Raw genomic sequence first — 60,361 nt, forward strand, 5'->3', positions numbered from 1 at the left:
AACGAATGAAGAGATACAAAACCACTTACATGAGCCCCTGGATGCCAGCGCATCAACCGCTGCGTAGCCAGAATGTTGCCTGCATGCACAAATTCACCTGCAACAGAGTGACAGAGTCAGACTGCAGAGCAATGGAGCTCCCTGAAGCCCTGGCAGAACACAAACGGTTCCAAAGCCCAGCTTTCTGTGGGAATTTTCTAAGAAATAATTACTTCAAATGCTAAAAGCATATAAACAAAAATGCTCTTAGGGGGAAATGAAAGGCAATTGATAGACCATGGCAAAAAGCAATCCTAGGCTTTGAAAAGATTACTTCTAGGGGACAAGGCATTTTCTGGTTGCTGAAGGCATTTGTTTTATTACCTTTCCCATTGATATGTTTTCATCAGCAAAGCTAATAATTATTAAGCACTTGGCTGCAAGAATCTGTACTTTGGCTTCTGCTCAGCCTCATAATTCTCCCCTTTGTAAACACCTAAAATGCCCAGCTTTTCACCGCAGCGTGGGGGGAAAGTAGGTGTCCCACAGTGTGCCCTCCTCCCAGGCGCTCCAGAGAGGCAAAGTCAGAACCAAAGGAGGTTTTCTGCAGGCAAGTTCAGCTGGCCCTCGCAGGCCCATCTGGGAGGGAGGCTGCTCACCCTGCCCTCCTGCCGGTGGCTACCCTTCATCACCAGGTTTCACTGAAGCTTCCCTTTCCTTTCTCTTGGAAGTTGCCCTGGCCACCTCCTCCTGAAATAACAACTGACACCAGCACCAGGGGAGAAGCTGCGAAGAACCCAATGAAATGCAAGTAAGACTCAGCAGACGCTCAGACCTACCATCTACTTTTTTAAATCCATAGCGCTTGCCAGGGCTGCGGCCACCTACATTTTTGTAGCTGCCTCCAGTTTTCTTAGAAGCACACCTGACGGCAGCCAGGCTTGTCTGGGGAGTAGTTAAAACTAGGTTTGGAGGAAGAAAAACAACATCAGCTGAAAAAAACTATTCTTTTTTCAGGTTTAAAGGCTAACAGTTAAGACAGGCTTTAAAACTAAAGGCAAAAGAAAGCCCAGGGACCGGGGGGAGGAGAAGTACTTCTAAGATAAACCATAATTAAACCACCATGGCCTAAGTCCCCAGCAAAGAGGCCACATCTCAAGTACAGTTACTGCCCAGGGAGGAATAAAACACTCGGCAACGATGTTAAAGGATATGCACAAATTCATGTTTCAGCAAGGCCTTGTCAAACGAGGTACAGATGTTACTGGTTGCTGTGGACTGGCCTTATATTGCTTTGAAAAAAGACAAGTTGTGATCTCTGTTTCAGTTTCCCCTTCGACTGAATGGCATTTACTTAGTAATATTTTGAAATCTTACAAATGAGAAGACTCCAATTCAAGACAATATATAAGCACGTATTCAAGTGGGCACTAGTGATACAGCCAGGAGCGGTGTGAGGAGTGTCAAGGATTACAGAGCCCTGGGAGTAGTGGTAAGGGACTTTGGGGAGCTGTCACAGTCCACGCAGTGGACTCATGATGGTTTGTTAACTATCATCTCGAAGTGCAAAAATCAAGGCGACCACGCCAAGGGGTTATGCTTCAATTAAACAGCACAATTTTATTGTTTTCCCGTAAAGCGGCGTGCGATAGGTAGAAAGACAAAGTGAATAAAAGGTAAAGTAAAAAGGAAAGGAAAGAGGAGTAGAGCTACCACCACGGGTCCAAGGTGTCCCTATGGTCCCAGGTCCAGGCAGCGTCCCACCGGTCCTTCTGATCGTCGTGATCCTTGGTGGGGAAGATCTCCAAAGTTCAGTTGCTAAGAAGGCATCTTTTTGTGCCAAGCAACAGGCCCTGCTCCCCCTCTGGTCCATGGATTGTTGCCAGCCTTCGCCTTCTCGAGCCAGGTTATCATGCATGTCCAAAGAAGAGTGCCCGAGGCGCGGTTTTCCTTAGAGGCGGGTAGCTTCAGACAGGAGGTGTGTTTTTGTATTGTTTTCTGGTTCGTTGTTATGACCACGGTTGTGATCCATCTTCTGGACAGCTGTTATGTGGCCTTATTGTAGTCGTTCCCTTCAGTCCCAGGTGGCAGGGAGCGGCACAGTACTCCTCGTACTGTGCAGTTCTCCTTCCCAGGGTCTTTGTGTCTTGGTGTCCATGAGGACCACATTCCACCTCCAGGTCTGTGTTGGCAATGTTGAGACAATATTGTTCTATTTAGACCGACTCTTACAGGCATCCAGTTCCCCAAGGCATCACACAGAAAGCTGCAAGGGCCTCGCTCCTGGTAACAGCTCCCCGAATCCAGGTGCTCCTGCCCAGGTCAGAGGCTCCAGCCTGCTCTGTGTATCTGTCAGGATGGCTTTTTGATGGCAGCTGGGTGGGCTCTGCCCAGCTCCTTTCCTCTTTGAAGCAGAGATGAGACGTCGTCCAGAGAGGTTTTGGCTGGCTGCTGCAGGAACGACACCTTTGCACTGACCCGCATCCAAGGGGATGTGGGGAGATTACAAAAGTGTGCAATCTCCTACCAGCAAAGAAAGAAGGAAGAAAATGAAATTAACAAAATTTTCCCCTGTATTTCTAGTTTTAGGGCGTTAATGTCTGTTGGACTCTGCTGTTGCTCAGAGTGCAATTTATGAAGAATAGTTGCCTGGCAAAGGTTTTAAGCTCCTGGGGTTGCTCAGATCACCCAAATGTACCCCCTGTCTGCTTTCTGTTAATGTTCTGAAAACTGCAGCTGCTTGGGGCAGTGAAATCTTCCCAACCCCCTGCTCCTGGCAGCCAGCGCCGAGGCTGTGCTCACACTCTGAGGTTGAAGCAGTCTGTATTTTCCTTCTGAACGTGTGGCAGTGCTTACGCAGGGGCTGAGGAAGGAGATTTGAGGGGCTGTGATCATGCAGGCCAGGCTAATTGCTGCCAGCTTCCTCGGTAGCAGCTCTGGGATCTTCTCAAAGGATTTTCTTGGGTGTCAGTGCAGATGGCAGTATCGGAGGACAGTCCACTGTATGCCACTAAGTGATGTGCATCATCTTTGCCTTGCAGCAAGCAGTTCAGAAATCAAATTCCATGATGTCTCTTGAAGATCTTTCAAAACCAGATCCATATTAATTCGCACCAGTCCTGACCACAAGCGCATCGCAGCACGTCTCACATGGTACATCTTTGTCCTCTCCAGAAAGGCCACATGAGATTGCAAGGGCACCGCTCCACCTCTCCTTACGTGTTCCTTACAGACGTACCAGCTGTTGGGGTTTGAGTTTGTTGCTCTAATAGTGATGGTCAGGGAAGAGGAAGAGGAGGGTGCATTTTGCCTTGATTTCATTTTTTCTTTTCCCATCCACTGGGTTTGTCATGACACTTGGGCTGGCAGAGTGAGCAGTAGCTGGCAAGAGGTTCAGCATCATGCAGGGCAGCTGTTCCTGCTGCTGAGATGGATGCAGGGCTGCCTCAGGAGCCAGGCACAGGTGAGGATGCTTGGACTCCCTGCTCTCCAATTTCATAGTTCATTTAGATACACAGACACGAGAGGGGGATTACTGCAACGTCAGCCCTTGTCACTCCTGACTGCAGAATCATGATGGGAAATAGAAATCTCTGAACCCTGAACTGCCTCATACTGAAACCTTCTCAGGGTGAAGGACCTGGAGGTATTCCCTGTTCTGCCTCTTCTGGGGCAAGCTCTTGAAGGGAGGGTGTTTTTGGTGTTTTGGGTTTTGGGTTTTTTGGGGTTTTTTTAGAAGATAAAGATTTTGAATATTATGCTAGGGATTTGGCTGCAGCTGCATCTTAAATGTTTTTGGGAGCAAGAGCTGACTTATTTAGAGCACAAGTCTGGCATGTGAGCAGGCGGGAAGGGTGAGGTGTGGCCAGCCTCCCAGGGGGATCAGGGGACCTTTGCTGAGCTGCTTCTGCCTTGCAGAGCAGGGGCTGGGAGCTGTTGGTGCATGTCTTGGGGCGGGGGTGAAGGTGCAGTAAGGAAAAAGCTGCTTAAACTGAAAGACTGTGTTCATAAACGAGTGAGTAGGTGACAGTTTAAAGGTCCCTGGGGACTTTTGCCTAGCAGAGCAGCAGCTCAGAGGAGGCTGTAGGGATCAAGCCTGAGCTGTTCTGGGGACTGAGGTTGATGTATTTACAGAAGCCGCTGTGCAGCGTGGGGTTTGTGCTTTAGCAGTCCTCTGAACCAGTTTGCTTGGTGGGGGCGGCCTCTGTTCCCACACACACACACCCCCACCCCCCCCCGTGGGCTTTTTCCTAAAGGCTCCACAGGATGGCCTGGCCTCTGCCAGATCCTTGTAGGTGTGTGCCAGCGTTGTGTCTTGGCTCGCAGGCAGCCTCTGCGAGTCAGTGCTGGGCTTAGCCCAAGCAGGAGTTTGCTCAGGGGCTGCAGAATCCTTACCTCCAATGACCTCATCTAATAACTAGTGTGAGCTATCCTTATGGTAGTTGGGAGTTCTATATGTCAACACACACGTTATCCTGTGTTTTGCTGATGAAAGGGAGCAGGGGCTGCAATAAATGCTGCCAAGGTCAAGACACCTCTCTGAAGCCTCCAGCCAGGATCCTTGCAGTCAAGCCCAGCTCCACCACAAGCTGGAGATGCTCACAGGGAGCTTTGCTGGAAAGGCTCTGCGGTCCCAACTGCCAGCAGTGCTACCGCAGAAATGAGTGGCATCATCCCTGGCTGAGACAGGCAGCTGTTTTACTGAGACAAGCATTAGTTTTATGTTACGTCCATGCTCTCAGACAGTGGATTTTCTACCTGTGACTGCCAAAACGTCAGTCTTTGAGGGAAGCAGGGGAAGTGAGGAAAACAGCTCAAGTTTTAAGGCACAAAGACAGAATCCCATTCAGCCTGTCTTGGGAAGTGTTTACCTTTAAAGCTAGTGATACACCTGTAGAAAGTACAAGGCAACAAAACAAATGCACAAAGTTTTCTCCTCAGTGATAATCTAACCACCAAAAAGGGAGTTCTCCACTTCAAAGTGTGACTGCTCAGGCTGGGGAAGTGCAGATAAAACTGAAGCCGGTTATAACAATGTGACTCATATTTCCTCTAACGGCCGCTTCTGATTTCAGGTCCTGTTTTCCCTGGAAAGCAAGTAGAGTTTTGTTTCTTTTGAACAGAATAGATTTGGAGGATGCCAGAACATTTTTCATTTGACCGTTTTCTATGGCATTTAAATGTGCAGGCAACGCTGTTGGTCAGTGGAAGAAGCTTCACCACCACAGCTGGTGACCGAAGCACTTGGGGCTTGATGCGCTTTGGCAGGGTTTTTGGCTCTGTCGTTGACTTGCTGCCTGCGGTGGGCTTGTGCATTGGGAAGAAATCTTGGATTGGGAGTGAGCTGTGGAGCTGGAGGGAGACCCAGGGTATTTGAACACTGGGGTGATGTGGACTGAGACTCAAGCTGTTATGGGCTGCAGTTTCACACGTGTTGGTGTGCTCCTCATCGAGTGTGGGTTTATGGGTCTGTTCCTCCTGAACCATGGTGAGTGAAGCTCTACTGAGCCAAAAGCCTGCTGGTTTGAAGATAACAGCTCAAAGCTGTCGTACCAGCAAGTCTTTCTGCTTTTGGAATGATGGTGTTTGGAAGGGGTTATGGGGTCTTCCCTATGGCCAGAGTTGCAGTCTCTCTCACCTGCTTGCTCTGTCCTCTCCACAGGTCACTGGGTAGGGACAAGGGGAACAAGAGGCACAAGGCAAACTGCACCTGAGCTGGAAGGTTGCTTTGGCCTGTCCTTTGCAAGAAGGTGGGTGTTGGAGGTGGAGGTGAGGCCTGTGACCAGATGTCCCCATTGCCCTCGCTGAAGAGCAGAGCCCTTGCAGAAGCAGGGTGGTGATGGTGCTCAGCAGTGGTAGAAGCTCCCCCCCTGAAGCCTGCTGATTTTGGAAGTATGCTACTGTTTTAAATTGCTGTTTCCTGTGGAAATATTCCTCCTGACTCTTGAGCTGCCAAAGGAGTGACTGCATTACCGTGAACCTCTGCTGTAGCCAGTGGAGTGATAAAATGATCTGGTTCTCCCCTTGGCCTTCTCATACTCACTGTAGAATGATCAAAGTGGAGCAGGAGCAGACCTGTGTGCTCTGTGACTGCTGTTAGTTCCTGGTACTGATGCTAGATACATCTGCTAGATGAGGTGCTTTAAACAAACATCAGAGGTACTGCGAGAAGCCTGATGAATCTGTGCTGCTGAGGTTTTGCTGTATTGACACTGGGATAAAAATGAAAGTTAAACACAAAAAAAGTGCTGTAGCTGGAATTTTTGAATAGCTTGTTTGCAGTCCGGTTAGCTGGAACTTTGTGGAAATTGGGTTTTGCAGCAGAAAGCCACGAGATGAAGTATTTGTGTGTTTAGGATCATGTTGCAGGAAAGTCTTTAAGCAGATGAAGCTGCTTTGATGATGCCTTTCCAGGGGAGAGAAGTTCTGTAGCATCCAGCAAAGATTACAACTCTTAACCCCTCTTCTCCTGGTCACCACAATCCTACCTGTTAACACTGATCCAGCAGGTACACAACAGCTCTGTGACGCCTTGCTGTCTCTAAAGCAGCACAGTTTTGGGGGGATGCCACAATGCATTGCATAGCTAAGACTTTGATATGCCCAGTGGGGACTGAAATGGATGTAGTCTCTGGACTGAGCATCTGCTTTGGAATTAAATGGTAATTTTGCCTTGCCTTGAGTCATATGTGTACTGCTTGTGATGGTTTATGGCTTGGCGATAAATGTGTTACAGGATGATACTGGGTCCCTGGCTGTGACCAGGATCCCACTAAGGTGGCCCTAGTAGCAAGATGAAATGAGGTAATCCTTCCTCTGCAGCCACGTGGGACTTGCTGTGACTGAGACTTCCTGAGGAGAGCATCTGAGAGTGAATCACTCGGAAAAGGCTTTGGGAGTGGGGGGTGAGGGGGTGGAAATCAAACCAGGTAAATGTAATGCCAGACTCCTGGAAGGTGGCAGGAGTATGAAGGCACTTCATTTAAAGACATTTGTGAATTGGCATCTCTGCATGCGCTGTCATCTGCTTGGTGTGCTTCTTGAGCAAAAATTGCTCGGTTGGAAAACTTATCAAAAAGAATGTCAGAATGAGTTGCTGACGTTTGTTTTTTTTTTTAAATGAAGTTGTCTCACCCCACGATATGCACAGGGGTGAAAGCATGGCTGGGCTTTATAAAATATTGTAGCTGGTTCCCGACAAATATGAAAAGATTCATGAAACCATGAGACTCTTGGAAACCATAAACTATTTAGCAGGTAGTTAATAAACTCAAATTTGTCTCTGTTTTTCCTTTTTTTTTTTTTTCCTTTTTAGTAAGACAGCCTCTGTTTGTAAGAATAAGAACTTCTGTCCCTTCCAAAATTCGTGGCTTTTTAAAATCTTTGTTTTCATGAACTGTGGATGTTTTCCATAACTTCTATGAATATTTCACTTTAACTCCTCAGCACACTTTTGGTGGGCACTCACCCTACGAGCGCTCTGGCTCACCCACCTGTAGATACCCCCTCTCTGGGTGTTGCACACTCAAAACAAGGGGAACAACCATTGTTATTCAAGGAGCTCTCAGGGGTTCAACATCTCTAATGTGCTGTAGCACTCAACATGCTGCACAGGTTTTTAGCTACCTCATGGTGATTAGCAGTCCAGAAAATCCCCTCAAACCAATTAAATAATGTGCACCTGACTGAAGGCTGCTGCAGGCTCCAGGGGTTGCTTCAGTACAAAGCCTTGTTGGTCTTACAGGTGGTTTAGTTGTTTCACTGGTTTCAGTTGTTGAATGCATTTACATTTGGCTGTATTAAAGTTTCATTTAAAGGTGAGCTCTCGGGCTAGTGGGGGACAAGCAGTGTGGAAAGGAGAATCTGCTGATTTTCACATCCACCCCAGCACACTCATCTTTTGTCACTGTTCTCCCCTGGGAGATGGTTAGTAAGAAGAAATCTTCACTGCTTCAGTTCACATGACTACAAGCACAGTGAAGACGAAGGTTTGGGGCCTCAGCAGAGCCTTGTTCAGGAACATCCACAAGTGCTTTGTTCGGGAAGTGGCACCTGGTGGTGTGTGCAGTGACTCATCTCACTCTGGGTTGGACAGATGTTCCAAAAATTAAGTGCCGAGTTATCTGAACTCTTGCAGCCGGGCTGAAAGAGCAGTTACAGTTGACAGGGTTTTAAACAGGTACTTGCTTTCTCTCTATTCTGCAGACATCCTGTAAATGATTTAATTCATTATTTTTCAACTCAAACGGGAATTGCTTTTTGTGGCTTTATCAAAGCTGCTATTGCTAGTAGTAACAGCACCAATATTTCCTCCTGTAAGTGCTCCCCCATCTCTGGGTCAAGGTTGTAAAATATGTGCCATGGTTTTTCTGGTCCCTGAATTATTGCATGTGCTTCCAATGTTTTGATGCAGGGTTACCATGAGCTACAGTGCCCAACCTCCCCCGTGGGTAAATCGGCTGTTACAACCCGAGCTGGCCGTGCGCAATGGAGCAGCAGTTGACAATGCAGTAGGTGTCATTACCAGTAAGTATCCAAACTTGTTAAATCTCACTGTCTTTCTCTTGCTTCCTGCTTCCTGCTTCCTGTTCTTGCTTCCTGCCTGTAATAAGATTTTTTCCAAAGAAGAGGCTGACAGTGGGGCTTGGCTGTTAACTTCCTATGTGAGTGCTGCGGCTGCCTCACTAACCTGCTTGTGATCAATGGGAATGAACTCGGCACTTCCAAAAAGCATTACTTTGACTTTGTGTAGGCTCACCAGCTTCTTAGGCAGCTTGTTTTAAAGGATCTGAGCTTTGCTTTCTACGTAGGTCTCTTGTGGACCTTGTGCAGTGTGGGATCACAAAGATGGGGAATCAGCTGGGCAAGGAAAAAGCGGTTTCCCTTTCCCTGGGCTTCTTGGAACAATTTTTAACCTTGTGACTTTTATTAATGAATTCTATTGTCATGCAAGAAGACAGGGAGGGGGTAGAATGATCTCATCTGAGGCATCTCTTTCCAAATTCTTCATCCTCTGGGCAAATTGAAGCAAAACAAACCATGAGGGCAGAGCTTTGCATAATAATGTAAGCCAGGAAGTTTAGAAGAGAGAGCTCTTAAAAAATGTACCTGGTCTCTTCCAGGTTTGCCTTGGTGCTGGTATGTGTTTGGTTGGGTGGCTTTCTCCACCTGCCTGAGAGGAACCTATGTGGGCACCACAATGCCAGTTCCTCTGCATCTGTTCAGAGTATGTGTTGGGGATTGACCAGAACGTTGGTTGGATCTGGAACTGATGGACATCCCCGGTGCTGGAGGACCTTGGCATGGTGTGTCCCACTCTGGCTTTCCTACCTGCTGGCCGTGTTACTGCCATGTTTTGCTGCTGGTCCCTGCCCTCCGTGGTGTCAGCGGGAAGCTGTGCACAAGGCACTGGCACGGATGCACCCCGACAAGCCCTGTGTAAGGAGTTGCTTTGATGCAATCAAGCAACTTGTCAGGGTTATGTCTGGGGAAATATCAATCGATCTGGGGTCAGTTTGGTGTCACACATATGCACGTGACTGTCGGGCTCCTCTCTGAGCACAGAGGCAGAAGCATTACAGGCTCCTTTGTTCTGGAGATCAAACAGGCCTGAACCAGAGCATCCAGAGACTGGTTGGTATTTAATGTGTCTATGTTTGTAGTGTCCCCATGTTACAGCCCTGGGGCACGCCATCCTCGGTGTATTCCCCTGCCCAGAACCACATCTGCAGGAACGGACCCAGAAGGAAGAATTCCCCAGTAAAATGGGAAATATCAGGAAGTTTAATGGCTCCTTTATTAGGAAGTTCCTCCCCTGAGCCTCCTGGCTGTGTTATCTGAGTAAGGACCTGCAGCTGGGCTGGTTCTGAGTTTACAAACACCTTGGGGTCACTGTGGTGGTGTGAGGGGACCTGGGGGGTGCTCCCTGTCCTGGTGTTCTTTGGGTGAGGGAAAAGCAGAATTTTGCCCTGATGTCTGGCCTTTGCAGACCTGTTACTCCTCCATTTCTGGTGGCTCTCCAGAGCTACCCTACACAGACAAGGGCAGTGAGGCTGTGGGGGAAAACGCGTCCTTCACTCCCAGGAGTGGGACCAGCAACTTTGCCCTCCTGCCACCTCCTTGGGCACGGGGTGACTTGTCTTGGCTTTGAAGCAGTTCTTAAAAGACAAAGATGTGGGAAGGCCAGTATGAATCACAACAGGCTTAAATGACCCTGCAACAGTGGATCCTGCTGAAGGAGAACCACTAGGCTGGTGATGCCAGGTCCCCCAGGGTGGTGGAGCCTATGCCTCACTGGCCTGTGTCATTTGCAGGGGTCTTTTGGCTCAGCTGGAGCAGGGAGGGATTTGTAACCTAAAATACTGTTGCAGCACCAACTAGTAAGCTGCAACAAGGCTTTTTACCATTGGTCAGATTCTACTGTCTGTGCTGTTTCTCATTCCTCCAGAGGTCAGGCCACACTACTCCTCCTCAGTGCTATTTAACTACTTAACAGGAACGAGCTACAACTGCACATTGTCCATGTCAGTCAACCCACTGCCTTCGCGGCAAGGCCACAGCTGTGTATTATCGATGCTAATCAACCCTCTGACTTCATTCCTCTACAAACACTGGAGCAGGGTGGAAATCCCCACCATCTGTGCAGCAGGGCTACCTGTAGCTCCCAGCAGCATCCCACTGAGTGCGGGGGGAGGGTTCTCAGCCATTGATCTGTTTTCCCAGAGGGGAATTGGTGACAGATGTGATGCAATCCTGTGATCCTCTGTAGCACATCAATGAGGCAGAGGCAGGTTTTCCCTATTTCCATGTTTTCCAAAGCACCGTGATGTCTCTTGTCTGCCTGATGTGCTGAGATCTGCTGGTGTAGCGCGCTCTCCAGGGCTTCTTGGAGCAGCCCTATCTCCGCCGCTCTCACGCGGTGGTTCATGCCATGTGGTTCTGTAATTGCTGCTGGAGGTTTGGTGGAGAGATGCCCAGACTGGGGATTGCTTTTTAGATGATGACTTGTCAGATTTAAAAAGCTTTGATGCATGTGCCGTTAGGGTTGTTAATGAGCTTTTCTCTTGGAACAAAGGATCATGCTCTCCGCTCCTTCTTCCAAAATATTTGGTACGATGGTCACAAACGTAACAAACTTTAAAATAATACACAAAAATTGTGTGGTAACTTGAGGTAGAAAGTTCTGGAGGACGTAACTTTTCTGCGCTGGGATGGGTCATTTTGATTATTCTGGACTGAGAAAAATGTCAGTTGTACAGATCTTATCTACCGAGGAGCCAGAGAAATAGAGGAAGGAAATGGAAGTTGAGGTAATTGAAAAGGCTGGAGATGGAGTTGTGGTAAGGGGAATACCCTAAACATGTATTAGAAACCTGAAACTCGCCTCTGCTTTGAGCAGCATGTCGCTTCTCCTTCAGCTGTCCTGGGCAATTAATTTTGCACAATCAACCTCTTCCCTTCGTTCCTCCCCTTATCTATGGGGTTGAACTGTGGGAGACCCCTGAGAGCAGCTCCAGCCCTGCAGCTTTTACCCCAGTTTCTCCTTCTGGAGCTGCAGAAGAGGGTGGGTGAATACTTTGCTTCTGGCTTTCCATGGAAAATAAATGTGAGACACTGAAATAATAGACCAGAGGCAGCCATCATGTGAGACAGATCTCTCCTGTGTTGCACAACTGGCAAGACTTCAGCTAAAAAATATTTCCTTGCAGCTGTCATGCTTGCTAACATGTGATGTGTCAATAAGTGAGTGTCCTGAGAGACTGGCCTGTAGTGTGCCAGCATCTGACTATGCCTTACAGAAGAAAAACATGCTATGGAGGGAAACGTTCAGTGTCAGAGGAACTAGTGGGAGTTGTCAGAGAGCCCCAGTTAAGGCAAATGGAGTCAGAAAAAAATATCTGTGTCCTTGGCAAGAACTGGACTTTGGTATGAAAAGATCAGTTGAGAACAAGAAAAGATCTGTTGAGAATAACTAGAATTTGTTTGGATAAATATGTCAAAGTCATCTTTTGTGCTGGGCAGGCAAGACAAGCTATGCTCTAATGAGGAAGCCTTTGGTTGCAAACCAAAAAATCTGCACATACTGAGTTATATGGCTGTTGATTTTGCACAAGTGGTCTATCATAAGCCACTAAACCATCAGGGCATAGACTTGTGAAGAGCTAAAGCTCAGACCTCTTGGGCATCTTGGCCTCCGAGTCAGGCAGTGGCTCCTCTGGGGTGCAGCTCTACGTCTTCTGCTACATGATCCTTTTTGCCTCATGCCAATGGGCTTTGGACAGCGGCACCCTGAGCAGAGTAGGTTCCTGCTGGTCAAAGGGGTCCCATGGGAGCCCCACTGCCCAGCATCAGCCTGGATCTTCTCTCCTATTTGGATACCAGAAAGACATCCCACAGCAAGCGTAGGGTCCCTTGCTGGCAGAATGCAAACTGTAGGACTAGTACTTTGGGGTGCACTAGCTACAGCCTTTTTTTGCCTGTAGGTAGCCCCTGAAGGAAGGATGGGGTGATTTACTTGGTGTTTAGCCTCGAGTAGGACAAAGATCATCTTACTGCAAGATAGACGTCATCCTGCAGGTTTTACACTGCAGCTCAGCCTGAAGTAGTTTGTGCTCTCAAATGTCTAGTGCTCAGACAGATTATGTCAATAAAAATCTTGTTTAAATATTTCCTCTGAATGATTAGAAAAACTCAACAGTCCTGTTGTCTGAATTTGGTTATCTTTCCAAATGAAATGCATCCTTATGCAGTTCCTGAATGTGACTCTTCAACCAGACTCAAAATGCAATCAAACAAGTCATGGGGAATGCAGTGTCATTTTACTGAATTGAATACCTTTAGTTTTAATTGCAGGGAGAATGGCTTTATCAATGTTGTATACAAAATCAAGCTCTTCTGATGTTTGTTTCCTTTTACCATGAGAAAGTTGGACTCGGAGGTGATTTCCCATTGTGGCAGGTGTGTGTTGAGTGGCTCATGTATACACCAGCTCTTGGGAGCCTGGGCTAAAAACAAAAGGTCTAAACGCCTTTTTTTTTTTTTTTATCCCTTCCCCTGCAGTTAATCAAAGCAGAAGGATGTAGAAGAAAGTGTTCCGTAGGGATTTTTACTGCCTCTGTGAGTCAAAAATCTCAATAGTTGGCATAAGCCAGCTGCTACTGACCAGGAAATGTGCTCCTCTCATTGCTTGCTCCCTTGTAAACGATTTCTTTAGATTTGTAGCAACAATAAAAAAAAAAAAAAGTAGCTTTCCTGTCATCTGTACAAGAACGTTTTTGAATGTAAATATTGACCTTCTATGTAAGAAGCATGAACAAATATTACTAAACGCGACATGACACATCTGATGACGTGAAGCATCCTTATCCCATTGTCTTGAAACATGATGGGAGAAGCAGAATCCTTAAATCTTACAAACTTCTATTTAGATGATATTTCAAATAATTTTGCTGACAAGTTGATGATTAAAGAGGCGATGGATTCCCCTCACCATGTGGAAGTTGACATTGTGGAAGCTTCCTGAGGTCTCTCTGGGCAGCGTTGCATTTGGTTCCCATGACATGTGCTAGCTGGGAACCCACCTCACTTTGGATGTTCTCTGGTGTATACCTGGTCCAAGAGCTGAGGGTGGTCTGTGTCCGTCAGCAGTGTCTGAAGAAGCAACTGTGCTGTTTAGGGTTGGGGAATGACATGCTGGTGGCATGTGGCGAGTGAGTGGTTCAGGTGAAGTTGCTTAAAGAATAGCTATCAAAGGTATGAGTGGAATAGTTTTAATAAGAGTTTGTGGGAATGCAACTTCACAAAGTTCGATGGCAAAGTTCACTCTATTAGTTATGATATGGATAGAACACACAAAGAAAAATCACATTAAAAATCAATTTAGAATTAAGCCAAAATGATTTATGCAGGGATCAAAGACGCAAGGGGTAAGGGAGACCCTACCATTGAGTTTAGAGAGGGACCCCCTTGCTTTCTAAACTCTTTGATAGTGTTTAGGCATGGCTAGATCCAATCTTAGTCTCAGACTTGGTCAATGATTTATGGCTAATGGAAAAGATAGAAAGAGTAGGACAAAAAAATAGACCCTTCTGTTGAGTCCTAAGGTTCAGAATGGACCCCCTTGCTTTCTAAGCTCTTTGGAGTTTAGGTGTGGCTAGATCCAATCCTAGTCTGACTTGGACAGTGGTTTATGTCTAAAGGAATATAAGGGGTAAGGGAAATAATTCTGTTGGTCCACTCTGAACCTAGTGACTCCCTTGCTTTCTAAACTCTTTGATAGTGTTTAGGAGCAGCTACATCCAATCCTAGCCTTGGGCTTGGACAACAGGTTGTATCTAAGGTACAGAGAGTGAAGGTTTATTCACAGTTCATGGTTGATCACAAAATTGTAACAGCACTTAATCATCAATTAATTTAACATTGACAAAATGATTCAATAGGAGTTACTTCAATTATAACAGGTTTATTTACAGATCTGAAATTATAACATTTATACTGTATTTTGGTGATGAGGTATCTAAATCAATTTGCACATGCGCACAAAACCAAAGGGTTAGGGGTACAGAGATCCATGTATGAGGGTATACCTCTTAAAAGCTCCCCTCAGCTTCAGTGAAGTAGTCACATCCAGTGCCTTTGCATTTCCCAATGAGCGCAGGGCTGAGCTTCAAGAAGCTGGGGTATCAGCTTTTGGCGATGGTCACCCTTGTTTAGCAGACTTGGGACTTTGTGAGCTCTGAGCAACATCCCACTTAGGGGGAGATGCTGGCTGCAGCCTGCTGGGGTCCAGCAGATTCAAAGGGTCTCACTTGGACAGCTCTTCATAGGATCAGAGATGACTGGCTTTAGTTAGCCGTAAAGTTCCATCCTGGCGTTATCGGAGTTGGTCGCTTTTCAATGAAAATGATGCTGTTCCACTTGGGCTATGGTTTGGGCCAGGAGCGTCCCCAGGCTGTCAGAGGATGACTGATTATTGTTTTCCATTTCTGCCAGGCAACAGGAACTCCTGGTTCAGGCAGTGCCGCTCCCCACCTTAGTCGTGCTAGAGCTGTTGGTACGATCAAGGGGTGCTTAACTGCCCAACTCATTACTCAAATGCCAAGACCTAACAGGAATTCCTGAGGTCATGGTGTGGCCCAGAGAAGGGGGCAAGATGCACCACCACATGGCAGCTCTGTAAGAGCTGTGTGTTGTAAGAGATCCCAAACTGAACATGGCAGTAAGCGAGTGGTTACTCCAGGAGGTGGGACCTCAGCTGGAGCACAGAGAGCTCGTGGAACAGAACAGCTTGAGGAAGATCTCCATGCTTGCTGGCAGGGGGTGGTGGCTGAGCACAGGCTGTTAACATTTTGTAGAAATAATATCTCAAGACCTCGCTGTTCAGGGAACTATCTTCCACATCAGATAAATAGCATGTTTTTTTTCTATAGATGAAAAAAAGTTTGTACCACGCAAGGCTAAAGGCTAGCTAGAAAGGAGCGAACTCACAAAACCAATAGATCTGGGGTCATACTCAATTTTTGAAGATGGAAAAACATGTTCCCTCCCTTCCTTGTGTGGTCTGCAGTGGCCAGGAACTGTGTTGGAATGATGGCTATTTTTTGAATGGTATTTCTTCTTGGGGAGTTTGTAGCTCATGAACCATGTTTGGGCTCCCCACTGCACCTCTCCATGGGAAGAATTCCTTGTGGTGCAGCCTCAGTAGAGAAGGGGAGCTAAAAAATACGGAAGAAATGAGATTTGGAGATCTGATAGAGCTGTTTTCCAGCTTCACTGCCTAAAGACAGCTCTTTGCTTGGAATGCAGCTGTAAGAGAGGATCTCCTGTTGGCACAGCTGCCTCAATTTTGAAACACTGGCGATCTGTTGTTGAGATTCCCATGTCTCAGACTGATGGTGCAGAGATCTGCTCTGATGCTTCAGAAACAGTGTTGGCATCTACATACCCATTGCAAGATTCTTTTGTACCATGAGCTGAAGCTGCTTCATAGCTGGAAGAGAGGCCTGAAGACCAGCTTCAGCCAGGAGGGAGCATAGGTGGCAAGCACAGCCCAGAGTGTACCAGAGAGGGAAACCCAGTGCTGCTAAGGGAATTTCTTCTTTGTTTTTCTGCCTTGGCTGAAGTAGTGGATCAATGAGCCCTGTCGCAGACAGTGTCTGCAAGGGAACAGTACGGGAGAGGATGTGCAAGTCCCTTGCAGTGTCATTCCCCACCTGACTCCCTATCTGCAACAGGCTTGAGCTGCAGTGGGATTGACAGCTTCTCTCTCTTCAGTGTGCAGCAACTATAATAAAGTCACTAACTTGTGACTAAACACTCTTTTTAAGGAGAAGGAAAAAGGCTTAAAATTCTCCAAGTTCCTGGTACTGGTGCAATCTGTATAGCAGGGAGCAGGAAACACGCCCAACAGTGTCAAAAGGTCAGATGCCTATGCCATTAAACCTTGTACGTATTTATCCTCTGGAACATAGACATGAAAAGGGAAATGTTATCTGGTTCTTAATTTCTTGCTGGAATTTCTTGCAATGATGATAATCTTAGGGAAGTGTGAGAATTCCTTGCATCACTGGACTCCAAGGGTGAGATAGTCAAGTAAATAGTGCAAAATCCCTGGCCTTTCGTGCCAGAGCTGAAATAAATTCCGGTGAGAATGAAATCCACATCACAGATATATCACAAATAAACCCTATTCTTGTAAATGGCTAAATTAGGAGCAGTAGTATGAGACTACTGCAAAGTATGAGTCATAGAAGGAAAAGGTCCAGAGGATGAGGATGTAGCATGTCCCCAGGTGTTTCTTGCTAGCAGTGATTAAGGAAGTGGTGGTCTGTCCAGGGACCTCTAGAGAGATATCCCAGGGCAGAACAGGAGGCAACAGCCCCTCCCAAGCCCCATTTCCACCCACACCCCACCCCCCCTCTAAATGGCAGTACTACAACAGATAGGTCTTAAACCCTGGTCAGACTTGGTGGATCCAGAAGTTGTGGCTTGTTCATGGGAGGTTTTTTTGTCTTGGACACCTTCTGTGTTTTGCAATGCATTTTTCAATGTAATTAATTTAACTTTTTTCCTCTATACTGAGCTATCTCGGAGAGTAGGTAGTAGCATGCAAACAGCCTATTCTTGCCTTATGAGATCTTGCAAACTTCTTTGCTGTCTGTGTTGCCAGTGATTGCCTTCTACTGCCCCTGCTTAACTCTGAAGGCTTTAATTCCCCCTGGCAGGTTTGGTTGGTGCTTCTGAGCAACACGCTTGGCCTGCTGGTAACGCACAGTAGGCACCTACTAAAAAGTAAGTGTCTAAAAACTCTCGATACGTGTGTTGAATTGTGTTGTGAGAAATCATTTAACTTCTTATTTTCACGTTGAGCTCCTGGGATGGTGGTTTTGGCTTGTGAGCTGTTTCCCAAGTTGGCCTGAGATGTCAGTAGTGTTGGGAGTAACTCAGGGACAGAAACTCAGGGCTGACAGGCGTAAAGCTCTCGTGTGTGGTGTTGGGATGGTTTCCCTGGCTTTGCTCCTTGGGGAGTGCTCCCTGCCCTTAAGGAGCAAACTGCTTCCCGCCGTAGTTTGTACCAAATGTGTCTGGGAAAGGTTTTGCCTGCAATATTTGTTGCCTTCCAGAATTTATTGTTGTCTGAGAAATATCTATATTTAAACTCCTCTGAAGGCGTATAGAGTACGGAGACAGTAGGTTTGACATTGATAATGTGCAGCTGTGACCTTGCTTTAACGATGGACAGCTATTATCCTGCAGCAAAAAAGCAAATAACTTTGAGGGAGTGCGAGAAGGAACCCGGAGGGAACAGACACAGAGGAGGAACGTGGTCTCACCTCTAGAAGATAAGGAGACAGCGTGAACAGCAGAGTCGCCTATGGTGAACAGTGGCTGGGCTCATGGGCAGTAGAGTTTGACCAATAATAAAGCTTTCAGCAGCACGTGTACAGAGTATGAACTTATAAAAGCTGTAACTAACAGTAAAGGTCTTCGCTTCACTCTCCTTGCAAAGTCTGTGCCTCAGTCACCACAAAGGTGTATGAGCTGCCAAGGAGTGTGTCAGCCTTCGGGATACCAGCTGCGTTCTTCACTTCAGAGCAGCAATACAGCTGTTTGTGTTTGCATAAATAGACTTGTTCTGTAATCCCATCATTTTAGTTTTGAGAGAAATGTGCAAATCTGTGGAATCTGCATTCTATAGATGGAGACATAAATGTGAACATGTTGCTTCATTTCTAGAAAGGTGATGGAGTGGGCTATAGAGTACTTGTCAAGCACGCAGACCTAGAAGCAAGTTGTGGCACTTGATAAACATCTTGGGGGCAACTTTTTCAGGCTCCTCTCACAAGCCCAGAGGTGTTTGTGCTTTTACAGAGGGTAAACTGGAATGTGGGAAGGATAGGTTACTCCAGCTTGTATTGTGTGACCACCTAGGTGCTGGGATGTGCTGTTTGGTGGTCTCGGCTTTTAAACTTGCAGGCTGTCCTGTAGTGTATATTTGCTTGTGTTCATATTTCGAGCCTACAAATTTTCCAGGCTGCCAGCATCCCACTGTCCAATAAATGTTCCCAAGGAAATGTATAGCTGTTATTTCTGCCCTCTGTTCTGTCTAAAGAGAACAAAACCAGAATGTGTGGCCAGTGCTGGTGTTGCTAAGCCTGGAGCGTAGTAGAGCTGTTGCTGCAATTCATCCTCCCAGATATGCTCTTTGCTGGAAAACAGATGCAGAAAACCTGACAGTAGCTTAAAGGTGGGTTTACTCTGCTTGAGCATTTTCTCTAGCAAAAGGAAAATCCCATCCCGCTGCTGCAGGCAGTGTAGCATTTACTTGGCTTTTGGCAGGGCAGGCTGATGTGCAGAGAAGCAGTAATTTCAGCCTGTAGAAGGTGAGTGAATCCTCTTGTGCTAGGGTTGAAAGGATTGCATCACTGTTTTCTCTATTTGTAAATCTGTTGTTGAGATCCAGTTTCCTATGGATACCAGAGGATGTGGGTTTAAAAAAAATAGTATGAAGTTGGGGTATTAGTCATTAGGAGCTGCCTTTTCCTGTGTCCTCATCCTGTCCCATGCTGTATAAGCCTCTGTTTTGGAGAACTGAAGCAATTCGTTCATTCCTTTATTAGAAGAGTTCCTTCCCCTCACAGCCTGCTTGTGACTTACACTGTAAGTGCTTCCAGTTATGGTCCAAAATGCATGAGTTCAGTTTTTGCAGACAATGACAAATGATCTTTCAGCTGTCCTTGTGTGCCATCACCCTGTCAGCAGTTCTTGGGAGCTAGTGTAGCTCATGGCGGCAAGGCATTTATATTTAGATCCCTCCTTGTGCTAGTTGGCTGGGATTCGGCTTTATTTTGGCTGCATGTATCACATCCAGTTGTGGGGCAGTGGTAAAGCGAAGAGAACAACACATGCACTTAATTAAACCTTGTCTATACAGTTCAGAATACAATAACTAGGTGGGGCGGGGGGGCAGGGGGGGCTGGTTGCAAATCTTCAGTAGTGAGTCTTCCCAGAAGTGCTCAAATAAGGTTATTGAGTCATCATACACTACAAATAAAAGCAGAGACATGGAAGTCATGTGCTTCTGAGCAGGAGCAAGACTGGGCATGGAAGTGGCTTCCCTGAATTGAGTTGGCAGGGGCACAGCCTCTGGGATCACAGGGGGGAGAGTCTGGATGGCCAAGACACTTCCAGCTACGGTGGAGACACCTGATGGTGGTCCTGGGCACGAGGGGAGAGCTCACCTTCCCTGTGCCCAGGTGCTGTGGCAACAACCTACCTGTCAATGTCTGCTGCAGCCATCCCCTTGAAAACAAACTTGGGCGTTAGCTAAGTGCTTGTGTTGCAACAGAAAGCAAATGTTGGGAAGAAAAATGACCCAGGTGAGCGGAGGATAGAAAATTCAGTGGGTTTTTCTTGGAGGCCTTCTTGTCCTACCAAGTTGGAGCTGCCATGGGTTGATCTGTCTCCACTGCAGCACCTGGTTCTCTGTTGTTTGCAGTCCAGTGTGATCCTGCTGCTTGGCCATCAGGAAGGCTTGTTGTCCATTCTGTTTCTGGCCTTGGACTGTGGGTTTTTGCGATTTCTCCCTTTAGAGCGATGTGCTGGGGCTGATGTGCGTGTGTTGGGCTGATGTGCCCATGGTCACTGCTCAGGGTGGGTAGGCTGTCTGTCTATCTGCAAGTCCACCTGAATGCACGTGAAGAAACAGGATAGCTTCTTTGGACTCTGGGGCATAAATCCTGGCAGACTTGCTGGCCATGGGGCAAATCTGCAAGCAGGTGGTTCTTATCTTCAAAGATATTAAGCTCCCTCTAAATATAGCTATGTTTTAGGACAAGATGGTCAGGGAAACACTAAATTTCTCTAAAATTATTTTGAAGGAAGTTGTGTGTCTCCATTTACAGGCTGCTTGGAAGGTATAATTTTAGAAGTCTTAAGCACATACAAGACAAGGTGTATCATTTTGTTGTTAATAATGAAGTGAGAGTGCTGGCAGTAAAAGCATTGACTAGAAAATCAATATTTTGGCTGAGGAGCTGTTTTACAGCTCATATCTCTGGGATGCCACTGGGATGGTTAAGTTAAACCAAGGCTTTCTTGGGAGTGGAGGGAGGGAAATAATCCATTAAAACTTAAAATCTGTCTCACCAGTAAAGTACATATTTGAGGAACATCTACCAAGATGGTACCTTAAAGAAAACCTTAGGCAAAGGTAAGATATTCATCTATTAGTCAGAAACCCCGAGTACTGCATTAGCCATGCAGTGCAAATCCCTGGCTGGAGGGAGCTGGGGGAGGAAGCTGTGCACTTTGCCTGGCGATGGGATGCCGCCCGCTGCCAAAATGTGTGTAACTTTTCAGCATCCACTTGCAGAAGGCACAGTTTCCTCTGCCTGCCTTCTGGGTCACATTCCACTTATTTCTGGTGAATGAAGCGATCTTTTGGCCTGAAGAGGGGGTCAGGAAGAAAGTAAGTACAAGAGCCTGAACCAAAGCACCTGGGAATTTTGGGAAGAAGGCGGCAGTCTGGCCTAAAGCTCAGAGTAAGCAGGGGAAAGTAGTCTTAAGAAGGTACTGGAGAGTGACATCAATTCAGCTTTGTGCATGTGGTTGTCACATGGCGTCTCAACGAGGGCCAGCGTGCCTGTCAGAAAAAGACAGGGGAATGGTGGTGTTTGTTTGTTGTTGTTGTTTTGGGTTGGGTTTTTTTTCTTTTTGAAAAGGAAACTGTTCTAATTTAATGCCCTGAGACTGGAGCATGTGTAAAGGTAGACAAACGACCTGGTGTTGGAGTATTTTTCTAATACAGAAGCTGCAGTCCTGAACTATGATTGTAAGAGCAAACCAAATCAATCCACAGGTTTACCGAAGGGGCAGTGGTTGTTTTGCAGCACTGTGATTAAACTGAAGGCTGATTGTTTACGTATGACATCTGCTAAATAAAACCCTGAAATTGTGTCTCCCTAGGCTCATTGTCCACCTCTTCAATTACAAGGGGTCAGTGAAGACCAAGCACATAAATCTTTTCTAGGAACACTGCTTTCTTTTCAGAGCACAATTTGCAAATGCAACCAACTTGCCTTGACCTTTCAATCTGTGACGTGATGAAAATGGGGACAAAGTGTAAACAAACAAACACTGGCTTGAACAAAAGAGTGGGCTGTGAACTGGGAGGAGGAATTATGGCTCTATGGAGCTATTCAGGCATATAATGAAAAGGGAAAGGATGGATTCAGGCACTCTCCAGGTCACTTTGCTCACTTTGCTCCTTTAACCTTGTACTGGACTCGCTGATAGTTAAAATTAACTGTGATTTGTCTCCTTGCCACTCCAAAAAAATGGAGAGAAAGCAAGCAGCAGACTTAATCCTCATCTGTACCCTGTGTTTACTGGCCATTAAGTTTTCCTCCCCCCATTCCCATGGTGTCAGCAGCAGCAGAATTTACCATATAATTGCTCATTTTATTGGCATGCCAAACTGCAACTTGCCACCATTATGCAAGAAGTAATAATGATTTTAAAAACAAGCAAAACCCCAAACAAAAAAACACCACAAAGCCAATAAAAACTCCATAATCACCTGAATCTGCTAATGAAACTGGAGCCTTTTCCCATCTGAGAGCAGGCGGATCTCGAAACTGTCCTCAGCTGGGTTTTTCCCCAGCTCCTGGGCAAGGGGAAAGGCTGGTAAGGAAAGAAAGGACCAGCTGCAATGAGAAGCAACAAATGAGGAGGAAAGGTGCTGTGCTGGAGTGTTGAGGATAATTTGGCACATTTCCTAGCTCTCCAGACTTGCTCTTCACAGGGAGGGATCCAAGCAGTGGCAGCTGAGTTGCTGAGCTGGTCTCAGCAGGAAGGCACATGGTGAGTGTTTGAAATGTGGGAAGCGGTGCCTCCTAAGCCTGTTAAACAGGGAGCAGTGCAGTTGTTTTGCTTTCATCTGCTTCCTGGCAGTTAGAGGATCTCCATGAATGCAAAAGGACCATCTTCTTTGGGAAAAAAAATGTAGGAGGGTGGAAGATGTGCTGACTTCTGCTCATTTTCTAAATGCCTGGTGTCATTAAGGAAAGGCTAAGAGGAGAGTGTGACTGCAGATGTTTAAACTCCCTCTTTTAATGCGCGTGTCAGTAGAGACATACACCTCTCCTGGTTATGTGTGAGGAGTGCTAAACACAGGTGTGTTAGAGCAGGATTGGTTGCCTTGGGGGAAAGCTGAGATCTTCTCTTGCATTCATGTCAGGACTCCAATGGTAAAAGAGGGAAGTGGGCTGATGTGGCACCCAGAAATGATGAAGAGGTTGGTGTGATTGCTGACGAGAAGGTCATATGGGCCATATGGCAGGAACATCAAACTCAGTGTTCACTCTATAGTTAAAGGAAGGGAGACACAAGGAAGGGTTGTCAGATGGAATTTTATCAACAAGGCTTAATGGTTAATATTAATATTTTTAAAATTTTGCCTTTATTCATCTTTTCAATTCTGATTTCATCATAATTACTCACCTGTGCAAAGGGTAAGCCTGAATATTATCCTTGATCTTACAAACAGGATGATGAGGCTGGAGAAGCGTGTGAGCTCCTGCTTCACAAACACTGATGTTCCTTCCATCTATTTTCTCTTTTTTTAGTATGTGAAAAGCTGTGCTTTCTGGTGTATCTAAAAATCTGTACTGAAGAAAAAGTAACTTGTGAGGTTTGGGTCATGGTCTCAGACATCTGGTTTTCCAGGAGAAAAGAGATTTCTTTGTCCTGTTTAACAGTGAAGGAAAAAAGAATAGTTAGGGTCACCATGGTGTTTTTTTCAGGGAGATATCAAAGTAAACAGACCAAATCCTGGTTTTTAATTGCAGCTTCACTTTTATAGTCCTTGGTCTCTGTTATTAAAGGGCAAATTGTGATAACTAGCTTTGGTATTAAGCAATGTTAATTCTGCTAAATTATTTTAATTTCCTTTTACAGAAGGCTTTGGATCGTCCTTTAAAATATTAATTGGCTGTGGCTGAACTGCTTTGTCTATACTGGTGTTGGTTGTGTGTCTGCAAAGCCAGAAATGTTTTAGATCTCTGCTCCCTTTTATTCTCATCTCTGAGATTCTGTTGTCTATTAATTGTGCTATAGCTGTCTCCAGTCAAAACCAGACCCCTTGGACACTCAGGGTGCATGGATACTTGGGGAAAAAAAAAAAAAAGTGTTGCCTTAAAGGTTCATAACTGCAGTTATGGTTCCTGTTTGGGCCCCGTGGAGGGCTCAGTGCTGTTCTAGGAAATTATCTGCCTTTTATAGGAATCTTGGTTACGGGTATTGCAGAGGCTTTGAGGCATTGCCATGAACAGAGGAGTTGCAAACTTTTATTTCTTGCAATAGAAGAGTTTGTTTTGACAGTGAAACAAAGAAGCAGCTCAATTAGCATGTGAGTTTGGCATGTAGGGAGAGCAGCTTTTATGCAGACTTCAAAGTAACTCTCCCATTACTTCTCTTAAACAAAAAGATTGCAACAGGAGCTTTCCAATACTAGGGAATGCCACAAAGGTGATGGCATCATTCTACATTGAACTCTATTGTTAATAAGAGTATGATTTGAGGGAGGGGGGGTGGGGGTGGAAAGGTGACTAATGTAAATGTTTCCCAGGCTGCCAGTAGCCTCTGCAGTTTCTCTGAGGCTCTTGGTGGAAAAGACCTCACACAGGTGGGTGAGGGTGATTTGGCAGCATCTCTGCATGGCTGCACACGTGCAGGTTCCTGGCAGCAGTGGGTGCTCAGCATTGCCATGCCACGCCACAGCCTGGCACACAAATCCTCGATTGGTCCGTGTTGCTGTGTGATGTTCAGGATCACTTTAATTTGCACCTTCCAGAAGCTTTCTATGTTAGGTAATTTTGTCAAAGAAAGTTTGACAGCATCAAGACGAAGCCCTGTTGAGTCATCTGGTACCCTGCAGTCTTCTGGAATGGGAGTCATCACACCATTTCCGTGCTTGTTCACTGCATCTTGCATCCAAAGTCACAGTGCTGGGGAAATGCTTATGTCCTGGCAGTGGGGTCCTGCTCAGCTGGTGTGTAGCTTCCTGCATGGCCTGCTAGCCTGGGAACTAAAGAGGCTGAGGTTTTACGTGGCATCCAGAACCATAACTGGCTTGAGGTGATCCCTGTGCTGTGTGACCTCACGCAGCGGTGAAGAGTAGCTCCTCTAGTAGAGGAGGTTCTCCTTTACAGTTGCAGCGTGCATCTCTCTTTACTGACCTTCACCTTGAAGTCAAAGAAGTAAAAGATCAGAATTATGGCTACAATCCATCTATCTGTGGGGCTAGGATGCTAATCTGTCCTCATTCTTGCCCTTGGTCAATCTTCTGCTTCAAGGGCAGTGCCCCTGAGGTAGGGGACTGCCTCACAAGATATCTGCAGGGAGCTTAGCACAAGGGGGTCTCTGAGTGCAGGTGTTGCATAAACACTGAACAATGCAGCATCTGCGGGATACAGAACTGGAGGAGTGGAAATCGCTAATATGGTGATACGGAAACCTCGGGGAACTGCATCTGGTGAATCTTTGCTTGGTTGTCCACTGGGTGAAGAATCAAGTTTCTTTTCAAAACAGTGGACTTACGTCAGGGATGAATTCTGTCCTTTTAATAACGATTTTAAAGATATTAAAGTATATTTTTAAAGTATATAAAGTATATTAACTAAAATTAATAGCTGTCTGAAGTTCACAATATGGTTCTTAGTGTTAAAGGAAAAATTTAGGCAGCCGTGGATACCACTAGGTTTGCTTTAATCACCACTCAGAGCTGGGCCACCACCTCAGTGAGTGGCAGAGAACAAAGGGATGCAGCACAGCTTATATACACTTACCAAATCATTAGTCAATGTCCAAAGTTTTTAGAAGCTTCCTTTGGTCCTGTCAGTTCTGCGAATCCATCACCTGACTGTCCCAGTTGATTCACCTGTTCAGTTCCAGTCTGCCTCTGTTCCAGGCTCCTCGGATCGTGATCTTCTTTCTGCCAGCTTTAACTCACACACTCCTTCAAGTGCGCTTAGTCTTTGAACAAGCAGTTCCTATTCACATATACCAATTTTTCTAAAAACACCTGTGTTTCTGAGAGCACCTGTGTGCACAGTTGATCATCTGTTGTTTCTCTGTTCTCCCATTGACTAGCTGGACCGGGTGTTAAACCAGCCTTGGATCAGGGCTGTACAAGGGCCGAGGCCTGGTTATGCCAGTTAGCGGCTTCAGCACTTTAAAATTCTGAATTCAAAATACATTTTCTTTAACACTTAGACTAACCAACCAAACCTCTTTCTATATATTAGCAGTATTCCAGCTAGTTTTGTTGGTTTCTGTTGCAGGAAGTCACCAGTGGCAAGAGATACCAGACTGCTGTTTCACAACAGCCATTCCTCCCAACAAAGTGTACTGCTCCGTTTTGTAAGGCAGCTTTGCCAGAAAAAGCCTTATCTTTCCTTGCATTAACAGCTTTGTACGACGGTACTTGACTGGTAAATTACTTAGTAGTAAAAATAGTTTATGACATTACATCGGTTGTCATAACAATTCTCATTTTTATGTTTCAGCCATAAATTACATCGCATGCTATTGTCTTGATGTATGAGATTAGCAGGAAAGTCCCTTGCAAACATGAAAGTGCAAGTTTTGTATGTAAATAAGATTTGGAAACCAAAACCAGTGGCAAACACGCTAAGATCAATGATAAATGGGACTAATGGCTGATTAATTAATACTGAGACATGGAATACATCCCTGGGCTTTATCACTCTCTTAATTTTCCAGAGTATAAAATAACATATATGTAAAAAAACAGGTAATAGTTCTCTGAAGTGAAAAGGAATAGAAGCCCAGAATATTATTTGTAGTCATGCATATGTCTAAGAAAAACCTCTAGGTTCTTCTGTGTTCATAGTATTTGATTTTCATCTCATGTCTTCTGGTTCATTTCTTACGTTGAGTTTCTGGGTAAAGTTCTGGCTAAAGTTAATATTAATATTCTGAGCTGGTATTTCTGGATTAAAGGAAAGGGGTTTTGTGGTGTCAGGGTGGATCAGAGTAGAAGATTCTTTGGCCATAGGAGAAAGTTCAAGTTGGAGATTATCTCTCTTGGAAGTGAAAATTAAGCCTCATTCAGGAGTAGTTTCTAGGATTACTGCAGTATAAATACAGTCCAATAAAGACCCTGCTGGCAGTAAAACAGAATACAGCTGTCTGTCCTGAATCCATCGGGTTAGTTGTCTGGAAGTTGGTTGGGCTTTGAATACAACAGCATGTAAGGAATTTGAAAATTTTGCCTTAAACAGAAATTGGTGCATATGCAGGAGTAGGCTGATGGTCAGCTGTCACAAGTATTCAAGAGGTTTTACAAATGGTTTAGCCAACACATGGAATGTTCTTTGTGATCTTATTTCCAGAACATCTCTTGTCATGTAGTGCAAGGCAAGAAGGTTCTGCTGCCCACAAAGAAAAATAAATACCTAATACATATTTCTAGGTGAATAAGAGAAGGGGAAATTCCTCACTAAAGAAATAAATAGTACTACTTTTCTATTTATCAGGTACTTAATTTATAGTTAAAGGACATAGTGCAAGCTGTATCTACACAGGCTAAAATAAACTTCTTATCAGCGGTTCTTGGATACTGACATCCTTTCCCTGTTCCTGGGAATTTCAGGTTAGACAGTAGATGCTTCCTCTGGATTTCTGTTCCATGCTTGTAGAAAGTAGTCATTTGAGTAACTGGGTATCCCTCACAGAGAACACACTGAAAATGAAAATCTGCATGAAAACAGGGCCAGGGGAACTCAATACTGTGACCCGTAGGGAGAGGTTAGTCTGAAGCACTTCTTGTAAGGCTGGGGATTACCGAATTTTTGTACTCGGAAACTAACTTATGTGAAAAATGAATCAAGGCAAAAAAAAAACATTATTCTTGGAATATTGATGTATTTTACACTAGAACTTCTGTTTAGATGGGCTGGATTTGAGTGAAGAATTTAGTCCTGTCAGCAATTCCTGAGGTCATTCAATCCTTCAGAGGCCAAAAAAACCCTGGTGTGCATCTGTGTTGCTATGTTCCTTAGCTACAACTTGTTCCCTTGTGCTATTTGCATTACACACTAAAACATGTTAGAACAGTGCTGGCCAACTATTTTTCTCAGTGGCCCATTTGGCAAATATGTGGAAATAACCATTAGTTTCAGTTAAAAAAATAAAGTGCAAGTGCTACACAGCTGAGGCATGCTAAGGGATTGTTCTTGCTTGGAGCAGCCAAAGGACTGAGAAAGCTCTGAAGCTCCACCCACCATTGCACATGCACTTACCTTCCAGTTTCCATATCTGAGACAAGCAGCAGAGTGTAATAGTGCACATGGCTGCAGACTTGTTCTTGAGACGTAAGGGGTTTCAGCTCAGAAGCAGGGAGCTGCAGTGCATTTTGGTTTTCCTTGTTTCTGCTTGCAGCCTGGAAACAGGATCAGTAGATGATACAGCAGGGAAAAAGGGCAGGTATAGATTCATGGGGGCGCAAAAGGACCATCGGCTCCTCATGGAGGTGCTGCGTGCTGCAGGATGTGGGACTGAGGCTGTGTGGCAACAGCAGCAGCTGAAACTCACGGCACTGTCATAGCTCTCCCTGTGCCAGGTAGGGATGCTGAGTCAGCAAGGTGCTGCCAGCTGCTTTCTCCCTTATATACGAGTCAAAGTACAGCTGGTGCCGTGCACTCAGGGCTTCTTTTGGTTTCTTTGTGAAGTGATTGACTCAAAGGCTGCCCTGTACCTGCTTATCTTCTATAATGGCAAGTTATTTTTTAACGAGGAATTCCAGGTCATTTCAGGCGGCAGGGAAATACATGTGATACATCATAGTCAGCTGGGGGTGAGCTGAGCAACTCGACCTTGCCAGCAGCACCCAGTGCATGTTAGAAGCTGTCTGCTGCCAGGGGCCTTAAGAGAGCTCTAACCACACCCCGGATAGGTGTTTTTGTAATCCCACCATGGTAAGTTCTGGATTCTTGTATAGATGTGCTTTGAGCAAAGAAGATGCTTAGCCCCGTTTTGGAGGGACAAAGAGGGGATTACGCTGTCTCTCACGGCCAGGCCAGGAGCAGCGGGGGGTATTGCTGAGCAGCTCCTGCCACTGCCTTGCAGTGAGCCTTGCGCCAGCCGCTTTCTGACTATGGGTCTTACTTTTTCAGGAATTATTTTAACAGGAAGTGTTTCTGAGTAAGTGTAGAAATTAAAGCCCTTTTCTGCATTTCTGTGTTAGAAAGAACAAAGAAGCAATGGTTTGATTGTTCCTCACGAAAATGTAATTAAAAACATTTCCTCTTTCTGTCCAGGTCTCTTTGGGAGCAAAGAGACCCTCCGTGCAGCTATTTCTTAGCAGCAGGTTGCAGAGTGGGATTTTGGCTTGCCTCCTGACTGTTCCCTGGTTTTGAGATGAAGCTCCCTGCTTTTTTTTTATGTTTACCCTTACATTGGGTTTGTGTGGAGGGTTTGGCGGGGGGGCTACAGAGGGGGCTGCCCCATGGAGCCCATACCAACCGGCTCCCAGACAGACCCACCGCTGGCCAGGGCCGAGCCCACCAGTGACAGTGGTAGTGCCTCTGGGATAATGGATTTAAGGAAGGGAAAAACACTGAGCAGCTGCAGCCAGAGAGAGGAGTGAGACTGTGTGACAGCAACAGTGCTGCAGACCCCCAGTCAGTGCAGAAGCAGGGGGAGGGGGTGCTCCAGGCGCCAGAGCAGTTATTCCCCTGGAGCCCGTGGTGAAGACCATGGGGAGGTGGGCTGTGTCCTCAAGGGGACAAGGGCAGAACAACTGTATCCCTTCCTGGAGTTAGCTGTGGAGGACACTGTCATGTTTCTCCCTGTGGAGAAATATCCCTTCCAGGCCAGCACGGGCCCTGCCTGAAGGAAGGGTACAAGGTAAGGGAAATAAAGAGGCATTGTTTAAAGAAGTCTTCTACCAGCACTCCTCATCCCTGCAGGGAAGTTAAGCTGAAGCACAGCAGACCACAGAGTGTGTGAAATACTGCAGAACAAGTCCTTGAAGCCTTTTTTCGATGGTCAGACCTAATAAATAGTATTTTCTCTACTGAAGAGCAAATATAAACATGGCCCATTGAAAAATGAATACCTGTAGCATTCATTTCAAAGTGCTTTGCCAAGGCCAATGAGTGTTTTTTGACTTGACTTGCAAAGTGTTTGGGAATTAGAGAGGTTTCTTTGATGTGCAGAGGGCTGCGCAGACTGCCCTCGCTCAGCTCCTGGCTGCTAATGCCAGATGATGTGATGGGCGCAAATTCAGTCAAGCAGCAGCAGTGCTGCTGAGCATCTGTGCTGTGGCAGGGTATCTTGTAACACTGATGCCTGACCGGGAACAAGTTGAGCTGAGCCCAGCTCAGTGCTGCAGGCTCTCCTTGGCTGTGGGCCCTTGCCTGGCAAGTTGGTAGCAGACCCCAAATCCAGTCCCTTCACGTTACTGTTGCAATACATACAGAGACAGATTTACTGCCCCAGAACCCATAAGCAGGTTCCTGGGAGGTTTTCTGGGGTCTGTGATCTTTTTTCCCCATGCTTTCCAGCTGCACAGTCCCACGAAGCAGGGACTGACTTTGTATTGCTCAGAGACCTGACCTGCTACTCCTAAAGTGAAAGTGGAAATGCAGTTGACTTTTAAAGAAGGGAGAAACTGGTCGTGCGCCCTTTTCTCTGGGATCCAAGTGGCTTCTGCATTTCCTCTGCAGGGCTATGGAAGAGGAGCTGACTGAACTGGAAGCTGGGAAGGCTGCTTGACTGCATGGAGAAGGGAAGGGAAAAGGCACAAAGGCTTCTTTGGATGCAGACAGCTTTTAAGGTACTCATGCTTTTATCTTCTTTAAGGGATCCTGTCTTACAGCCAGTCTTTTATTTTACAAATTGTTGCTGTTTCCTCATTTTAATTAGGCATTTAGAAATGGGCACTAAAAAACCAGTCTGCTGCAGAAGGGAAATGATTAGCATGTTTCACATTTTCTCGGTAAGGAAGAATGTGTATTGCTTGTTTGTATAATCTTGCTAAATAAATAACACCAGTTTCTATGGCCCTGGCTACTAACTTTCACACAGTTCTGCACTGCTTTCATATTGCCTGTGCGAATGCAAAAACCCAACAGCTTCATTAAGTGGTGCACTTATATAAAAGTGTGAATGACCACAGAAGCAGTAGTATAAATCTACTAGAGCATTTTCAAGTAACTCCCCAATAATTTTCCCACATCCAGTTAACTTTTTTATTTGTAGCTCCTTAGCATGTTTTGCTAATATCTCCTTTTCCAAAATTGCCATTCTGTCATATTTGCAAATAAAGCATAATTTGCCAGGAGGGTTGCAGTAGAAATCTTTGCAACTCTTCTCCTTTTTGGGGAGAAGCTGTTGCCCAGGCTGGAGCTGATGGTGCGTTGTTTTCCCTGTGCTGCTGTTCCGAGACCTGCGGGGACACGGGTGGGTCAAAACAAAACAGGGAACCTAAACAGAAAGTGTCAGTCAGTAGAGATATTAGTTTTAAAATAAAAGAAATTAAGCTAGTGAAACAGTTTATTCTACTTGTCTTAATGTGCTGCAAGTAGAAAATAAAACATTGGCAGTGTTTTCTAATGATTACGGTGGAAGATTTTTTTTAAGAGCAGGTGCTGAGATTTCTCAGCTCAGGCTCGGTGTCCTGCTGGTGACTTTCTGCACCGGCTTGGTGGGACTGTGGAAACAAACCATGCTCACAGGCTTGCTCTGGGAATAGCTGTTCTGTCTCTTTCTGTGATTTTGTTGTGGTTTTTTTTTTTGTGTGTGTGTTTTTTTTATTATTATTGCTTATTGTAAAAGCTTGTTCCGAGTGGTATCCAGTACATCAACAAAGCAAAACTGGTACTGAAAGTAATGCAAAAATTAGCTCTTATGTATATTCTACTCCTTTTCCAGGAAAGAAGTTACAGTGGAAAATAAAATCTGTAGGATCTTCTGAAGTTCTTTGGGTTTTATTTTGTTACTGCCTTGCTTCCTTCAATAACGTTATTTTCTTCAAACTGTTTGAAACTTAAGTCCTCTCCATGGGATACTTAGAGTAACAAATAAATCTTTTCTGAAAATACATTGCATTATTCCACCAAGATGGTTCTGCCTGGCCATATAAGCCATATACCAAAATGCTTATAAAGCTACAGACCTGCAGGTTGTGTGGCTGGAAGAGAGAGAAGGGGCAGGGAAATGCAGTGTTTACAGTTGGCAAATAGCATCGGATCTTGTGGGTCCATGACTGCACCTCGCGGTCAGTTGGGGAGGGAAGCACACCTCAACCCCCCAGCAGCAGCCCTGCTCTGCCGTCTCCTGTGAGCGGGACTTTGGGTGATCCCCTGCCGCAGGCTCTGTGCTTGTCACCATGGGGGTCCCCACTGAAGCAGCAGCCTCAGCTGAGCTGTGCTGGAGCAGAGTTCCCTGAGTCTGAGGATGCGCACTGGAAAGGCAGAGAGCTCGTTTAGCTCATGCTGGAGTAGGAAAATGCGGGTGCCAAACTAGAATATTCCAGGGCATTAGCTTTTAACTTTGAGAGAGGACCTTTCCTCTGATGGAAATGATGCTATTGCATTAGTGACTGACTGGCTTTACTGTTTTGGTAAACAGTGGAGTTGATTATTGTTTTGTGTTTGTGTCCTGGTTTTGGCTGGGGTAGAGTTAATTGTCGTCTTAGTAGCTAGTACAGTGCTGCGGTTTGGATGTAGTATGAGAATAACGTTGATGAGACACTGATGTTTTAGCTGTTGGTGAGAAATGCTTGCTCTAAATATAGGACTTTTCAAGCTTCCCAGCTCTGTCAGTAGATCTGAAAAGTGAAGGTCTGTATTGCCTTGAAAAGAAAGGTAAGTGGGCAAAAACCTTGATGAAAAATACTTTCTATCCAAACAAGTTTGTTTTAGATTGGAGTGGTTTATTGTTAAAGTAAGTTTAAAACTGATAGCAGGAGGTGGCCAAGACAGCTGAAGACTCTCAGAAACCTGTCAAAAAAGAGGGTTAAGAGGCAGACCAGTGGGAGATTTGGTGAACAGTGTGCTGGCTTTTGAAAATGAAGTGGGGGAGCAGGAAGGAATGTCACCAGAGATAAGAGGAAGGGGGATAAACTTTGAACAAAATGAGAGGAGGCTTAAGTATGAGCCAAGATGATCACAAAAGAGAAGAGAGAACAACGGAAGGAAGACAAATACAAAGCTCAGGCTGAAAACTACTGGTGAAAAAAAAAAAAAAATCACTGTGTCTGTGAGGACTGCATTACACAGGGAACGTGCTACAAGGAGGACAAGGAGGTATGATACCCTGGAGGTATTTAAAAGATGTGTAGATGTGACACTTAGGGACATGGTTTGGGTGGTGCTGGTTAATGGTTGGACTTGGTAATCTTAAGGGTCTTTTCCAACCTAAATGATTCTATGATTCTGTTAGTCTAAGGTGATGATAGTCCCTTGGCACTCGGCTCGGGAAGGGGGGGGGGGGATGATGACGACGACACACAGGCATTGTTGACTGATGCTTTGCAAGGCAGGAGTCAGGTTGAAGTGAGTGATGTGTGAGATGGTACCGACTGACCTGTTTGTTTTTGTGTTGTTTTTACAAAACAAACAAACAAACAAAACCCCACCCAAAGCACGAACTTGCCCAAAGTAAAAAAGATAGGCACTATTTTTAGATGTATGGAAAGAGTATGAGAAAAGATGCTGAGCTCATTTGATGCTCTGAATGTTATTAATACCTGATGGGGCAAGAAGAAATCCTTGCAGGATTGTAAAGGTGAGAGGGAGCACCGTGGATAAAATGGAAGAATTGGTCCCTCGTGTGGTGTGAAGTGGAAATGGACGGTCACCCCTTGGGTGCTCGTGGAGGCCAGGACCTCTGCTCAGGCTGCGGTTCCCTGGGCTTGGGCCCTGCATGGGGGTGTCGAGAGCTCGGGGCTCTGCGGAGGGGCCCCAGATTTCATTCTGCAGGAAGTTTTGCAGTCTCAAAGATCTGCCTCCTGGGCCTGTCGGCAGCTGGAAAGGGCTGGGTTTGGGGCTTGTATTTGTCCTCTCTCGTCTGTTTCCAGAATCGTGATAGGACTTTCAGCAGCTCTAGGCTGGCATGGATCATGAAAGATAAGCAATGATTAACTTCTGCTGAAGAGTTGATGTGTACCTAGGAATTAACGCAGAATTCATTTGGAAATTTACTCAAGGGACTTCTCTGGTACTTCTCACGTAGTGACATACCAAAAAAAGTTGTTCTAAAAGAAAGCTCCTAGGGCAAAGCAGTTTGTTGTTTTCTAGAGCTAGGCTAATGAGGAAAGTTAGGTGATTTTTCCAGATTTTTTTTTTTTTTTCCCTCCTTTGGAAAATGAAACTTGTGTTTTAGTAAAACATACTTCACGTATTCATGACAATTTCACTGTAATGATTGAGGACGACTTTCTGACTAAATCCAAGACATTTTTTGTAAAAAATACTAAGTTTTTGTTTGGTTTGTTCATTTAACTTGGACCATCAGATATTTCCCATCAGGTCTTCTAAACGAAAAATAGAATTCAATTTGATAATAACGATTTCATCTTAGGTCAAGCAAAACATTCAACGCAAAACATCTTCCTTGTCTGATTTTTTTGTGGGCTTTGGAAGTGTCAGCCAGCCAAGAAGTTATTTGCTGCATGGACTCCTGAGCGATGTGTACAGGGCCGCTGCCTTGAGGAGCCTGGAGGACCTGAAGAACGCAGCCTCCTGCCCAGCAGGCAGAAAGGCCATGTGTCTTCTACTGCTGTGACTGACCCAGAGGTGGGAAGGGGTGTAAGTCTGCCATTTGCAAAAGCAGTCTCAGAGTGTTGTAGCAGCTGAGCAGTGTAAACTTTTCTTTGCCTGTATTCCAGCTATCTTGGCTAGAAGAAGCTTTATAGTACTTGGCCTAGAAGTCATTTTCTTTTTGACTAGAGAATAATAAGAAAGAGTGAATGGATGCCGATTGCTGCATTTAATGTCCAGACAGGGAGATGACTTGGGGAGGAGCCAAGTGAGCCTGCCCTGGGACTGTGGGGGATCTAGGAGAGCATCCAACACTACTGGAGCTGAGCCCCCAGAGCAGCCTGATGGAGTCCCCCTACTTCACATGGTTTTGTTTCCTGCTCCTGGCCATTGCAGCTGCCCATCCAAGTGAGTCTCCTTGCTTGATCTCAGTGCTTTTCACTGCACGTGAGTAGCTAAAAACTTTTGAACTGTTACTAGAAAGCTCAGTTGTGTCCAGTTAAAACTAAGACTACAAAACCGCTAGGTGAGAAAAGAAATTAAGAAGGTGAAGGTTGACTCATTTGACCTGTCACAGTCACCTAATTGGGGAGAGGTGACTACTTGTCTGAAGTCAAATGAGGTGATGACTGACTCTTCGCCAGGAGAGTCTGAATGAGTAAAACACCTTTGTCAGCTCTCAGCACCCAGTGCCAGCATACTCCAGCACTTTGGCCAGGCTGCTGGTGCATTTTGGCTTGACTGTAAAACTGTTGCCTGCAGAAACCTGAACTGAACCCATGGCAGTGACCTGGGACACTGCATCCAGCTGTATGTAGTCTGGCAGCTCAGCTGTGAACTTCATTTGTCCTGGGGTCTGGATATCTGCTGGAGACATACCTGATAGGGTCGTGCCAAGGAGTTTTAGAAGAAAAGCAAATAATGAATGATTCATCTCAGCCTGTCCATACAGAGGACCTCTTAGCTTAACAAGAGAAATGCCTTTCAACTCACTTCCCAAGCTGCCAGCTCCCTAGTTAAAACCCCAGTGGGAGCAGTGAGGGAATTACATCATATTTCTACCCTCAAAAATTATTTCGGGGACTGGGCCCAGTACCATATAAAAATTGTCCATTGGCAGACAGTGTCTCTCAACCCATGGCTGGGTTTGTCCACCAAAACTCATCTCGGTCTCCTAACAGTACAACTCTGCAGAGAAAACTGGTAGAAAATAATTTGTTTGTTTATTTGTTTTCTTATTTAGATATTGCCATGCCCTGTGGTGGTGACCCTGCTGAGGGATCACAACGGTCTTCATCTGGCAAAACAAATGTGACAGTCTACCACTGCAAAAACTGTGAGGAACACATATGCAAATCATCCAATTATGAAGGCTTTGTAAAAATTGGTGAAACACAAAGTGAGACATTTTCAAATGAAGTAATTCAGTTGGTGACCAGTGAAACACACATCATGATGTGCCTTCAGCAAGAAGAAAATGCTTGTCTTAAAGGAATTTATGCCATAGTCTGGGAGAAAGCCATGGGAGTAGGAGACTCATGTGGCACACTGGATTTTAAAGGTATGCTCTACTAGGAGCCTGGCTATCATCATATGGAAAACACATTTCTGGTTATGAAATGGAACTGTTATATATTTGGGCCGACAGTGAGGTTAATGAGTAAACTAACTTGTCAAAGTGAGTTTCTTTTGTCAAAAAAATTCATTAAATCCTTTACAAAATAAATTATCTCATGTCAAACTGCTTAAAACTGCACTAGTAGAGATTCAGATAAATGCATGTTACCCTGATTTATACTTCTTTCCTTTTTTTTTTTTTTTTTTTTTTTTGGCAACAGCAATTCTCGTGATCAAAATCTATGCCAGTTGGCAATGTATGGATTCTGTCTACTACAGTCAGTACACACTGAAATCCAGGTCTAGCCTGAAGAGCCATTCTGTGTTGCTCTTCTGTATTGAAGTAATTGCCATTCAAAAAGTGCAATTCAGCAAATAACCAGGAGGTATCCTTCCAGCTTTCTCACGGAACTCTAAATCGGAGATAAAAATGTCTGTCAGTTCATGTGGCAAGTGGCTCCAAGAAGGCAAACTTCATGGCAGATTAGGTTGCCATGATTTTTATGATAATTTAGTTGAACTTGACCCAGGCCAATGACATTTCACCAGTAAACACCTGATTGAATATATGTTTGGTTTTGTCCTCCTGGCTGTAGATGGTTCTCTGAAAGCAGCTTTTATCCCCTGTCTTGTAAGACCTAGAGCATCCTTCCTAATCTTGTTGCTAACAGAAGAAAACAAAAAATTCTCAACCTACACGTGCTTTTGTTCATCCTAGCAGTTCCTCATGTATTTAATTTCTGGCCACTACAAACAATTTCTGTCCTGGATTTATGCTTACCTCTGCAGAATATCTACATGCTGTTACTACCGTGTAAAGCTTGGATGGCACTAAAACTTCTAAGGTGAAAACTGGAAATTGCTGTAGATGTAGATGCCTATATCCCTTGAGAGGGTGACAGGTGGATGTGCTGAGTGTGGGTATGTGTAGGTAGGAAGTTTTCAAGATTCTCCTAGAAGAGGAAAAAGTTATCTAATGGCATGGTGGCATGCAGGCTAGGTGGGAGAGGCACTCCAGGGCCTCTGAGATTTATACAGCTGCTGGTCTTGCTTGTTCCTCTTCTTTGGTTCCTGAGGGTAAACAGGAGTGGCAACATTCTGTCATAATTATTATTTGAATAGGTTTTAATTGCAAAAAGGTAATGATAAACTTTTTACAGATGTTTTGGTGTTCTTAAAATCACATGTGAACAAATCTGAAGAGGGCAAAAATGTTAAGATTTCTATTATTGATTCACAGAACAGTTCATCAGCTTTAGTGAGAAGAAAATCTAAATGATAATGCGTTGATTTTGAACACTTGGTGAATTAAGCATGATTGCAGCAATCTCCATTTTTTTGTGGTACATGAAGGATACACTTAACCTATTAACCTCTTTAACGTTTTTAACGCTTGATTGAAGATCTTCTGAATCATCCATATTCATAATTAAAAGTTCTTCTATCTTTCAGTTTCCTCAGAAAACGGGGAGGATAACATCGTTAGAGAGGAGATGAAAATTTGCTGTAAAGTGGACACAAACCTCTCAGTACCCAGCCGTGTGCTGAAGTGTGGCCTACACAATGTAATGTCAGGAGGAGAAAACAGAAAATCAGCAGCCGACATCACTGCTGAAGGAAATCAAGGTTCATCTCTTCATGTGTTTGTTTGCCCTTTGCTTTGAGAGACTTTTGCCCTGACAGCTTGGTGTGGACTGAGTTTACATGCGCAGGGCAGGGAGATGTGCTGTACGCTCATGCTTCAGACACACATATGCTGAAGCCCTCTAAACTCAGAGGCTTTCCCCTAGCCTGTATAGGTGCCCAGTCCTGGATATATATATCCATAGGTATAGGTTTCTGTTGTAGCTATATAGTTACAGATACAGGGGTGCTGAGGGATGGCAATACATGATGGCCACACAACAGATTTCCAAGAATTCCACTTACCACTAAGTGATAAATGAGACTTTACCTCCAGACTAAGAGGACTTTTGTTACATACAGGTATTTTTACATCCAAATTTCTTTACTGCAGAAATCCCTGTCGTCTTCCATAGGTTATATGGGCAGAGTGTGTTTCCTTGAGACAAGTATACGGTATTTATCCTCCTCTGGGGAAAGTCCTTGGTAGGGCTATGGCTTTCCACTTTTTGCTGTGATGTCTGGGTTTTGGTGGGGTTTTTTTGAGCGTTTTGTTTTCTTTGGGTGGTATTGTTTGTTTGGGGTTTTTGTAATTTTTGAATGCATGCTGGATGATTCTATTATTTCTCTTCCAAATTAGACCAGTATTAAAATAGCCTTTCTAGATATTTATATGTTTAAATTCCCATGCATTGAGATATTTAAAAAATGGTCAAAATGGATTTCCTCAGTGGCATTTGAACCCATCATGAAGGATGGGTCTCACACCTCTTCTTTTTGGTTATTTCAGATGAAATATATGTTCAAAGTTATCTGTTTTGATGAGGAGTCAAGAATTGGCTTCGAATGTTGATAGAGCCATTCTTTCATTACAGGTATCTCCATTAAGATATCTTAGGCCAGAGGCTATTTGTTCTCTCCTGCATTAGTTTCTTCTTTCATTACCAGCTTTTGTGGAGTACATTGCAGAAGCACCAGGCCAGGCTTTTCCTAGGTGGTGCTGATGAGGCAGGCTCATTTCTTAGCACACCTCTTTGATTCACTTGGACTCTATTTTCTTTTGCTCTCCAGGTGAGCGTCAATTTTCAGTCAGCCAAGGGAACATTACCCTCACCACCACTTTACTGATTGCTGGGGTTTGTGCAGCAGCATTGCTAACGTATCACATTTGTCGGAAGCAAAATCATCAAGGTATAGTCTGGCAAAATATTGTTTCCTGTGGGTAACATGCCTTACGAGCAGTGCTAGTAGTGAAAAAAGCATGCAGGGTTTTCCTTCTGGATCTAATTTCCGTAACATTATTTATGAAATTGCTAAATGGTATTCATTGTGAAGGGGAGGCTGGGCTGACCGCTGGTGTGAACTCCACCGCTGCCTTTGGTGCCATGACACAGCCTCCAGTGTGCCATGACAGCCTCTGTCAGCTGGCTTTACTAGGAAAAATAAGCACAGAATAGATTTCCTCTGTGCTCCGGTAACAGAGCCGAGCGATTGCACTGCTCAGCCCTGCCTCAGTGGGCACCAGTGCCTTGAACATTGCTGTGCAGCTTCCCCTGCAGAGACATACCGCGGCCCAGGAGACTGCCGAACATCGGCCCAGTAAAGAGCTATATCTAATTTAAGAAAGAATATTTCCCTAAATACATCCAGGCGGAGAGGTTTTTTGCAAACTAATATGCATGGAAAGGGCTGAGACAGGCTCTGTGGAGTAAAGAGGGAGTCATGTGAATAAAGCCTGGAAATATCTACCTTCCTCTGTATCACCCTCTGCTCTTCCCTCCTCCCTCACAACACAGAGAGTGCACTATTCTTAGTGTGAGGTCATGTTAAACCACCTCTTCAGAAATAGTCGTGCTACAACGCAGTATAGAACTTGGGATGCAACTGCACTGTCATATGCAAAGCATCACACCTGCCATGTGTGGTGGAGGTTTGCGGACAAAACTCAGGGCCTGTGGATCTGTTTGAGATGGATACCAGTGAGTTGCTCAGGAATTTCAGCTAAATAAAAAATCGAGGGAAAAAACAACTGTATGTCTCTTACTTTTAGTTCTGAGTAAATCCTTGCTAATGTTGGTACTTTCTTCCTATTGTTTTCCTAGGTTCTGTCCCAGTGATCAAGCCTGCTTTTTGTTGGTAAGATTTGACTTTTGGGGGTTTAATTATGGTAGATGATGGAATCACATTACTACAATGGTAGGAGGGTGCTCAGTGAAGGACTAGACGTGTTTACTAGGACCATGTTCAGTGGATGTCCATTTCCTCGCTGCATCAAGTCAGAGTCAATAGATCTTAGCTCCTGCATGACTTTGCGGTGGTTCCAGTACTCATGTGTTGATCATTTACATGCTTCTGCAGATGCCTCTTGACCCTGACATACAGTGTCCTCCCCACATCCTGTAGCCAACTTGGCTCCAGGGTTTATGGGAGCTTGTGTAATGCCAGAAGCCGAGACATCTCTCATTACCGAACTAGTCCTTTAGAAACAAATGTTGGTTGTTTCTTTCTAAGAGTCTAAGAATTAAATGTCTAAATCTGGATTTGTTTAAGTTTAACTGATTGGCTAGAAGTTAGTTGAAGCCTAAGATTTTTATCTAGTGCTCCCTTCCTAGTGAATGGAGAGAAATAGCTGTCTTGAGAAGATGATTCATTTCACCTTAAAATTGTTTGAAGATTAAACAGATGAATTACCTTGTGAAGGTACTTGTTTCTCTCTAGTAATGCTACAGGAAGCCAATGAGAACAAGCTGAGTTGTTTGAACATCTACAGTTAGATAAAATGCAAGGTTATCTGAAAAATAGGAGTTCTGTAAGTGCTTGCGAAACCCAGTAAGGTAACACAACGCTAGTCTCACTGCAGTTATTGTTTTAAGACATACTAATAGATACATTAATGCATAGGTAAAAAACTTATATCGCTAGTGGCTGCCCTGAGGCACTGCCCTGTGGCGTAGTGCTCAGTGGTGTTTGGGGCCTGTCCCAGAGCACCTCCAAGGCAAAAGCTGACAAGCCGTAGCAGCCAGGGCAGGGGCTCAGCAGAGATGCCAAGAGCTCACTGGGCACCGAAGCTGCAATCCTTTCACCTTTTAGAGCAAGGGGTCGCCCAGGAGCGGATAGGACAGAGTAGCTGCCTTGAGAACTTCACACTCGAGATTTCCAAGCTTAAACTCATACAATTGGATTGATTATAATTCTCACTGAAATCATCCTGTGCCTTTGGTGGCCTCACAAATACTTTTCCTTCAATTCTGCAGCTGTTAGAAAAACCAGATGGCATCCTGACATGTAAAACCTTGTGCCTGAAAAACTTCTACAAACAAGACCTCCAAGCCAGCAGCATGCTCCTCAGTAACGGTGTACAACATGCAGCTGGACAAACAGACCTCATTTTATATGAGACCTCATGGTAGTTTTCACAAATGTACCTTCATCAAATCCACATGTTCACTGAGGACTGTGATTGCCACAGTTGTCCAGCTGCAGGCCTTCACAAGTGACATGAAAAGCTCCTTGGATCTCCCATCCTTTCCTGGTGCTTTGCTCAGGACAGCAGTCATTGCAAGATGTGTGGATGGCCCAGCACACAGGTTTAAACCAGCTGAATTCTCTCAATGATTTTCATGATTGAAACTATCAGTTCATCTGAAATTCTTCAGAGAACTGTATTTGTGCTCAATAAGGATGTGTTGAACCCTGAGGTTCTCTGCATGTCTTCAATTTTGTAATGTGATAGCATGCCCATAGGTCTTTATTTTTTTAACTCCTGGGTGGTCTTTACATCTAAAAAAGCATTTTGTACAGGTGACTGGTTTGTTGAATTAGAGGGGTTTGACCTTTTGAACAGACATTTGATTTTGCAGCCAGCTGCAGGTTGAGGACATCTCCTCTTGTTCCTGTGCAAGGGTGGATGAGAGGGCAATATCCAGCTCCCTCAGAAACAGCATTGGGCCATGGAAGCCATGGCCCCTTCCAGGCTGAAAAGAAGTATGATGTCAATCTCCCTGAGAGACTAGGTCATAATACTGGCAATTCTAACATAGGACACTTTCAACAGTGATTCCAGTGGGTGGGAAAGCATATTGATGTGCCCACTTCGTTTCCTTATCAGAAAAGACTACAGTATATTTCTGCATCTGAAGACAGGTTTGGGTATCCTGTGTGCAGACAGCATGTGATGAATATTGCACTTCAGGGATCCCCATTTGGTAGTGCACAGGTGGTATGTCAGCTTCAAATGATTTATTGTTCATGCTTGATTTGAAGAAATCCTCAAAACTTTGCATTAGACCTAATCTAGCATCAGGCTTTTGAGCAAAAAACAGCAGCAGCACAATTAGAAAAGCAGATCCATAAAACAGTTTGAATACTTGCTGAATCATTTTTACAAGCTTTAATTACCCATAAATCTGTTGCTGAAACTTGCAGCAGGAAATCTCAAAGGATGTAATGTGTGTGACTCCTGAAATTTGCTACAGTCAGATCTAAAGGGAAAGGTTCATAATGAAAGACATCCAAAAAAATGTTATTAATTAATTTTAGAAATACAGAAAAGCCTCTGTTCTTAAATTTGGCTCTTGTTTGGCACAGGAGACTAGTGTTGTTATAGGTTGGTTTTTTTCCCTCCCCAGTAGAGGCTTTACACTCATGCTGATCTAAGATACCCTTTTAAATCGATTCTCAGCTTATTTGTTGGATTTTGTCTTTTCAATTTTAATGTGGTGTAATGCAGTCAAAACTTTATGAAGAGGTGACAGTCCCCAGCTATTCAAAGACTTTTTTTACTGAATGTTATTTTGACTGATCCAGTTGTGAACTCTGTTATAACATGATGAATGTTGTATGCTTATCCAATAAGCCAAAGCTAAGGTTACCTGTAAAGAGTCCAGACTGTGCAAGGATTTAGAGATAGAAGGAAAAAGACTTTTTATACAGTGCCTTAGCACAATTGCAGTTCCTGTCCTTTCCTGGAAGAGGGCTTCTGTAAGCTTGCGATGGTGTAGATGTGTATCTAAAAGGAGGGAGGAAGAGGTTGGTTTGAGATAAAAGCCATACTTTTTTTAGGAAATAATGTATCTGCTGCTATAGCTTGGGAAAAGAGCACTCATAGCGGGTATGGGCCTTTCGCTTTTTGGCGCCACAGCAGCTGTCATGGGTGTTGCTTTTGGTTCTGTTCCGCTCTGCTCTAAGTCATTGCTGTGGGTGTCTCTGAAGAAGTGCCAAGTGTTCCATTTTACGCGATTAATCTGTCCACTGTGCTTCTGGAGACTTCCAGTGAGGTACACATTATCTTCCTCTATCTAGAAAAATACCATCTTAACATTGAAGGCCATGGCAGTTCTTTTGTATGACCTTTTAATGAGAAAACCAAATGCGTCCACGTGTGGAAAAATCTATGTGTGCGTGTATATATGGTATTTAAATCGGGTGCTGACACTGGGTGGTTTTGGTATAAACTCGGATTTTGGGTTCTTCAGAGAAGGAACAAAGTGACACTTGAGAACTCACATTGTATTAACTTGAGGGATTCAGGCTGAATGATGTGCAGGTTTAATTTCTACTTTTTAACACCAGCTGGGGCCAGAGAGCTGGGTGTGTTTTGAGGAGAAAGTTTCTATGGACACCTCTGCCCAGTGACAGTTCCTTAGCTAAATTAGTCACAAGACATAAATCTCAGACCCATTTTTACGGCTCACACAAGCACACTTTCATTTATATCTCTTCTTCGTACTGAATATGCAGACTGTGATATTCAGAGGCATCACTAGCAACTGTTTCACTTTGCCCCTCCTGAGCCGTGTTGTGCTGGTAGACACCAATCATCCCATGCCTCAGGAAAAACTGTTCAAGGTAGCTTTAAAGATCTGCAGTGTTCGTTCTCAGCAACTGCTTTGTGTTGTTTTGCAATATACAAATATAGACAAATAATTGCTAATGAAATAAAAAATTACTAAAGATACAAAGTGGTCTGATTTGCCAAATGCCATAATTTGATAGTTGCAATTTCACTTTGATTTTGTTGTTGTTGTTGTTGTTGTTGTTGTTTTGTGTTACTATACTCATCACAATAAAACATTAGTTTAAAACCTGGCTATTCATGGATAACCCTGTGTTGATTGTATTGTTATTTGACATGTTAATCTCTTTTTAAAAGCATCACCATCACATGGTTCCCAAACTTATAATCCAGTATTGTTGTCATGATGATTCACTACTTAAATATTGCAAAAGCAAAGACCGGGAGTAAGAGATGTCTCCTGGCATCTTCTTTTGTACCCCGTAGTGAGCTTTGCAGAGAAATGAAAGCTCATTTCACAACCTGCCTGAAATCTGTTTTCTTTACAGTAACTGATGAAATTTCTAAGCTTTCAAGCATTTAAGAAACACATCGAGAACACCCTCTTTCCTGCCTGCAGGAAGAGCTTTTCATCCTATCAGGGAGGGAGCTGGATCTGCATGTGAATTGTAGCCGAGCTGGTGGTTAGCAGCTCTGGTGTACTGCAGACACTATAGAAAATGCGTTATTAAATGTGAAACCAGGAGGCACGCCAGAGGTACGTACCATACTGTTGCCTGGAAATGATGCACTTTGACATTGCCAAGGTGCAGATCAGACCTGCAGTTTTGTGAGCGGGGTTTGTATACCTGAAGTAATGGAGCATCTCTCATCTACTTGCTCCTTACAAAGCCAAGATTTTTGTGTTTGCAGCCACCAGCCAGGCAGCCTGGGAGCACTGACAGACTGAGTTGATTGTACCAAGTGCCTGCATTTCCAGTAAGGCCACAACTGGGAGATAATTGCCTGACTTTGACACTGTAAACAGCAACTTTGAGCCTGCCTTTTCTCAGTTGACTGTAAAGGGAAGGTAGGTGCTCACTGTACGGACTCTAATCCTGCCCTCAGGGCTGGGGGTTGTTTGGCAGTAGGAAGTGGTGGGCGTTTTAAGTGTGAAATCAAACCCGAGATCCGCCTCTCAAGAGAAATCTCTCTTCCCCCTCTCTGTCACTTTTGTTGTGATACTAAGGCAAAAGAAGCATATTGCTAACTTCTTTGAGTAGACAGCTGATGTAGCTGGAAGAGGTCAGGCCAACTTGTGGCCCACAACCCTTTCTTCAGGTCTTTAACTCATCAGTGAGATAATAGAGAACAACTAAAAAGACCTTTGAAAATGCTGCAGATATCGTGTCTCCCAACTGTGTGTGTCTTTCTTCTGCTTCTCCTGTGCTTCCCTGGCCAAAATGGTACGTACATCATAGATGATCTTATGTTTCACAAGTTTCAATATTTTTTCTTCCTTGCTCCCCCCTGCCCCAGTCTATCATCTTAAAAGGTTCCTGGCAAATTCCCCATTAGCAAAACCAGGTGGAACTTTTAAAAACATTCTCTGAAATTATTGAATTATTTTTTAGAAAAAAATTAAAAATTTATTGTGATCAGAAGTTTTCTTTTCTACACAGAAATTACTCTCTGTAGAAAGAGTGGAAGCTGTTTTCCCAGTAATTCAACATGAACTGTATCTGTACCATTAAGCTTGATGGGGGAGCTCACTACTGGATAGAAATGGCTATTGATATTTACTAGGGGCTTTATTATTGAAGGTAATAAAACTTTACTAGAAATATCTAGTGCTAAATGTTGTCGTGGCTATTGAGAATACAAGCTGGCGGCATACTAAGGAGAACAGGCTGAGGAAAAAGATGTGTCCAAACAGTCAGTCCTTCCCCCCCACGACTATTGACAATAACTGGAAAGGATGGTGCCTTAGGAAAAAAATATTATCCATCAATCAACATGTCTGGAAAGAAGATGCAGGGAAACTGATGAGAATATTTGTTTTGGGTGTCTTTGCCATTCTTTAGTTATTGGTTGTTGAGAAGTCAATACCGATTTCTTCAAATATAAATTAACTTTTGAACTTCTACCTCAGTCTTTTGGATTAAACAATTGATGGGTAATGGCTGCTTATCATTAGCTGCGTGGGTCCTTAGATCATGTAAATGTGGATCAGCTTAGAAGTACTGATTTTTAGGCTGATGGAGATTAATTTCCCGAGCTTTCCCTACCCGCTTGTAAAGGCTGAGTGCTCTGTGCTTCTCTGGCTTTCTTCATCACCCATTTCTCTGCCGCTTTGCAAGGTAATTGCTGATAACTCCTGAGTTGCCTTAATTCTGTTTCTTAAGTGTTGTAGGAGAAATGTCCTCATGTCTGGTCAGGATGGATTGACCTACTGTATGTAAACTCCCATGATCTGTCCTTTCTGTGTTTGACTTCTGTGTTTGTTCCCTTATTAAAATAGTTTTAAGTATGTAGGGATCCTTAATTTGCTTGTCAACACTGAATAATTCTACCCTTTCTATACTATGTTTGTCCTAGATATGCAATAACCAACATTTAATTTTTCTTCTCTTGCTTTTAATGTAATTTCTTTTAGGCGTTTCCCATTTGATCCCTCTCTTTCTTGGTATACATTGCACAAGCACTTACTGTTCAGTTTCTTTGGATATTAAAGTCATTAGAGAACTCACAGGGTCTTGTTATATATTTTTATATCTTTGTTTCTTACTATAAGCTGGAGTTATACCTTCTGTATTTCTCTTTCTATGAGGCTACACTATCCAGTTTCCTGATGTTGCTAAAACCTTCTTTCTAAAAAAAATTGTAATTTTCTTCCATACTCTGCCTTTTTGATACCTTTGAATTTCAGATTTAGATCCTCAGCCAGCTCCAGTTATTGTGCTGAGTTCAGTAAACCTTTTATTTTGAGAACTGATGGATCATTCTGGGAATCTACAGAGCAGACTATATTTTTTTCGTGAGCAACAGAAGCCACTTTTTCGCAAGGTCTTTTAAGCTTTGGAGAGATGTTGAGTTGCACAGGTCAATGATCATGAAAGATGCGATAGGTTTCAGGACAGCCAAGATGATATTTACAGGATAGCAAAACTACAGTCCAGTCTTACAGAGTGGTTCTGTTGATAGAGTAGTTGGTTTTGAAAACTATTTTGATGTTAACAGATCAAGAAGAACTCTGATACTGTAATTTCAATTGCTTTTCTTATTTTTAGGTGAAGAAAATGAACAGTCAGCAGACGTTATCAGTGTTTGGGAAGGAGACTCCATTAGCATAACTTGCTCAATGAAAGTTTCAGAAAATGAAGTGGGAACATACTTGAGAACTAGCATACAGCCAATCAATGTGATATATGTTTCCAAGCTGAATACTTCATATATCTTTCCTGCTTTGGCTAATCGCACCAAGTATTCAATGGAAGGAGGGAATCTCAGGATAACTCTGCACAATGTACAGGAATCTGATTCCAATATCTACTTATGCATTAAGTTTGTTAAAAGCAAAGACCACCACAAAACGCTGAGTGGGAAGACAACCATAGTACTGGTAAAAGGTATTTCACCTTTTGAGTCATGAATTAATAAATACAGATACATATTTTAAATCAAAGATTGGAAGAAAGCATAATGGGAGGGAGAGTGACAGAATTTTACTCATTTCTGCTCAGTCAACATACTGATTTGAAGGAAAGTGTGGGTCTGTTCCCTGAAAAGATGAAGAAAACACATTAGATAGAACAGTCCCAAGAAAACCCCTAGGACATCAATTCATGACTAATTTAATCCTAGCTGTAGGTTTTGCAGCCCATGTAGACAATAAGTCATAGGTTGCTGCTGCAGTTTGGAAACTGCAGACCCGCAGTGCTTTCCAAAACCATCATCAGATCTCTCTAAGTAACTAGCAAAACAACAAGCCTTTTTTTTTGGTAGGAATTTCTGCAAATCTCTTTTGTTTTTACTATTTAATCTTAAATGACAAATCAATAATAATTGGGACACTAGTGTCAGGCAGGGCGTGCAAGTTGGGCGTAAGCTGATAGATCTGTTTTTTTTCTCTTCTTAACAAACAGTTGATGAATGGGCACAAATGCTCCTTTTGGCAATCATTTCTGGTTAGGGGAAGAAATTTTCTGTCATTTAATTTACTTTTGTTTTTCTTTTTCTTTTTTTTTCTTTTTTTTTTTTTTTTTAATTAGAAGAGAGTTGAATCCACAATATTCTTGGGCAGCTTATTCCTCTATGTACCTACCCTTCTGATGAGTAACCTGATCTAACCTGAAATACCTTTACCAAAAGTTTTCAAGGTTTTCTTCCTTTCCTGTCCCTAAGGCATGCAAAACCTAATTGATGGGTCAGTAGCAGTCATCTGTAGCTATGAAAACTTATAATGTCCTTCCTTTTGGCTTCTCTTTTCAAACTTCTTGACTGTGTTTTCCCAAATGAATTCCAACTTCTTGATTATGTCCTGTTTCTCCAAATTATTTTATTAAAATGCCTTTATCTGTTCTTGGTTCTGATCCTCTTCTCTAAAATACTTACAAACTTCCCAGAATTCTCTCTTGTGCGAATATGATAAATTCTATCTTCATTCCTTCGTCCACGTTAATGATAATGTCAAAAGGAACAAAGCCTGTTCTCAGAGGAATTGAATGAAGTGTCTGCCCAGCTGGACAGCAAGCTGTCAATAACAGCTTTTTGAAGACCATTTTCAACATTGATGGCACCCACATTGTATGACTTCACCCAGACCGATAGTCCCCAGATCTTTCTATGGCTTAATCTCACTTGAGAAGCAGGCAACAGGCCACGTCTCAGGGGCAAGCTGACGAAGCTCTGTATTCCCTTAGAAGAGTTCAGTAAATTTATTGTTTAGGTAGGTGAGACCCTTTACAACCAGGTAAACCTGTTAAGTCAGTCTTACTTTCACATCCCGGGGCAGGAAAAGATGCCAGGGTGTACTGAAATGTATCTTTCTTTTCAACACATGCGTAAAGGTAGCCTTTGAAAAAAATCATTTTACCCAAATTTCTGTGACCTGTTCTTTCTGTCTTTGACCTCTGTATTTGCTCCTCTCGTTAAAATGCACTGCGCTAAGTATGTGGTAGCCGTTAATGTCTCCTGTTTTTAGCTAGAACCAGTGGAGTTATTGAACAGTCACCGCTCTACGTCAATCCTCAGCAAGGCCAGTCGATCAACATCACCTGTGCGTTGAAAAGCTCGCAGGAAGATGAAGAGATCTACTTGCTCAAGACTCGCGTGCAGCCTGAAAGAGTGCTATATATTTCAAATCAGACCACAAGTATTTCTCCTGGTTTTGCTAATCGCTTGGAGTATTCAAAGGAAGAACATAAAATAGTGATAACTCTACACAACCTAAGGAAAAATGACAGTGATATATATGTATGTGCTGTGGTGATGGAAAATTTCTCTTCCATCTCAGCAGACGGCAGTGGCACTATGCTGTTGATTAAAGGTACTATCCTTCTCCTTCTTTAATCATAAGTAATTATAGGCATGTTGTAATACAAAAGGTGGACTAAAAGCTTGCAGAACTTCAGTCAGGACAGGTAGAGCCCTAACCCATGGCTAGACTTCTTCCAGTACCTGGGAAGGTTCGGAGAGTGTGCTCAGACTCCTCTGTGCCCTGTTGTACTAGAACACAGAAACAGGCACTACGTTTCTACCTGCCTTGTACAGCCAGCGGGGAGTTATGAAAGAGAAAGCTTGCTATAATCCTGCATCTTAAAAAACCCCAAAGGTCAAAATCAGACCACAAACACTTCAATGTGTCTGCGAATAATCTGCCAATTTGGGGAAATGAATCCGTATTTTTAGCATCTGTTCTCTGACCATAATGTGACATAAATGTCTTTTAGAAACCATTCCCTATAGCGAGCCTTTGTGTTTAAACTAGGTCACACTAGGGAGCACAGAACAAGTCCTCAGGCATTTTCTTAAAGTACCACAGATAATAGCAGGGATGATCTCACATACCCTTATTATACAGTGAGCACACTGTAAGCATAATTCCAAAGACATGGGTTTTAATTCTCCTGCAGGATGGTGTTGTAACCATTTGCTAAGTTGAAAACAAAACCAGCAACATACTGCTTGATTTTGATCTTACTGATGCCGTTTAATACTGTGCATTGGGCTTTGATGAGAACTTTGGGTAATTAAAATAAGGTTTACATAGGCCCTAAGACTTGCAAAGGATCTATCTGCAGTCTTCAAAAAAGTCTGTGGTCTCATTCATAACTGGTGTAACAACTCAGTAATGTGAGTTGGGGAAAACAACGGCTGCACATCAAAGAAATTGGGTGATTACCAGATATTGTGTTACTCGGATATAGATTAATTGAGGTTTTAGAGAATTGTAACCCTTTCCACTAACACTGTTCTGCTCAGTGTATATACTTCTGATCACAGTAACCTCCTACTTCTGTCTGTACTGCTTGCAAACCTACCTGTTTTACAATCCCTACGTACTCCCGGCTGAACCCGCAGCGTTGCTGTAATACTGCAGTAAAACATCTTTTGTTTCCGTTACGTGTGTGGTCCTACTTCTGATCAGTGCCATGGAAGCTATGGCCTTTGTTGAGTGCTCCTCATGGACTCTTCACATGCCACCTGCAGTCATTACCAGCCTCTAGAAGAGCACAGGGAATGCCAGTGAGAATACTAATGGGATGAGAATTCTGGCTATGTAGCATGCTGTTGATATCTGATTTCTTGCTGATCAGTAAATATTTTTTTCATAATAAAAATAGAATTCCACTTCTTCATATTTATATTAATAATATAATTTTACATGCAGAAGCGGAGCAGACAGACTGCAGTAGTAGTTCCTGGGGCATCTATACTCTTAGCATCCTGGTAGCGCTACTGTTTTCTGCACTGATATGCTGCAGCTTGTATCATGTCGATGTAAGTATGTTGTTACCATGCCAAAGCAAAACTGAATCCAGGTTGAGTGAATAGGTGCCTTTGATATTATTTGTAAATAGTGACTGAGTCAAGCAGACATTTGATAAACCTAAGGAATCATGAATGTCTATTGTCTCCTCTTTGCCCTTGTTTAATGTCTCCCAGCTGTAACTCTCAGCAGTAAAAACTGTCATCTTATGTTTCTGTAACCCAGTAAATAACATAGTCTGCCTTTTGAGAACAAATACCAAGTAAGCTTGTAAAATTGGCAGTCAACACCGCAGCCCTGTGTTGCATGTATTTCTCTGAACAGAGTACCTCACTGTCCTGTTTTGCTGCCTTTTTTTTTTTTTTTTTTTTCCATTTGGGAATGAAGCTACATATACCGATCTTGTAACAGGTGGGAGATAATGGTTGGAGGGGGATACAAGGACAACAAACAGTCAGCCTAATGTCTGAAAGTAGCATTAGAAAAATAATGTTGTCCTGTCCTAGAAAGAAAGGTGACCAAGAAATTTTTCCTTGACTGGGATTATTTACATTCATATTCTGCAGAAAGTTCCCAGAAATTATTTGTCTCTGATAGATCTTTCTGCACCATAGGGATTACCCAGAATCAACAGAGTATGAGTCACCAACCAGGCTACTATCTGGTCCCTCCACGTATGGCTTCAGTACTGCTAAAAACAAGTAGTACAATATCATTCTGGCAAAGCCAAGAGGCCCTGTGGGAACTGGTCTCCTGTGTTATCAGCAGCAAGCTGTGGATAAGCCTTATTTATGCTGGGCCCACGGTTCCATCCAACTCTTGAAGGAACTTTTCATGAAATTACATCAGACTGACAATAGAAAGTTAAATAAATAGGTTGATAATTCCCATCTAATCCTCTAAGACCTCATTGGGTTATGAGAGGAATTTAAAAAGTACATTTCCACTTCAAACAGGTGAACCCCTAAGATGTAAATCAAATCCTTGGTTGGGGTCTTTTAAAGCTCTGTTCTGAATACTTGTTTGCTTTGTTTTGCAGATGAAGAAATATTTCCAGAAAAGAAAACCAAATGTAGTATATGAAGATATGTCTTACCGTTCTAGATGTAACACCTTGGTGAAAACCAATGCTTACATCATTAACGATTAAGCTTCTGCCAGCTGGGACCATATGGGGATTGACCATTCCTTTACAGGTCTCTGAGAGCTGCCTTAGCAAGCTGATGCGCTAGCAGAACCAACAAGCTGAACTATCACCTGCCTTCTTCAGCGGAAAGAAAAAACTGCCTCATTTCCAAAGCTGTTTCTGCTTTTTTGATCACTTGTAAATTTTTGTTGTTTGTTTTTGGTTTTTTTTTAATGTCTAGAAAATGTAGAGAAATGTAGGTATCCTGTACATGTGTCTGCAGTTTAGTATGGAATGCAGAATTTTTGGACTATATATTTGGCTAGATGCAACATATGGAGTTATTTGATTGATAAATAACCATGTCAGGGAAGGTGGGATAGATGGAGAGGTCTGGTTCTGAGCTTGCTTTCTTCTGGTCTGGTGCTCAGAAAGACCATAACATGCCTGTTCAATAATACACAATGCATCCACATATGAATGGATTACAGTTTTCTTATGAATCTTTGTGGGTCTGTCCAAGAGCTCAGGTAGCTAAGACTACTCATAGAATCATAAAATCATAGAATCATTAGGTTGGCAAACACCCTTGAGATCATCAAATCCAACCATTAACCCAGGGCTTCGAAAAGTTACAGAGAAGAAATCTATTCTGAAGAGACCTCAGAAACTTTGTGGCAGAGTGAGTTATCAGTGACGTGGGCTTACCTGGACAAATGTCGGTAACGGCCCTAGGGACGTGCAGTCAAGTTTGGATTTTGAATGACTGCCTCTGTCAGAGATAGTGGCATGACTGGTATGGGTCTTGATGTGGCTGACATACAAAATTACTAGATTTGGGGCATGGCAGCTTTTTGGGACAGCAGAAATATCTGTGATGGGCTGCTGTTGTCTCAAGCTCCAGATGTCTTAGGACTACAGAGCAGGACGTATTCCTCCAGGTCAGTGACTCCACACCGTACAGTACCAGGGGAACTAATCTGGGACAAAGCCTGCGTTCCAATCTGGCCATGGGTGAGTCTGATCCAAAATCACTCTTACCGTGGGAGTTTATCAAAAACTCACATCAGGTAAGTAGGAACTAAATTTGGTTTAGTAATGGCTTAGAACAGGTCACTACGGTGGGCTTAACTTTACTCTAGCTAAGGAAGGGCTACAGTTTTTTTCAGGGGTGCTTTGGTTTCACAGAGCCATGGCCGCTGTGCAAAGTCAGCAATCTTGTGTGCCCAGAGGAATATCAGCTTGCCCTGTTCTGAGGCAGGATTGATGGGGTTGGCTTGTGGATTCTGGGGTCAGGCTGAAACTAGAATTTTTCTTTTTTGATGTATTTGTTTAGTTCTTTGAGGGATTAGGGCCGGTTTGCTGTTGATGAGTGCGTGGCTGGAGAAGAGCCTGGCACAGGGGGTCCTCCCTCCCTGGAGGTGAGCTCTGCCCAGATCTTGGCTGCCCAGCCAAGCCCATGCTTGGGAGAGCCCGTTTCCCTCCGGGCGCGGAATGCCGTGTGCCAGACCCGAGGGAGAAGCATGCTCGTCCGGGGGGCTGCTGCAGGGAGGGCTGTGCCCTGTCCATCGCAGACCCTGCCGTCCTCGTGTAGCTGTCACCAAATAAAATCCTCTTTGTGGCTGGGGCTTTGTACAGTTGCTCAATGTTTTTATACACATATTAAAGACTATTTCATATATCTTGCAAATGAATGATAGTTATTGAATGAACTGTTTCTTCAAGTGTTTTGGTTTCTTTTTTAAAAGTAGAATGATTTAGAGGCTTCTTGCAAAATGCAGTATAACTTGCTCCTAACAGCACCTTAATAGACAACGTAATAATTATTTTCCACTTTATTTACATAATGTACATGTGGGAGTTTTATTTTTTAATTTTAAATCTAGTCACTGAAGAAAACACCATAGAACACTTCAGATGGTGTATATTCATGCAATCTCTTCCTAGCAGCTAAAAAAAAATTCCTGAAGAGATAAAAATGTCAAATGGAGGTGGGTAAGCAGCAGACGGCACTGGGGAAGCTCAGCCCATCCTTCAAATGGCACCTGGCACCCGGTTGCGACGACTGCAGGCCATGGGGTTTGCTAAATCTGAAGCAGGAGATGGCACCTCACTGCTGTTGACCCTGTTTAAAGCGCCCATAAGCCCAGCCCCAGTGGGGTCCCTTGTCCCCTCACAGGGGTCTCACCTGCCCCCTCCCCACTGGTGAGCGCAGCCCCTCGCCACTTGCCCAGGCCCCGCTGCCGTGGTGCATGGAGGCCCTGTGGTGCCCATGGCGTGGGCAGGTACCCTGGGGGCACTGCCAGCCTCTCTGCCACTTCGCTGTCCTGCGCATCCCGCCCAGGGGGACAATGGTGTCTGCAGTGGGGTCAGGGGGAAGGCCCTGAGGGATGATGAAGGCTTTGCAGCCCCTTGCTGGGAGGTGTATCCCAGCACCCGCTCCTGCGTGGCCAGGGCGCTGGCAGGGTCCCCCCAGGGCCGCTTTCCTCCCAGGATGGAAGAAGGAGGCCTCCCACATGGCGCCTGAAGGCTGCTGCTGCCCCACAGCAGGAGGGGCCGACAGGGGCAGCTGGCTGCCTTGTTGTCACCACAGCGTCCCCTCCTGCTGGGGTAGGCCCCGGGGTGAGGCCATGCATGTCCCTGCCCACGCCGGGCACTGCTGCCCTTACCCGGGCGTGGGGGCAGTGGCAAGACCAAGGGGACCGAGCCCAGATGTCACCCACAGCACAGAGACCACCTCTGCCTCTGTCAGGGGCAGGCGTAGGGGAAGATACTCTAACAAATTAGATACTGCTCTAGGAGCTAAAGTGCCTGTATTCAACCACTGTTGGTCATATTTTCATTTTGGAAAAAAGGTGCAGGTTTAATAGAAGAGGGCAGTAGTCCCAGAGAGACAACATGTGGAGGTTCAAGATGAGCAAACTGGCATTTGAGGTCGGCTTTCTGTAGCACTGCTACTGTGCAAGTGTGGCCACAATTGTGAAAAAAAAAACCCAACAACCCAGTATGTGAAAGGAAACAGTAGTGGAGGTGGTTTCTTTGGCTTGGTGTAAACAAACAAAAAAACCCCAAAAAGTCAAGAGCTGAGGGAAACAAAATACAGTGAGGGAAACAACATACAGTGAGACATTTTGTGAGTTGTATCTATGTAGAGGCGTAGAGCATCAGCCCTGCAATTAACCCAATTAACCCAAGCAGCAGTGAATGAGCTGCTGGGAAGGGATGCTGAGAAATGAGCTCAGGGGTGTCAGAGTAAGGGTCAGGTGTTTGGCTGTTCAAGGAGGTCAGAGGGGTCCTAGGTGGAGCATGGTCTCAGAGCCCCCCTGGAAGGGAGACAGACTGAATTTTGCACCTCCCGAGTTGAAGACAGAATTGCTGTGGGCTGGTCCTGTTGCCTTTGCTGGTTTTCTGTCTCCTGTCCCTGCACTGGGGAGATAAATGATTTCCAAGGAGAGGTGGGAAGTGCAGCGTAAAGCTCTGAGGCTGGGCCAGGACCTGCAGCAGTGCCCATGGTATCAGGGTATGAGTGAGGTCCTCAGCCCCGTTTCATGGAATAAACGACAGAAATGGCAGCTGGCAGCAAAGCAGCTTTGGGTTGGGGATCAGGACTGCAGCTCTAGGGTCAGGCTTTACCAAACAGGGATGGAGAAGGCCGAGGCAGCTGAGCGAGGAGAGTTTGTCAGAAGCAGAGAGAACATAACAGACAAGGTACGAGCTATGCTCAGTGACTCCAGGGGCCAGCTCTATATGGAGTGGCCTGGCCTGAGCTCTCAGGGAGGGCTCATCAGAAATAATATTTTGGCTATTTGAAAAACTGGAGAGACCAGCCAGCATGTGTAGATTGCCACTGATGGAGCCCATAGACTGAGGAAAGCATTTTAACCCTTTGATTAAGGTGCCTCTGACAAGTACATGCTTGAACTCAGATGCCAAGGAGGTTGGTAAGCCAAGCTGAGCCACAGAACGTTTTCCAAGGGGATTGTATGTGGGGTAGAAGTAGGTTCTCCTCTTCTTGTGGCTTGTGATGTATTGTAGCATGCTGGATTATTTCTAGTGACTATCCTGCAAGCAAATGCTTATGTGCTTATAGCAGTTTTAAGCACTGCATGACCCATTTCTAAAGCCTGCTGGAGTTACTTCCTTCCTCCTGTCTGTCACTGGTTGCTGCTTGTGATCATTCTTCCATCCAGTAACTCAGGCAGGAGATGTTCTGTTATTACATGGAGGATATGACCAAAATATGTCCAGCACTGCTGGTTCTGGTGCAGACAAGCTACTGACTGGTGATTTCTCAAGGTCCCTGTGTTAGTGAAAAATATACTTCCGTTCACAGCATACAATCTTTTGAAAACACTTGTTTTTCCAGGCATTTAATTTCTTTTTGAATGTTATGTAACACTCAGCTTGCAATCAGGTATTAGCAGTCAGCTTACAGTCAAGTGGAAAACATGCATTTTTTTCCCGTTCACAGATTCGGTTTTCACACAGTTCACAGCTCTGAAGTGCTGGAAATGCCTTCATAGTACAATTATTTTAATCTGACATCTTTGTTTGATATGCTTCTGCTCTAGTTAATGAATTCTTCTACTGCTCAACATCTAATTTTAAGAATATTTGTGTTGTCATGCATGATTTTTAACACTATTTCGAATGCTTCAGTAATGGCTGTATACTGGCTATGTGCAGCATGCAAGAAATCTTCCAAATGCCACTTTAAATCGCAACAGATTTTAACTTACTTTTTGGTAAATCACTGATAATACATCACTGATCTTAATCCTCTTATATAGCCAGAGCATCCTACTTTGGCTGCAATACCCTCACCTGCAGAGGGTTTAGGCTTAATATTAAAAGCTCCTAATTTTTTTCATTCAAGAAAGTGAAATAAAGCAGGTGACTCTCTGGGAAAGCCTTCAAGTTCATGTCTCTTAGCAGTTCATGCCACCCTGAGACATTTGGTCCATCTTCTCTTAACACAGTGGAAAACTACATGTTTGTTTCTTCAAGGAATCTGGCTGATCTCAGGGATTCAGGAGCCAGTATTGCATCTAAAAATCCATTAAGACATGGAGGGCTAAACTATGCAGCCTTTTCTCATATAAGTTGTAAATACTTACTCTGGGGCTACTTGTACAGGTAATGTTTTATCAACGGGAGGAATCATTTCATTCTCAAATGGCAGAATTTATTACTCTGCTCCAATATGACAGAAAACAGAGAGGGCTTTGTTTCTGGGGGTGCTCTTTCTCTACACATATTGCCTTACAGCACTTCAACAAGCCTTCTGAGAAACCACAAAGGCCAGTTTACTGCTCATGGTTTGTACCTGCATCATATTATCTTTGTTCAGAGACATAACTGACAGCAAGTTTGTGGGTGAATGACATTTAAGGTATATAGCTATGTTCTTAAGCAGTTTTTAAGAGTGAATGGTGAGATGACATTTTGCCAAAATATCTGTGACTTCTGGGAAAGAAACTTACTCAAGAAACACTCCGTAACTTCTCTGTGGATTTCTCTGCTACTCCTATTCCCATACACTATAGTGCTCGCAGTACAAACTTCTGTGGTGAGTCTCCTGAAAGGGGTGGCAGTCAGTCACTAGATAGTAGAAGCTTTTGGACTCAAAACTCCTTCTTTCAAAAAACAAAATCGGTTCAAGGTTCCAAAACAGCCGTTAACAAGAAACCGTGCATGTATGTATGTACACACTGTGGGTGAAGAAACTACATTCGTAATGACTATCACAGCTAAAAATAAAACCAGACCTTCTTCAGAGAACTGTATGTTCCTCCCTTGCAGAAGCTGTTTTGGAAATAAGGTTTTTACATGCAGAAATAGGTAATTATATTTCTGTCTTAACCAAACAGGAAATAGAGGAGAGTTTCTAGGAGGTTTTCAGCTCACCAACTCAAATGAACAGTCCAAACTGAGGATTTCCAACTTCTAGACTTGTTCAGAGTTAGGTCAACAAGATGGGATCCATCCTGGAAAGGATGTCCTCCTGGTTCTTTTTTTAGTAAATCTCACCATTATGGTCATGGCAAGTTAGTGAATAGTCTTAGTGCACTTGGCTGGAGGCAGAGGTGGCCTATTCTTTCGATGCTAGTTATTCAATGGCAAGCTCTGACACCTGGACCTGAGGGCACCACTTCAGTGGAACAAAAAGAGAGGCAGAAATAGTCATGGTAAGAATAATTATATTCATTACCAAAATTTGGTATATTCATTAATAACATGCTTTCTTCAGCTAGCTTCTCTTAGGCTGCTCTCAGGCCTCAAGAAAAAAAATGTGGTCTTTGTGGTTAAGATGCAGAAGTCTGGCTGCTGCAGGGATGCTTGAGGTGTTACATTTCTATCCGCCAGTCAGCACTGCCACAGGGTGGGCTGCGCAGGGGTCTGGCTTATCACCACCCGGAGAGATGGACTCATGGTAATGTTCTGGCAGAAGCTCGTGGTTCCTGTGTACTAGGAAGGGCTATGGCGCTGCTTTGCAGAGCAGCAAAACTCAGGTGCAGAAGCTTGCAGAGCACAGCCTTGGCAGACCTCCTCTGAGCTGCCATCAGCGAGTGACTTGGCCTGCAGTCTCTCACCATCACTGTCACACGCTATGCTCTGTATTACAGCTGGCTGTGGCCATTAGCTTAGTCAGTAGAAATGCTTCTTGCTGGCCCAAGACCAGTCTGTGTCAACAGTGGTCTCCATGTGGTTTACTAACAAGTGCATGTCTAGCACGGGGTTCAGATCATAATAAAGAACTGCATGAGTACATGAACATGTCTTGCAGGCTTACCATGGCCACGTTCAGCTCTGCTAGCTCCTGCAATCTGGGCAGAGCTGCAGTCTTACTGGCAATGGCCAATATTTGAATAGGGCTTGATCTGCTCAGAGGATTATGCATTCACTAATGAGCTCAATCTTCTGCTTTTCCCAGTTTAAAGGAGAGAAGCTGAGGTACTAGCTGATGCCACTGGACCAAGGCCACGCAGCAAGTCAGGGGATGAGTCAGGCAGTAAAGCAGTTTTCATTCTTGCGTATCATGCAAGCCCACCAACATAAACATGTCTTTCATATTTCTATTCTGTTATTATATGGAATGAAGTAGAGGAGGTAACGTGACAATCAAACCTGCTCAGCTGTGAGCTGACATCACTTTCACTGCTTCACATCGAAAGAGTTTGATTTTTAATCTTTGAACTCATCTCCTTCCTAGCACAAAGACTTACGTGAAAGCACGTCCTTATTTTACAACATACCTACTTTTTTTTTTTTTTTTTTTTTTCCAGCCAAACTTCTGGCGTGTGACAGTGGCACATTGTAGGCTGGTGACTGTAACATCTCTGTCACCAAAACATATTATCAGGCAGTGGACTTGTTCCGTCAGTCACAAATGGTATGATCTGAGGTTTTCTCTATTTGGTATACAATATTTATGACCATTTATACATCCTGCTGAGAGAAAGAGCCTTTCAGCTCACATGCTGCATCCCTTTATTTGGGTATTTCTACATTGCACTTGTACATCTCTCCTGCATGTACTGCTAGTTCAGATACTAGCAGCGGTCTGGCTCTTGCAACCATAACTTCCTTCTGGGCTCAACTCTTGCGCCCACAGTTAGACCATTTCCAATATATTGTCGTGCTTAGGGCTTGCCTGGGTATCGCAGGGAAGGTACTGCAGGGTATTTGGGTATTGCACTGCAGATGTCATGCAGACACGTCAGCTAACAGTGCTCAACTACTGATGCAGCAGCATGGCCTTTCGCATGGCTTGGCACTTGCGTAGGTCCTGAATAAATCCGCTGGCATCTGGGGTGTACTGAGCTCCAGCACGTCTCAGATATGCAGTTATCAGTGCCTGAGCTTGCTGGGTTAAAGCCATGTTATCTCAACTGCTGGGTAGATGCACCCTGCACGATGCAGGATCACAAGCTGCCAGTCCAACAATGTGCAGACAGGGAACAACAGCAGTCTGGTGTATTAACAAAGAAGATGCTTAAGAGACAGAGACTAGAAAAGAATTTATGCATTAGTTTCTTGTATTTTGTTTTTGTTTTGTGGTTTTTTTGGGCTATTTTAGTGATTTAAAACATTGTTGGATGGGAAAAATGCTCCTACATATGTAGCTCACTGTCTTCTAGGTTCAAAAATGTTCAGCCACTGTGTTTGGTTATAGGGAAAGCAAGGATATTCATTGCAGTACCAGGCACGAGCCCAAGACTGAGTAGATTAACAATGTGAGGTGAAACATGTTATCCAATACTCAGTGCATTTAAGAGCTGTGCAAGTATTTTCCTGCAGCTACGCTTGTGCATTGATCTGCTGAGGTTTCTGCCTCCAGACCTGGACTGCTCTTGACTACAGACCCTACCAGTCACTCTGAGCTGTGACCTGACACTCATGCTTTGCTATTAAATACCATCAGCTGTTAGGTGGCCCAGCTGGCAGATCATCCAAAGGTTCATGCTAACATGCTCTTATGAAAGAGGTTCTTGGAGTCATATATGAACCAGCCTGAAGATTATTTGTATCTGCTTGGACAATATATTATCAGTTCTGAAATGTCCTCTGCTAGTCAAAAGATTTGCCGTTTGAAGTAACTTTTTCATAGCAAATTTTAAGTGTACTCAGCTACACATATATTCCTCTTTAAGCGACTCTGATTTCCTTGCATTGCACAGCTAGGTATAGAGCCTGTTTCAAAGCAGCATGAGACAGGAAACTAATTCCTCACTTTCGGTTCCCTGCAGTTTAAAAGCCCAGGTAACGAGATGCAGCAGAGCTTCATTAGGTGCACAGGGATTCATGATATAAGACAGAGGAGCAGAAAGAGAGAAGAATAGTTTGTCTGAGCTAGCAGCCAGGATTGCTATGTAAGTGCTCTATTATTCTTGTCGGATCTAAAGCTCAATTATAGAAGTTGTACAAAAATGTTCTCTGGTTCTGTCCTACATTTCCTTCTT

General features: G+C 44.1%; 2 protein-coding genes across 7 annotated transcripts; both read left to right on the plus strand.

Moving 5' to 3' along the window:
- The first annotated feature begins 28,397 nt into the window (after positions 1-28,397).
- On the plus strand, positions 28,398-43,591 carry LOC119158385. 6 transcript variants are annotated; one of them, XM_037410225.1, is made up of 8 exons: positions 28,398-28,478; positions 30,231-30,340; positions 34,509-34,676; positions 35,512-35,829; positions 37,338-37,511; positions 38,580-38,699; positions 39,611-39,644; positions 40,763-43,591. In XM_037410225.1, exons 3-8 carry the CDS (start codon positions 34,613-34,615, stop codon positions 40,767-40,769), a joined length of 717 nt encoding a protein of 238 aa, XP_037266122.1. In that variant the 5' UTR covers positions 28,398-28,478; positions 30,231-30,340; positions 34,509-34,612; the 3' UTR covers positions 40,770-43,591. The 6 variants fall into 6 exon arrangements, with proteins under 6 accessions (XP_037266122.1, XP_037266153.1, XP_037266114.1 ...); XM_037410217.1 differs by lacking the exon at positions 28,398-28,478 and adding an exon at positions 30,430-30,502 and having other exon boundaries at positions 30,128-30,340; XM_037410208.1 differs by lacking the exon at positions 28,398-28,478 and adding an exon at positions 32,471-32,813 and having other exon boundaries at positions 30,128-30,340.
- A 945-nt stretch (positions 43,592-44,536) lies between these two features.
- Positions 44,537-53,046, plus strand: LOC119142324. The gene is made up of 5 exons (XM_037375144.1): positions 44,537-44,747; positions 46,572-46,910; positions 48,485-48,829; positions 50,174-50,283; positions 51,312-53,046. Exons 1-5 carry the CDS (start codon positions 44,675-44,677, stop codon positions 51,420-51,422), a joined length of 978 nt encoding a protein of 325 aa, XP_037231041.1. The 5' UTR covers positions 44,537-44,674; the 3' UTR covers positions 51,423-53,046.
- Positions 53,047-60,361: the final 7,315 nt, after the last annotated feature.

This window comes from Falco rusticolus, chromosome 1 (assembly GCF_015220075.1).
Source record: "Falco rusticolus isolate bFalRus1 chromosome 1, bFalRus1.pri, whole genome shotgun sequence".
NCBI lineage: Eukaryota > Metazoa > Chordata > Aves > Falconiformes > Falconidae > Falco > Falco rusticolus.

Excerpts from the sequence above, each read along its gene's own strand:
- LOC119158385 (XM_037410225.1), top strand. The coding sequence starts at position 34,613 with ATGGAGTCCCCCTACTTCACATGGTTTTGTTTCCTGCTCCTGGCCATT. Across the intron at positions 37,512-38,579 it reads CACTGCTGAAGGAAATCAAG|GTGAGCGTCAATTTTCAGTC; the intron begins GTTCATCTCTTC and ends TTTGCTCTCCAG. Across the intron at positions 38,700-39,610 it reads TCGGAAGCAAAATCATCAAG|GTTCTGTCCCAGTGATCAAG; the intron begins GTATAGTCTGGC and ends TTGTTTTCCTAG.
- LOC119142324 (XM_037375144.1), top strand. The coding sequence starts at position 44,675 with ATGCTGCAGATATCGTGTCTCCCAACTGTGTGTGTCTTTCTTCTGCTT. Across the intron at positions 48,830-50,173 it reads CACTATGCTGTTGATTAAAG|AAGCGGAGCAGACAGACTGC; the intron begins GTACTATCCTTC and ends TTTTACATGCAG. Across the intron at positions 50,284-51,311 it reads GCAGCTTGTATCATGTCGAT|ATGAAGAAATATTTCCAGAA; the intron begins GTAAGTATGTTG and ends TTTGTTTTGCAG.